The following is a 72,089-nucleotide window of genomic DNA, read 5'->3' as shown; positions in this document are numbered from 1 at the left end:
ACTGTTTCATCCACTGGTGGGAAGAAGTTCCGTCGTAAATCGTTATTCAATAATAGAAGTGAGGGTAGTGGTTCTATTGAACGTCCTAAGAAGAGGCCTAGGGAGAATAATGACTTGTTCGGGTTGGACAAATTGATTGGTATTATATCTGAAGCTTCGGAGTCGGGTGGTAGTGGTGAAGCAGCCGGTAATGATTGCTTTCTGACTCCGGACCTCAACCAAAGAGTTACAGCCGGAGGTTCGGATAGTGGGTCGTTTTTAGCGGTTCATGCCGAGGTGAATGATAGTGAGGCAGTGGTTAATCAACCAATCGATCTAGAAGCAATGGAAACGGTGGAGTTGAGTAGAGCCTTGGGGGTGGAAAACTTGAGTGATTTTGTGCCGAATGTTAAAGAGGTCCTGCGTACTGAAGGGTATCAAGACGGTGATCAATGAATGTTATTTCATTGAATATCCGCGGTATAGGGAATCATGGTAAAGCGGATTGGGTTCGTCGTCTTCGGACTCACAATGAGGTCAGTTTTTTAATGTTGCAGGAAACACAATGCACTTCTTTGGATACGGTGAACTTAGGGCGTTTCTGGGGGTTGGGGAATTTATTTTTGATTGGGTGTCATCTACGGGTAGATCGGGAGGTTTGTTGTCTATTTGGGATCCTCGGGTGTTCGTCATGGATAGGGTGGTGAAAAATCCTAATTGGCTTCTTGTTTCCGGGGTGATCAAAGGGAGTGGGTGTCCGTGTCATGTGCTTAATGTGTATGCTCCGCAGAATTTAGTTGCTAAACGGGTTCTGTGGACAGAGATTATTGGGTTGGTTGGTGAGGGGGCTGGTAGGTGGATTGTGGCTGGGGATTTTAATTCGGTCAGAAGCGCTGAGGATAGGCGGAACTCTAGTTTTAATGTGGTTGAGGCTAATGAGTTCAATGATTTCATTGATGCGGCGAACCTTCATGAGTACTCGTTGAAAGGGAGGCGTTTTACTTTTGTTGCAGGTGAGAAATTGAGTCGCATTGATAAGATTCTTGTGAACTGGGAAGTCTTTATGGAATGGCCTTGTGTTGATTATATTGCTTTAGAGAGATATAAGTCCGATCATAGTCCTCTGCTGTTGAAGATGGGTTCGAGAAATTTCGGCCCTAAGCTGTCACACCCCAACCGATGGCGGAAACATCGGCCCTAAACGTCATAACACTATGTGACAATAATTAATTTAAATTCAAATTTCATTTCAAAACTAAAAGTCATACATGATTCAAAAAGGAAATAACAACATTGTTTCAACAAGTTACATAACAAACTAAAGATAGAATATTCTAGGCGGGTATCTAGTCCACCCTAAACTTGTTTCATGAATCATCCATACTTCAATAATCAACCTGCAACATGTATTAAAATAGAGTTTCAATGCAAAAGCAAAGAGCGAGTATACAAGTTTGTTTACATAGCATAATAGAATAAAACTCATATCCAACATGAACATAATAAAATAGTTTCAACGTGCTAGTTTACGTAGTCCAAGTGATAGCCCAAGTTTCCCAATGCGTTTAAGTACCTATCCCAAAGTTTCACGGGAGGTTGATATGTCTCCTCCTAACAATACCCCAAAGACTAACGGGGAGGTGCATTACTCCTATAGCGCTACTATTGTTAAGGCGGAACTACACACAGGGATTAAACGTTCACATAGCACAAAATAGTCTCAAGTATCACAAGTTTCATGTTTCATGTTTAAAAGGATAGAGCATGTTTCAAATAAGTTTCAAGTGTCACGTGCGTTTAATATAGAATACATGTTGCACCCAAAGTGTTTAAAAGTAAAAATGGGTTCGAGTATACTCACAAAATTGCATATGCTTTTCGATTATCCAAAGTGAAGAAGTTGTTGAGACTAGAAAGTTGCATGTATTCGATTTGGAGTTTAAGAGGTGTTTACATATGATTCTAGGGATTTGGAGTTAAATAGCATGAAAATAAACATATGAAAATAATCATCAAACACCTATGACACTTGTTCTTGACACTATGAAACTCTAAAAGAGTTTAAAAAATGTTTTCATGGAACAAGGTTCCATTAGAATCGTGACAAGTTGTCAAGGCCTAAGATGATGCAATCTACTAGCTTGACGAATGTCCATTAGTTCATCACCAAGAGTTCGATTATTTGGTTGTTACTTAAGTATTACGTAGTGTATATTACATCATATATGTCAAGCATGAGGTAGAAGATTAAAGTCTTCATTTAGGCACCTCTAAGTATCATAGTATTCATACATGAGGTAGGAAGAACAAGCTCCCATTTAGGTACCTCCAATGTTCACCACTACACTTGATGTAAAAACAATCAAGGAAGGTCTTGAACTTTACATAAGAAATAAAATGAACAACTATTCTATGAGAAAACATCAGAAGTGAGTGGATGTTCATGAAAGATAGCCCAAGCTAGTCTAACCATCACACTTTTACCAAGCTTCATTGAACACTTCTTGTGGGTAGAACCCTAACTAAAACAGAAAGTTGATGAGGTTTAATCCTCTTATTTTAAGTGTCTCAACCTTGTTTTTAAGCCCAACTAACCATTCATTTGATTATGAGCATTAGGACATAGGCTTGAGATGAGAAAACTCAAGTTTGGTTAAGTTTAACAAAGATTTCATGAAAACAAAAACAATCAGTGGACTTTAGAGCCTTTTTGCCGGAGTTCCAGGGACTTATTTACTGTGAAAAACCCATGGAATCGAAGCCAAGGTCAATCCAAGCACATAGGAAAAAGAATGGACTAAATCGGACAAGAAATGAATGAGTTATGCTCATTTTCGTGAAGCTTGAACAATCTGCTCGAACTTCAGAATTCAGCTGCGTTTTTGGGTGATTTGGGAGAGATTAGAGTGTTGCAAAAGTGGAAAAGTGGCTAGGATTAGAGTGGTATTTATAGGGAAGGATTAGGGTTAAAGTTGGTTGGCAATTAATAGAGTTGTTGGGGGTTAAACTAATAAAAACTAAATAAATAATCTCTATAGTTGTGCTGGCCGAACATGGCTGTTAATCAGCCACAATCTTTCTTTTTAGTTTGCATAATATATTTATTTAAGTGATGTTGATTAATTCACCTAACTATTTATTTAAATCAATATTGATAAGTTGTAACTAAAACAAACAAAAGAACAAATACCACCTACAGGTGGTGGTCGTAAGTTAGGCTGTTGACAGCCACTTATCCTTCTATTTTCTTTTGTTTTGAGACAAATAATTAAGTATTGTACATAATACAATATATTAGATTAGATACACATATAATTTACTATTAAGCCTCATGTGTTAGGTGTCTAAATAAAATAAAAAAAGAATTTAGAACATGTTTGGTTAGTTCGATCGCTAGCTTGGACAACATCTATATTCTTTAATTTTTTTTTTATAGTAACAACAAACATCAACGTAAGTTGATGTCTAACTTATTATTATTATTATTATATTTTATTATTATTACTATTATTATTATTATTATTATTATTATTATTATTATTATTATTATTTAACCATATATTTAATAGTTAACAAGTACGTATGACTACCAGTATGTCGAGCATCGGTTGCGCGTATGCATTTGACATTGGTAACGTATAACCTAAGTATTGCAAAGCGTCTAAGCATGTATAAAATGTATAATGAATCGATACTTATAAGTATAATTTGTATGAAATAACGAATTTTATTATGATCAAAGTCTCGGATTTATAATGGCTTGAAACGAGGAAACAATTACAAGAATACAAGATTTCCAAAATTAGAATTTCAAGCAAGGTATCTAAATGTGGAAAGTATGAAAACGCAGGGCGTTACATAAGCCCTTTAGATTCTATAACTCGTGGCTTGGTCGGGATGATTTTAGTACGATTGTTAGAAGCACCTTAGAAGATGGCTCGTTCACTCGTAATCCGGACTCGATTCTAATGATGAAGTTCAAGGTTTTACGTAAAAATATTTCCAATTGGGTGGCTGAGGTTAAAGCGAATGAAAAGGAGGAGAGGCGTTTATTGGATCATGAGCTCTGTTTGTTAGATCAAGCTTTGGAAAGTAGAACTTTATCGGAGGAGGAGGTTTGGACTTTGGCAGAGATAAAACGGCGAATCAGAGAACTAGATGATTTTAATCATCGTGATTTGAAACAGAAGGCGCGGTGTAATTGGGCTACTTACGGGGATGATAACTCGAGATATTTTCATGGGTTTATTAACAAACGTAAGGCGTTTAATCATATTCCAGGTTTGGAGGTTAATGGGAGGTGGGAAACAAATCCGATTATAATTAAACGAGAGGTTATGGGTTTTTTCCGGGATAAGTTTAAAGAATCTTTGTGTAACCGGCCGAAGCTTGTGTGTTATGGGTTGTCCACGTTGAACTTAGTGGACGCTGAAGGGTTGGTTGCTGAGTTCTCGGAGCAGGAAATCAAACGAGCAGTTTTTGACTGTGGCACGGATAAAGCGCCTGGTCCTGATGGATTTAACTTTAGATTCATTAGGCATTTCTGGGACTTGTTCGAGACTGACTTTGTTGATATTATGGGTCATTTTCACGAGGCGAGATGGTTTAGCTCGGGGGTTGGGTCGTCCTTTATTACTCTGATTCCTAAAGTTAGCGCTCCTTCGAGTCTGGGGGATTTTAGACCGATTAGCCTTATAGGGAGCATCATTAAAGTGGTGTCCAAGGTGTTGGCAAACCGGTTGAAGTCGATTTTGGGTTGTCTAGTGTCTAAGCATCAGTCGGCGTTTCTATCCGGGAGATATATTCTTGATGGTCCTTTGATGACCAATGAGGTTATTGCTTGGGCAAAGAAGAAAGAAAAAAAAATCTTTTTGTTCAAGATCGATTTTGATAAGGCATACGACAACGTTAACTGGGAGTTTTTATTGTCGGTCATGGCGCAGATGGGATTTCCTGCTACTTGGTGTGATTGGATTCGTGGTATCTTGGTTTCATCTAGAGCCGCTGTTTTAGTGAATGGTTCCCCTACCTTCGAATTTGGGTGTCAAAAAGGCATACGACAGGGAGATCCACCTTTTAATGGAGGCCTTCTCGGGAATGCTGAAGCAGGCTTGTGATATAGGTGCTTTTCAGGGGGTCAAGCTTCCTAGCGATGGTCCGGCTATGTCTCATTTGCTATACGCGGATGATGCTATGATTATGGGGGAGTGGTTGTCGTTTAATTTCACTAATATGAAGCGTATTTTGCGTATTTTTTATCTTTGTTCAGGCCTTAAGATCAATCTCCACAAATCGGTGCTTTATGGAGTGGGAGTGGAAGACGCAGATGTGGTGGGTATGGCCGAGTCTTTAGGATGTAAGCAGGGTGCATTGCCATTTTCGTATTTGGGCATCAAGGTTGGGGCGAATATGAATAGAGTGTCGAACTGGGAACCAGTGGTGTCTTCGTTTAAGCGGCGGCTTTCGAAATGGAAAGCTAATACCCTATCTATTGCCGGTCGGTTAACTTTGATAAAGTCGGTGTTGGACAGTCTTCCAACATATTATTTTTCCCTTTTCAAGGCGCCTAAGAAGGTTATTGGTGAGCTAGAAGGTCTTATGAGACGCTTTCTTTGGGGAGGCACGGAGGATGTCCGAAAGATGAGTTGGGTTTCATGGGAGATTGTTACTAAAGGTATTAAAGAAGGTGGGTTAGGGATAGCGCCTCTTGAGGTCAATAATAATGCGATGTTAGTCAAGTGGTTGTGGAGGTTTCTTAATGAACCTAATGCGTTGTGGAGAAGAGTAGTCGTTTCCATTCATGGGTCTTCTAGGGGTTGGGGTATTGCGCCTATTAACAATGCTATTCCGGGCGTGTGGAAAAATTGCGTTACTTTCTGGAATAAACATAAGGTAGAGGGGGTTGGCCTAAACTTTGTTATTCGTGGTAGTCCCGGGAATGGGAGGCAAATTAGATTTTGGTTGGACACATGGTTGGGGAGTGAGCCGCTAAAAGTTACTTATCCTTCTCTTTTTGCTCTTGAGAAGTCTAAACGTGTATTACTTGCTGCGCGTGTGAAGGTTATAGGGACATGCCGTGTTTTTTATTGGGATTGGGTTAGAGCTCCGATCACTACTGAAGAGGTCTCTAACAAACAATTGCTAGAGGCTCAATTGCAGTGATTAGCTTGGACGATAGAGAGGACAGGTGGGTGTGGTCACATGGCTCTAATGATGGGTTCGATGTAGCCGCTGTCAAGAAATGGTTGCGTGGTTCGATGAACGGTGCATCTACTTTCGGGTTTCATTGGAGTTCCTGGGCCCCAAACAAATGTAACATATTTATGTGGCGCGCGTTTTTGGACCGCCTTCCAACTAAGATGGCTCTTGTTCGAAGAAACGTTGCCATTGATAACCAGTTTTGTGTTTGGTGTGAGGCGTATGAAGAAACTATAGAGCATGTTCTTACTGGTTGTGTTATGGCTGTGGGGGTGTGGAATGCGATTTCTGTTTGGTGCAACATACCTAGACCGTTTGTTTTTCACGTCAAGGATTTGGTGGATTTACATGATCATAGTGGAGTGGTGGGGGTCAAGAAAATGATCCTTCATGGCATCATTATCATTGCTTGCTGGAGATTGTGGCGAGCCAGGAATGATAAGGTCTTTAATAGTAAGGTGTCTAATGTGGTGGATATGGTTGCGGATATCAAGACTTTGGGGTTTTATGGTACGAACATATGTTTAAGGGTGGGGTAGTAGACTGGAACCGTTGGTGTTCCTTTGATGTAATGTAATTGGTTGGTTTGTTTTTTCTTGGTGTTCGGCTTCTTTCTCCGCCTTGGAGATAGTAGTCGGTTTTGGTTGTTTTTAATGAAGTTCATTTTTCAAAAAAAAAAAAAAACCAAAAAAAAACATATTATGGTTAACTTCGTAATCAATTAAAGACTCCACATGTATCAAGATTACGTCAATGAAGCAAATTATTACACGTTATTGGTGCATATTATGGTCAACTTGTGTTGACTATTTATTGGTGATTAGTCTAACTTTTTTTTTAGCTAGCAAATGTTTTTTTTTTTTTTTAAAGAAAACTTCATTAGAAACTAGCCAACCCGGAAAAAAACCGGGCGACCACAACAAACAAAACCGCCTATACAAATTTACACCAATCTTCCCACGAGATATCTATACATTTCGATCTATTCTTAAACCAAATAAACCCGAGCGATCTAATCGAACAAAAAACCTCCTCAACCTTAGGAACTTTAGCACGAAACACTAACTCGTTCCTAGCAATCCAAATCGCCCAACAAGCTATAATGGCAATGCCCTGAAACGCCAACTGCAGCTTGCCTTTCAACCCACAACACCGAAAAGCTTCCACAACATCTTTGAAGGAGAAAGCCACTGGGAAAGGAACGTTGCACCAAGAACTGATCTTCGACCAAATTCTCGTAGCAAAACCACATGCTGTGAATAAATGAACCGCCGACTCGTCCCCACACTCACACAACGGACACGCAATCTCCGGAACCTGAATATTATGTTTAAGAAGTTCCACTCTCGTAGGGAGTCTTTCCAGCAACGCCCTCCACGCGAACACATTACACTTGATGGGAACCCACGAACACCACTCCCAAACGACCCTGCTAGCATCAGAATCCGCGTGGCTCAACAATTCGAAAGCTGACTTAACCGAGAATATGCCTGAAACATCATTCTCCCACCACCATTTGTCGCTGTCAACAGACAAGCAGATGCCGCGGAGCAGCACACACAACGCAGACCATTCTGCCAATTCAGCGTTGCTATTTGGAGTTCCACCTCCAAGCAGCAGACGGATTGGAAAACGGACTGATGGTACGATCACGGACAATAGCAAATGTTACTCTATTTTATCTTTACATCAGATATTACAAGAATTTTTCTCTAGCCTAGGTTTGAACCTGACGCTTCTACCAAGTGAGCTACCTCACAATGGTGGTTACTGATGTAAAAGTAGTAGACTTTTGTGTCCATATGTAAATATTTATTCTACGCAAAAGTGGCTAAGTTTTGTACAAATATAATCATTGTGTTTCCTTTTGTTAAAGATTTTGTAATGTAAAATCCATAAACTTTAGAGGAAATATATTAACACATGTAGTACCCTTTAGTAATGATTCGTGTATCCATTTGGGAATAGCTTAATGGTTTTGGAAAGTTATATGGAGTTTAGGATAGCAGAGGGTAGTGGTTCAATCCTTGTGATGTGTAAATTTAGCCGTTTCAAAAACATTATTCACTTTTTTGAATTCACCGCTTAACTTTTGCGACTCAGTGAATATTTGTAGAGATCAAAGTATTTACAAGAACTCTAATAGAAGAACAACTGGAGTCCATGAACACAAATTATAACCTAAAATTAAAATTAAGATACATAGCATAATTAGAAGACGACAACGAATCTACTATTTTTAATTTAAACAATATAATAAGACTTTAATTACATTGTTAATTTAACATAATTATAAGAAGACAACGAAACAATCATGTGTGAAAGCTCATTTTTCTTGATTTACGCATCCAGTAAGACTTTAATTACAATCCTATATTTCGTTAATAGTCAACGTTCAAAAACGGTGGCTTGTTGTGTGGAGTGGAGTAGAGTTGAGCAAACCTAAACTTTTAAGGATCATATGGTATGGTGTAATAGAATATATAGATGAGAGAATGAAATAGACGAGATAATGGAATGGACAAAGGAATGAAATAGATCATTACATTCCATAGTCTTGTTTGGTTACCATGAAGGAAAGGAATAAATCATTACCTTATGTTGTTTAATAGGTAAGAAAGGAATGAATTAAATCGACGATGGGTGGTGGCGGCTAGTAGAGTTGGCAGAGATAGGTGGCAGTGGTCGGTGGTAGTGGTGGTGGGTGGCGATGGTCGGTGGATGACGGTTGTTAGCGGTGGTGGCGTCGATGGTCGGGGTTGGCAGTGGTCTGCGGTGGCAGGTGGCGGCGATGGTGGTGGCGACGACGGTGGGTGGTGGTGGTCGACAGTAGCGGGTGGTGGCCGCGGAGGATGGTGGTGGTGGTTGGCGGAGGGTAGCGGTAGTGGTCAGGCGGTGGTCGGTGGTGGCGGGTGGTGGCGATGGCGACGGTGGGTGGTGGTGGTCGACGGTAGCGGGAGGTGGCCGCGGAGGATGGCGGTAGTGGTCGGGGTTGCAGTGGTCGGTCGTGGCGGGTGGCGGCGATGGTGGTCGATGGTGGTGGCGACGACGACGGTGGGTGGTGGTGGTCGATGGTAACGGGTGGTGGCAGCGGAGGATGGTGGTGGTGGTCGGCAGAGGGTGGCGGTAGTGGTCGGGGTAGCGGTGGTTTACGATGGCGGGTGGCAGCGATGGTAGTCGATGGCGGTGGTGGCAGGCGGCGGTGGCGGCGGACAGCGGAGGACGGTGGTGGTGGTGGTCGGCGGAGGTTGGTGGCGGGTGGTGATGACGGCAGGTGGTGGTGGTGGTGGTGGTGGTGGTGGTGGCAAATGGTGGAGGTGATGGGCGGTGTTTGTGACGTAGGCTGAGAGAAAAAAAAACAGGGGGAGTGGATGTAATGAATTTGAGGGAATGGAATGACTTATGTAATAGGTGATTCCATTACGTTGACCAACAAAACACATTTTTTTTCATTCCCTCGCAATAGTTCATTCCATTTCATCTCTCATTCCTGCATACCAAACACTACTTAACACTTCTCTTTTATCGGCAAATTACTTTTTTTAAACGACAAATTTCTTTTATTCCCTGCTGTCTGTCTGTGGGAGTTGAACCCAAGACATCCCCATCTCCCAAAGTGTTTAAAGGCATTGCCTTTGCCAATGGACCACCACCCCATTGGTGCAAATTACTTTTATTCATCACCAAAAACTTACAGGCAGATGTTACCTGTGAAGTTTTAGCAACATATAGCCATTACCATTGATAAAACACCCGGTATAGTTTCTTACATTATGTCTATAAATTAAAATTAAAATTAAAATTCACCCAACTCTCTCAGTCCGTAAGCGAGATCTTTGATCTATGTTTAATCCATATGAAGGCCAACGATTGTATTTCTCCAAATATCTCGTCCGCATTTATTCTCTTTTCGGCGAAGATGACCTCATTGCGAGCTTCCAAATCACTCAACATGTTACCACAATTGTTTGCACAGGTCTTTTTTTGTGTTCGGACAAATGCAAAATTTTATGGGTCTTGAGCAGGTCCCTCACTTCAAAAGCATAGATAGGAGGTATGTTACACCACGTACTGACCGTTTGCCATATGACCGTAGCAATGTAACAAGACACGAAAAGATGGTTTGCGTCTTCATTGGTCTCCCCCACACAATCGACAAGTAGCCGATCCATGAAGCATATTTCTTTTTTGAAGACCCTTTAATGTAGCAAGGCGTTCATGTTCGGCTCTCCAAGCAAACACATTCACTTTTTTTTGTACCACTTTAATCCATTCGTATGGAAAGAATGGGACTGCGTGTCTCACAAGGAGTTTTCAGCATGAAGCGACTAAGAATTCACCCCCGATGTTCACGACCCTCTCCCATTTATCCTGTGTTGCCGAAGTTGTTAATCCATTCATCATTTGTTGAATTTTGAACCATTCATCTTGCTCCCTTGTGCTGCTCACTTCTCTTCTCCAGTCCCAATTTTCCACTCTCATCCGAACCGTTGCGCTCTTTTGGTTCTCCAGATTGAATAAGGCTGGGAAAGTATCCTTCAGTGCACAATCACCATGCCACCAATTAATCCAAAACCTTACTTCCTCACCATCTCCAACTGTTCCTTTTATTAATGTATTCACATTCACATTTTGCTCCATCATTTCCTTTACCAGCTTGTTTATGCCACTCTATACCCCTGTTATGCCTTCTTTAATTGGTAGGAAAGACCATGACCCTTCTTGATGATGTATTGATGCAATTACTTTTCTCCACAAACTAGTTTTTTCTTGTTTATACCTCCACCACCACTTTATTTACAAACTTATATTCATCTCTTTTAGAGAACCCAATCCAAGCCCGCCCTTATAAATAGGTCTGATTACTCATTCCCAACAAACCCAACTAGTTTTTGCCTTTTCTTCATTACCCCCCCCCCTCCTAAAAAAAAACCGTTTTCTTAAAGCCTCAAGCATGTTTAAAATTCCTTTAGGGGATTTATATAATGAGAAAAAATATAAAGGTAGGCGATCTAATACGGATTTTAGCAACGTTATTCTGCCAACAATGGATAATGTCCTAACCTTCCATTTCGAAAGTCTAGATTTAAAGCACTCAATCACCCCCTTTCCAGTTGTCAGATTTGGTTCATGTTTACCCCTACTAACAAGCCCAAATATTTGCAAGGGAACTCTCCGATCTTGCAGTTTATTATGTTACCCTCACTTTCCACCATATTGCCCCCCACCCCAATACCAAATAGACTTGATTTTTGATGACTTAGTTTTAAACTAGAAACACGATAAAAGCATCTCATTAACCATATTATATTTCGGATATTATTTTCCTCCATTCACCCATAAATACCACATCATTCGTGTACATCAAGTGCGCGATTGATGGGCCATTATTTAGTAGTCGAATCCCCCTAATTAAACCCACATCTGAAGCTTTTTCTATAAAACACGAGAGCGCCTCCATTGCCATTATAAAATGAAAGGGAGACAGCGGGTCTCCTTGTCGTACCCCAGTAACATTGGAACTCAAGCTGAACCATTTATTAAGATAGACGCACTTGAAGATTTTAGAACCCCCCTCACCTACATTCTCTATACCCTAGGAAATCCCATTTGTTGTAGTACCGAATCAATGAAATCCCAGCTTATTGTGTCATAGGCTTTCTCGATGTCTATTTAAAAAATGAAAGTTTCTTTTTTACCTTCCTTAGCCAAGAAATTAATTCATTTAAAATTAGCGGTCCATCTAAAATATTTATGCTTGATAGGAAACCTGATTGATATTCGGAAACAACCGACCCCGCCACTTTTTTTACTCGATTTGCAAGTATTTTCGAGATTATTTTCAATATGCACCCAATAAGACTAATTGGGCGAAATTCATTGAAAGTAATGGGATATGTACCTTTCGGAATTAGAGGTAAGAAAGAAGAGCTGCATCCGCGGCTGATCTCTCCGTCCGAGTGGAGTTTGCATGATATTGAAGATGTCCTCCATGAGCGCATCCCAAAAATGTTTGATAAAAGCAAAGTTGTAACCGTCTGGACCCGGGGCCTTATCGCTTCCACAATCCCATACCGCTTCCTTTATCTCTTGAATAGAGAATTGTGCCACTAGACTATTTGCTTCATTTCTGGATAATTGTTTCAAGTTTGGACACAAAATCTGGTCTACGTTGCCTTGGCTGCCGCCTAGTGTTTTATTTTTGTTGGATATGTTGCCCATGCCCCGTTAACCATAATCCCATTTATTCTGTTTCTAGTAATATTTTGGTTTACCATCTGATGCGTGTGAAGTGTTATATATATTAGGTGTATATTTTAAGCCCTTTTTACACTTTTTAGCCAAGTTTTAAATTTATAAACACGATATTCACTAACACTAAACACACATATGGGCAAGTGCACCCATCGTGGACGTAGTATAGTGTTGGTAAGATACCGAGGTCGTCCAAGGACACAAGAGCTTTTATTACCGGTTTATCCTCAACGTCTAATCAAATCAAAATATTAGAAAAAAGGTTTTTAAACTAGAAAAATAAAACTAACTAAAATGCTGAAAATAAAAATAAAAGTAAAAACAGATAGACAAGATGAATCACTTGGATCCGACTCGTGTGTAGTGTAACCTTTGATTATTTTCGCACTTTTGCACTTGTTTAATAGATTATCTTAGTTATTGTAGTAGGCCCCTCTTTTGAAGGCGACGTTACCCTCAACCCAGTAGTTTGAGTCAGCAAGGATACAATCCTAAAGCGTCGGATTATTGAAAGATAATTAATTAAGTTATTAATGCATAATGTGTTAGGCCCCTATTTTGAAGGCGACATTACACTCGGCTAAGTAGTCTGAGTCAGCAAGGATACAGTCCTAAGTAGCCGGGTTAAAGTTTTAATAGTCGTTTAACATATGAGGGGATCAAAGAGTTTGGACCCCCGTCATCCAGGTCCTTTGCAGGATCTATACACTGAACAATGGCAAGACTCTTACCAAACCGTTCCCTTAACCCCCGACCAGGTAGCCAACATACCTCCATATAGACCGTGGAGATATGAATGGTGAAAATCTTTTATTTTATAACGGTAAAATAATGCCAAGACACCACGGACAAACGATAAGGAAGAATCACCTTCAACATAAGAAACTAGTAATTAAAGTCATTAATACAAAACCAATTAGAAAGTGCAAAAGATTAAAAATAAAAAGTATTACACTAAACACTTGTCTTCACCAAGTGATGTAAGAGACTTAGGCAAACAAGGCCTTTGATTGTCAAGAACTCTTACGATCAATCTTGGATCCCGAGACGACTCACACACTCTATGATGGACAATGGATGATGGTGGTGGATGTTGTGTTGTGATGGTGGTGGGTGGTGGGTGAAGTGTGAGAGAGGTGGTGTGCCAAGGGATGAGTTGCAAGAGCTCCAAGCACACCTATTTATAGGCTGAACAGAAGCTCGGGCACGGCCCCGTGTCCGCTGGACACGGCCTCGTGTCCATCCTCCTCTCTTTCTTCATTAAATGCAGTTTGTCTGCATTAGTTGACCACGCCCCCGTGTCCGCTGAGCACGACCCCGTGTGCAGAAGCATATCTGTACTATCAAGATTTGCTTGGATTCCGCGAATCTTATAGTTGACCACGGCCCCGTGTCCGCTGAGCACGGCCCCGTGGTGGGCGATGGAAGCTTCTACCACTTTGTCTTTTCTGCTGACACTTGGGCACGCCCCCGTGCTCACTGAGCACGGGGCGTGTTCAGTCTTCTGTCTTCTTGTTTTGCTTGGGAAGATGCTGTCGGGAGGTCGGGCATGCCACGTTTGTTCCTTTTCTTGTATTTATGTTAGATTTAGCTGTCTTTTTGCTTCTTTTGTTTATTTGGGCTCATTTAATCAATCCTGAAAATACAAAAGAAGACAAAAGCACATTTTTTCCAACATTAGTACTAAAAAGGGTTAGTTTTATGCCACAATTTATGTAATTTATATATTGCATTTTGTGCACATCACCATCCAGTGAAAAAAGGACGTGTTCCCATCCCTCTCCACCGCCCACTTAGTTCGTGATTTTTGTTTAAGATCGTTGGCTAATGCAGTATATTTCACCCTTTGGTTTCAATCCAAGATGCTTTTTTCTAGCTCACCTAAAATTCTTTCTTCGATTGCTTTATCTATGAAGTCTACTTTCTTGATAAGATCATTTTTTATTACCTTCCCCTTATCCCTTTCCACCTCCCACCAAGTCTTAGATCACGTTTTTAACCGATTTTAATTTTGCTGCTAGGACCTTATCCGGGCAACCACTCGACACGTGAGAGTTTAAAGCATTGAGTACCAATTGATCAAAACCTTCCAGCCCAATCCATGATTGTAAAAACGAAAAGAGGAATGTCCAAAGTTGTGTACCTTAGTTGAGAGGATTATTGGGCTATGATCCAATTCGCCTCTTGCCAAGGTCGTAAACGAATCGTCGGGCCACTTGTTCCAAAAGCTTTGGCGCACCAAAAATCAATCTATTTTGCTCAGCTTGTCCCCGGTGTCTAACACTCTAGTGAACTTGCGACCACCCATCGAGTACTCTAGCAACCCATTGTCTTCAATGAAATTGTTGAAGGCTTCCGCACAGCTTGGCACAAATTCTGTATATTCATTCTTTCTTCCTGTGATCTTACTGCATTGAAATCCCCATGTAACACCACATTCCCTCCATTGATCCCATGATGCTCGCCTCCCATAAATTTTTCTTTGGTCCTAATCCCTGTGGAGCATAAACATTACAATATTTAATATATCATTGGATTGACATAACTTACCAGAAATCACCATAAAGTTCAGATGCCAAACAAGACCCGTTTTTTTGAAAAAAAAAAACTGGGATCCCATAGACAAGCCATTCCACCCGATCTCCCTTCCGCATTTACCCAATCGAAATCCAGTTGACTCCTGCCCCATAATTGTCTATATTTTATTTTCGATCCGTCTCTCGCCATAGTTTCCTGTCGAGCCACGGCCTTCGCTTTCTGTGCACGTATCACATCACCAACAGAGATAATTTTTGGGTCTTCTCTGATACCCCTAACGTTATATGATAAGAAATTCATTGGGGCACATGTTGTACACCTTCCTCTATAATTGAATCAACTAAATCAATTTTATCAAACTAGATTGTCACTGAATTGAATTAACTAACACTTATGATTAAGGTTATTTAATTAATTGATAAAATCGATCATGATTATTGTTAAGAGTGTCTCATAACTGAACGTTAACCGAACCAAAGCGAACGAAATAAAGACTTGATTATGTCGAGATGAATATATGTACATAGGTGTATTGTGCGTGTCTTCAATCAGATATCATTTATTTAGTTCAAACTGATATAATTTAGAGATATAACTTTGTTGAATCTTGATTCTAAAAATTGATATAAAGCTAAGCTTGGTTCAAACCTATGTGATATCCAGTTTAAGAAAACTTTAGTATAAACTATTCAAAATGGAAACATGAGACACAATAGTATTTTTTTTGTTAACCACATAACCGAACTTTATAATCAATTAATCACAACCAAAGTTCGGTTATTATGGTTATGGTTAAAGAAAATCCCATAACAAAAACTTTTTATTATGATTACAATTAAGGCTAAAAACAGAACTAAACCGTGATTTGCACACCCCTAATAGTGTGTGGCCGTTATAAATATCTTACATGGTAAAAGCTAGAGTAAACTGCCAAAATGGTCCCTGAAGTTTGGTCATTTTGTCACTTTATTCCAAAACTCAAACCTTTTGAATCTGGATCCCTGTGGTTTCAATTTTGTTGCCATTTTCATACAAAATCAAAATCTGGTCAGATTTTTCAGTTAATATCCAGTTTTTTTTTTTTTTTTTTTTTTTTTTTGTCCTTTTACCCCCTTTTATGGAAAGGCAAAATGGTCGTTTAACGTTTTATTATAATAAATTAAAAAATCTGACCATTTTGCCCTTCGTTAAAAGGGATGAAAAATACAAAAAAAAAAAAAAAACTGGATGTTAACTGAAAAATATGATCTGATTTTGTTTTTCGATGAAAATGGCAACAAAATTGAAACCACAGGGACCCAAATTCAAAAGGTTTGAGTTTTGGACTAAAGTGGCAAAAGTGAGGAAAAAGACAAAAAAAAAATGGATCTTAACTGACCTGATTTTGCTTTTGGATGAAAATGGCAACAAAATTGAAATACATGGACCCAGATTCAAAATGTTTGAGTTTTGAACTAAAGTAAAAAAGTGGCCAAACCCCGGGGACCATTGGACAGTTTACTTAAAAGCTAAAATGAACTTGTTTACCTACTCTTATTTATCAGAAATTTCGTTACCAACAACTTTTCATTTTGGATTCATACTTTGTTCCCTCTCTCTACAACTAACACACTCAACTGCACTCTTTGTCTTCCCGGTAGTTTCTTCCGGCTATTCATCTATCTCTCACACATACAGACACCCTCCAGGAGCTGTAATCGTCGACGAACGGAAATCACGATATGGAGTCGTCTCAATGGATGATGCCGGAACTGAAATTGTTCATGCTTCTGTTGTTTTTTTGCGACGAGTCTCCGTGATATTAGATCCTTTGCTCAACTTTTACCTGATCAAGAAGGTATATATATATAGTGCTTCTTAGTTTGATTTTATTGCACTTTTTTAATCAGAATATTCTGATTGCTCAAACGAATTTGCTTATCAATGATGATAAACTCAAAAAATCTATTATGTGATATGATATTATGAACTTTAACCTATATTTTTGGAGCTACTTGTACACTGTACAAGATAACAATATGACTATACAACCATGATTTTATTATCAATCAGGCTTTCTTTCTTTCTTTCTTTTTTTTTAGTTGCCATAGGTGAATATGCTTATTAACACACATAATTTTGCAAATGCGAGGAGTGTCAAAACGAGTATTAATTACCGGCCGGCAATATTTGGTTATAATGATTTATAGCAGGTCTTACGGATTCATTTGGTTGCATAAGTTGTAACAGTTGTATTTTATAAAGATGGTAGTATTTGATATCTATATATATATATATAAACATGATAAATAAGGGCTGATGTGTCATGATATAAGGGCTTGGAAAATGATGTGGCATCACCATAGGCACTCTAGAATTTGGTTTTGGCTCCAAAATTTCGGATCTTTTTTTCTTTATATGGGCAGACAAGGGATCCGGATTTTGACCCGGGTATATATTGTTTCTAAACTCACGGCTTCTTCCCCACCACACAAACCCTAATTTCATTTTCAATTAGATTCCTCTCTGCCGTTTCTTCTCTACCTCTCTATTACGTTTGTGAATCAGTGGTAATGGTACTTCCCTTACAAACCCTAATTTTTATCTCATCGTTCTTCTGTCGTTCATTCCTATTCGCAAGGAATCAAGACTTCAAAATCACCAAGAACCGCATCAACAATCAACATAATATGGTATCTTCAGTGATTCTTGCTTCCAATTTCTTATTCTCCGTATGTTTCTTAACTACTACAGTTTTTTTTTTCAAAGTTGTTTAGAATTTTGTTGTTTTTTTGAACGATGGGTTTTGACAAGAAGAGAGAGAGAGAGAGACAGAGGCGGTGTCGGAGGCACGGCGCCGGCGTTTCTCCTCAACTTGCTAGGGTTTTGGCACTGTCATGACATGGAGAGAGATCTGAATCAACCGTATAGATCTCCTACCAAACAATCATCATCGGATTTTGTCCACAGTCAAGGTCACTTTGTATATTTTATTCTTCTTTTATTTTAATTGTTCCCTCTCTTTCATGGTTTAGAAGTTCAGTGCCGATTAGGTTTTTGGTTATCTTATTCTCACCGTGGTTCCAATCAAATCAAGAGGTTAGTATACGTATTTTATATATTTGATTATTGAAGTTCTGTTTTTGTTCATATACGGTATAGATTTGTGCTCTGGTTTTAGTTTTTGTTCATATAGTTGTTTACATAATCGCTTTCTACAACAATCTTCCATTCGATCGATTATGGATGTTCCCGGTTGAAGACGACAACAGCAGGAGGCACTCTGGCGGCACGATTAGGGTTTCGTTGTGAACCCTAACAAAAGTGGCGGCAGCGGTTCCAAAGCTTTTTCTAAGAAAGAGGGGTAGTGTTAATAGAGGTTAGAGAGAGGGATGAACGTCCATTGATATTGCGTATAGATTCAGAATTGAAGCTAATCTCATTGGCAGCATTCAGGTGAGTTTATCTTGCCCGATTTGAGATATTCTTTGTTTTGTTTTTAGATTGTTCTTGCTTTTATAGATGTACTTATCTTTTATACAATTTCTTTTGTAAGGGACTCAAAAAGTGAATCATTGAAACGATGATTCTGAACATTCTATAGATTTGTTATAATCTTTCCTGGGTTTTTGTTTTTTTCGTATAACACAGGTTCAGTTATATATTTTTACCTGCTAAGTAATTGATAAAATGTTGTTAGCACATGTTCACTGTTTAGATATTGAATCCTAAAAGATGTAAGGTGTGGCCAAGTTATATCCACATGTTTGATCTGGTAACCCTGTCACACTAATAATATAGACAGATATTAAACTTGCAAATGGTTAATTTTTTGTTCTTAAACTGTAGGAACCTCATAAGTTACCTCAGGCAGAAGACAAGACGACTATGAAGACATTGGCCATTGAATTTTTAGAGTGCCAAGTTAAAGTTTTGTTCGGATATCGAGGTAACAAATTTTATCCATGGTTTAAAGTTCTGAGTATAACTAGTATGACTATTAAGTTTGTTGATTAGCATAAACATATGCAGTGATCGTAGTATGTATAAGAATGTTCAGTCTTCTTTTGGTTTTGTAAATTGGAAATTTAACTGATGTCATTTGGGTTCATTTGATGCACTAATAATAGGTGATTTGGTAGAAATGAGATGTTTTGTTGATTTGAGTTAATCTGGTTCATATGGCAAGGTAATCATGTTTGTGATTTTCGATTTATAGCTGTAAACAATAATAATGTAAAAGTACCAGATCAATTCTGATTGAATAATATCGGAACGTGTGTTAGTAGGTTTTACGACCCATTCACATATCATGGTTTAGCATGCCGCACATGCGCGTGATGGTGTTTGGGAATCGTGCGTATAAGATTTGGAGGTGGTGATGCGACGGTGATGATTGTAGGAAGTGGCGACAGGCTTGTCAAAGTAGGAGGCATAATCAGGTATAATCTAGGCTTATTGATATAGTGATACGAAAGCAATAGTAGGCTTTCATTGATTATGGCTTAGATGTAGATGGAAACTCAAAAGGTTTTATTGCTGGTATGTTGGTTGGATTAAAGGATAGGAATCAGGATGACTAACTATCACATGCATCAGTAATGCCTACCAGGTGTTTGTTAGTATGTTTCAATGAGTTTAGCCAATATTTTTTTTTTCATTTAAAAAGCTATGATTTTGAATGCAGTCATTTTAGTAGAGGTGTTGAGAACCGTGAAGATGAAAGAGCGTGAATAGGTCAGGTTGGGCCAGTTGGATAACATATCAAAACGGGTAACTATTTTGTACAGGTTGAAACAAACTGAATAATGAGTTAACTGGAACATTTTTTCGTTGAAAATCCAAATAATTTTTCCATAATATATTTTTTGCTGCAAGTGGGTATATCAGTCACATGGGACGATTTGGGTGAGGTGGCACTTTCGAAACTTTGGATTTTGAATGGGTTGATTTGGGTTGAGTTTTGTTTCAAACGGGTCATACGGGTCAAATAAACAAATTTAGTCAAAAGAGTTCAAGCAAACATGCCTTAATCTGTTTTGACCCGTTACCCACTATAACTCAAACTCATTATTGATTCATATACATATTGTTTTAGATAGATATAAAAACTATTCTAGGTCAACAACCACGAATGTAAGAAGCCGTGGAGGTTCTCGCTGAGGTCCTGGCCATGTTGTAGTTTGTAATAAAGACATCATCAATGAGCTTAATGCCGCTCTTGGACCACTTTCGGGGCGTAGCTTATTGTACTGCACGTACGCATGCCTGAGAATGTATTTAGAAGCCTAGAACTGTAATATGTAAGCAAAAAAGATGTTGGAATAAATACTTGCATGGAGATCAACCTATAAGCCCGAAAAAATCCACAGGGTTAGTGTTATAGAATGAATCATATTAATTGCGAGGCTATACTATTGTATCAGCTGGCATATTGGGTTTTTTGGGTAGGATGTAGAGGAAATTCCTTTAGGAGCAACAAGTAGTGAATGTCAAATCAGGTAAAAAATTTCGAGAAGGGCCTTTAGTAGCAACAGGTAGTGAGAATGTCAAGGATTGGTGTTCACCCCTTTAGTCAGGTATATTTGTACTATTTTACTATCTTGCATTTAATTTAGTCTATATTATAACATTAAAAAAATGTGTATTTTCATCCATAGAAACTGAAATGGGAATCCTTTATTAAATATGGCAAGCAAAGTTAGATTTTAGATTTAAGCTATGGCTTCCGATCACCAATAGTGCTAATGATCTTATCCAAAGTGTTTGCCCATTAATTACCAAATTGGTCAAATTGTTGAATCTTCGAGAGTGGTAATGTTGGTGGAGTCAGAAGCGCAGATTTCACAGGCTCAAAAACTTATCAGTTGATCCATTGGACGAAGTAACTGGATACCTATTAAATTGATGCTTGCTATTTGCGCGCTTCTGAAAGCCGATAAAGGTGAGCAATTTTACACTTTTAAGTTACTATAACTTCTCTTAAGGAATTTTTTTTATGAGTGGCCTCATGGTTTGAGATAATATTTTTTTTTTCGTTCATGCATTCACTTATCTTATTTTTGTATCCTATTTTATTGTGAGTTCATGGGCTAATTAGTAAGTACACTGAAATGTAACTTGGGGTGTGTTTGGTTTGTAAGTGGTTTGGAAATGGGTATAGGTTTGAAAGAAAATGAAGAGCCAGAAAAAAGATACGAATCAGATAACTTTTGCTTTAAAGTGTGATTAGAATTAAAATTGGAATTTAATCAATAACTTAGGATAATGAAGAGATTTTCTTATTAATATACTTATTTTTATTTTGGATAACAAACGAGATTATACTTTAAAGGTAAACATATTTGATTCACATTGTCATAATGATGATGATTTGTTGGTTCGTGTTTATTATATTCATGTGGTTCAAATTGCCGTTGTAATCGAATATATTCGTTTGTGTTTAACGGTATAAAATCATAATAGTGTGTTTTATCTTTTATTTATTTCTCATCTACAATTATTATTTGTTGTTTGTTATAGATATAATGATGTCGATTGGGTTGATGTCATGAAACAACGGAGAGTTCCATGGGGCAAAAAGGTTGTTTTCAAATCGTCCAAGAGACTGAAAGGAAGCTTTTGTTTGTAGTATATCAAGAAATTTGCAATCTCAAACTATTCTTACTTGCATCAAAAGATGGTCAAGAGCGATTCACAAGCCTTTAGTCCAAGTGGTACCAAACATGTTATAATTCCTAAGTTGTATATATAACCGATATTTGTCTTTTTCTTGATGTTTTTGTACACGGCGTATAAAGAAATCCGTGTTACTATTTTATGTAATATCACTTTATTTGCATTACTTTTATCGATACACTTATGACTAATGTAATTTAAATTTTCCTACCCGGGTTGCCACCCGGGTGATAACCTAGTTATATTATATATGGTAATTAATTTGAACAATATTGTATTATTATATACAAGTTTTTTATTCTAAATTTCTAGAAACTGCGGGAATATTCAAATATAGAAAGAAACACGTCTTACAACTTACAAACAGCACACCTTCGAATCTTCGATGACATTTCCCTAATGGGCCAGCATCAATGGCGGATCTAGGATTCCCGACCAAGGGGTAACGTGTTATAAATAAACCGTAACGAAATCCAAAAAACGTCAAATTTTTCCAAAATTTACACTAATTTTTCCAATTTTTTTCCGACCAAGGGGTAGCGGGGGTTACCCCTACCAAAGAGGTAGGTCCGCCCCTGGCCAGCATGCAACCAACAATAGTTAAAACACTGTTAAACTAGCTATCTAAGTACGGAATCAAACGACCAAATACTAAATAATTTAAGCAAACAGTGCAATTGGAATTTATTAGTAAACAGGAAATGCTGAAAGTTCAAAAGATTTTTCCTTTTCTAATTAATTCCGTAACTATTTAGCGATGGATTGGCGAAAATATCTATAGCAAAGTGTTCAATTGCAAGGAAAATCAGTTGTTAAGTTGGTAGCTGAATCAAACGCAAACTCGTTTGGTCTCAAACTGTTATGTTGAAAAAGATATTAGTCAGCTTTCCAGTCTGTTGACAGGGGTCCGTTACTGGGCTCCTTGTCTGGGCCAGTCTCACTGGGCTTCTTTAAGGGACCCAATTATACTTTTAATGGGTTGCAAAGGCAAACGGCGGGAAACCTTCAAAGGTTATCTCTTCTGCATAGTCATTAATGAGAAAGAGAAGATAACGGTTGGAGAAGTACAAGATGTGTAATTGCTTCGTAAATGCTGATGGTCTCCTCTCCGGCAAAAGAGTGGCACGCAATTCTCGTAGTCCGAGATATGGGCTGGCACATGGGAATCCGTTGGTTTCATGAGAAGGAGCTCGGTGACTGATATGACATTTTGGTTATATAAGATGATCCCATGATCATCCATGGTAAGCATTTGATTCTCTTAGCATTAACTCACACACAACACATTTACTTCAGACATTCTCCGAGTCATATTTAATACGTCCAACCCTAATTCACACCTGGATATTCCGGCGACTCTCACTCATTTGAATAAGCTCCACATTTTTGGAAAGTTTTCTTATTCTCACGCTAGAGTTTGGTCACAGATCCTCCCTCTGGGCCCCTCCGTGACAAGGCTAACGGTGTTTTGTTTTGTAGGCCAGCAGGAAAATCCATCGGAGCGTTGACTCTCATAGACATCAAACCGGAGTCAGGGGATTCGACATTGGCGCCATCCGTGCGACATTTGTCAACAGAGATATCCAAGCAAGAACCTATACGCTGTGAAGGGTTTTTCCTTCAAAAACGACACACAAAATGACGGCTTCACCACCTCCCAACTCCAAGGTTTCAGAGATAACTCAGGCCACTGATGGACCAGTGACCGTTGAAGACATCACTGATGGATTTGAAGCCATCGACGGCTCAGGACCGTCATCCAAAAAGAGTGATACCACACCAGAGTTTGTGTCCAAACACAATGATGAGCTACGAAAGTAGCTGGAAGATTTGGAGAAGATGGAAAGGCTAGAATTCCTGCGGGCAAGACTCATCTTTGACACACCGCAAAATGAAGGTAACACCACTCCCCACGATGGGAGTGTTAACCCAAACCCGTTGGCAACCTTCAAGGCAGTATTCAAGCAGATAACCCCCGAGGAGAAGGTTGTGATAATGAAGGGGAAAGAAGATGACAAAGGAGACGGTAAGGACGGCGAAAGCAAGGGTGATAGTGTGTTAGACAAGCCATATCTGCCTAAGTACCTAGTAGAGGTCTCGAAGTTCACTAGAAGGATGGACGAGGCTCCTTTCCTCCAAAACTCAAGCCTCCAGTTAATCTGGATAGGTATGATGGGACCAAAGTCCGAGAAGACCATCTCCATGCCTTTAGAGGAGCTGCTCAAGTGGGCAGGTGGTCCATGTCAACCTGGTGCCACATGTTCATACAGACGTTGACCGAATGAGCTTGCCTCTAGTTTGATAGTCTCCTTGCAGGGAGCATTGACAGCTACGAAGACTCAAGCGAGAAGTTCCTTAGGAACTTCAATCAGCAAAGAAAGGTGGTAAAGAACCCCCAACGAGATCATGCACATCCACCAAAAGGATAATGAACGGGTGGATCAATACATGGAACGGTTTATCAAGGAAAGCATGAATATAAAGGGGGTTCCTGGGGTAATGAAGATAAGCAACTTCATCAATGGTGGTCTGAAGCATACTTCATCAATGGTCTGAAGCATACCCAGTTGTGTGAGAAGTTGGGATATGAGTTCTCCGAGACGTTTGATGACCTCATAGACAAAGTCAGAGCCTTTGTCAGGGGAAAGGATACAAGTAGCAACGCCAAGGAACTAGACGCTACTCCCCGAAGGACCAATCCTACCGTAGACCCTAGGAAAAAGGTAATCTTTATCCTAAAAGACCTCCTTATGATAAAGTGCAACATGACATGTCTAGATCCACCTATTCCCCCTACAAATCCCGAGGAAGAGCACTAGCTCCTTATTGTGAAAACTTCACTCCCCTAACCAAAACGCCAATTGAGATATTGGCAACTGAAAGGGTCAAAAACTCTTTCCCGAGACCCCCTTCCTTTAAACTAGGGCTGAAGTCCTACCCGAATGAATAATGTGAATTCCATAAGGGATTTGGTCATAAAATGGATAGTTGCATGTACTTTAAAAGGGAGATTGAGTTAGCAGTTAAAATCCGGAAGTTATCTCATTTGATAAAAAGAAGTAAATGAGAGAAGGGACAGGAAGGGAAAGGAAACTAAGGTTTAAGAACCTAAACGAGTGTACATGGATATGATTAGGAGAAGGGAGGAATATGGTTCAACTCGAAGTGTTAAAGAAAGGGTGCTAGGACCCCCAAATTGTATGAAAGCTCCCATACTTATGCCCCACCTGGAGGAGCACGAAGTCAAGAGGCTCCCCCTCAACATTTTAGCCAAGATAGCAGGTCATAGAGTTTCCCGAATACATGTGGACGGGGGAAGTGGGGTAGAGGTGATATATGAACAATGTTTCCTTAAGTTTGACAGGGACATACGAGATAGACTGGAGGAGGACTTCATACCCCGGGTAGGCTTTAACAATAACATCTCACACCCTTTAGGAAAGATAAGGCTCCCATTCATGGTAGGAGTGGGTGACAACGTACGAACTATAGAGTTGGTGTTCACTGTGGTCAGGGCTCCCTCAAAGTATAATGCAATTTTGGGAAGACCGGGAATTAGAGACCTTCAAGCACAGTCTTCGACCACTCATGGAGCTTTGGTTTTTCAAACTCTCAGGGGCCTTGCTTGGGTAAAATCCTCCTATGAGGTAGTACCGTCAGTTTCAGAAGGAGGAGTCGGAAAAAAGCCTCCGGATGAGGGGATAGAAGAATGAGCCCTTAATAAATGATTCCCGGAAGAGGCTGTACGAGTGGGAAAACACCTGAGTGACAATTGCAAAAGCGCCCTCAAGGAGTTATTGCTCTTTAACATAGATGTCTTTGCATTCCAACACAAGGACATGTGCGGTATACCCCGAAGCTTGACGGAACACCGGCTCAACACCCACATCTGGGTGAGACCCGTCAAGCAAAAGAAACATAGTATGGGACCAGACAAGAGAACAGAAACTTTTGAAGAGACTAGGAAGTTCCTCAGGGCAGGTATTGTAAGGGAAGTTAGATACCCCACGTGGATTACCAGCCCGGTTATGGTAAGAAAAAAAGACGGAGGATGAAGAAAGTGTGTAGATTACAAGGACATGAACAAGGCATGCCCTAAGTATTCTTATCCCCTCCCAGAAATTGATGTTCAGGTGGACTCATTAGCTCAGTATCCTTTGAAATGTTTCTTGGATGCATACAAAGTATACCACCAAATACAGATGTCCCTGGAAGACCAAGAAAAGACGGCCTTTGTGACGGATGAAGGGACCTTCTGTTACACCAAAATGTCATTCGTGCACAAGAACGCGGGAGCAACTTACCAAAAAACTATGAACATATTATTCAAATATCAATGTGGGAGAAACCTGGAAGTATATGTGGATGACATCGTCATTAAAAGCCTCATAGACTCTACCATGTTAGAGGATGTAGCAGAAACCATCAAAACCATGCAAGAGGTTAACATGAAACTAAACCAATGAAAGTGTTACTTCGGAGTGGAAGAAGGAAAGTTTCTAGGAGTAGTATTCACAAAAGGGGGGATCAGAGCAAATCTAAAGAAAACACAAGCAGTCGTGGAAATGGGGTCCCCCAGGTCCCTCAAGGATGTCCAGCAACTGAACGGAAGGCTGATAACACCTAATCGCTTCTTATCAAAGGGGATCGATGGAACTCTTCCCTTCATAAAGGTCCTAAAGGATTGCCTGCAAACAAGCTGGTTCCGTTAGAGGCCGGAGGCTGAAGCAGCCTTTCAAGAAATGAAGGAGCTCATGTGTAATTTGCCTACTTTGGCCACTCCCATGCCTGGGGAAGATATTTTGTTGTACTTATCTGCGTCTAAGACAACCATTAGCGCCGTCCTTGTGACACTCCGTTGAAACACTCTAGCTTGACAGTGGCTGCCTTAACTTTCGGGACGAAAGTTCTTAAAACTTGGGGATAATGTGACACTCTAGGTTTTCCGAACGAACACCTTGTAATATTTTGTGTATATAAAGGTTATTAAATGAAAACGTGATCCTTTTTGCATTATATGTGTTGTATGTATGTATTATATATATATGAGAGCCGAGACCACGACCCGAGACCATGACTCGCAACCACTCGGTTGCGAGTGGGCCACTCGGTCTCGAGTGGGCCTTTGGGCCGTAACCGGTTTGGGCCGAAACCCCAAGCCCAACTCAAGACCCCTTGTATATAAATCCCACCTTTCCCCACCTTCCCTCATTTTACACACACAAACACTTCTACTCTTTCTCTCAACTAGAAACCCCAAACAACAACCCATTTCTCTTCTTCTACTTTCGGTTCAAGCTCAAGGATCTCGGACAAGAAACTCGGTCAAGATCATCACTCGGACACTCCATCTTCTCGGTTCCTTTCTCTTTGTTTTCGGCTCCTTCTTCACAACCGGTTAGTGATTGTCATGTGCATAAGACTTATGTATGTTGAATGGACTAGAAAATGCTTGATTAGTAGTATTATGCATGATCTTTAGGATGATTTGTGAAGTTTGACTATGTGTAAACTTTTATGTGTAAAATGCTTGTAACATGTTAAAATGGCTAGAAAATGGTAGTTTAAGAATGATTTTGGCCAACCAATCTATGCTTCATTGTTTCTTGCAAAATGGTGTTATTGAACATAAGATTTAGCTACAAAAGTGTATGTTTCTTTGTTCTTGCATGATAATCTTGTAAAATATGTGAGTTTTGGTTCAAAAAAATGCATGATTATGTTAAAGATAAAAACCCTAGAATTGATGAACTTGTGATGAACTAGTTGAATATGACTTGAAGATTCAAAAATGGCAAAGTTTGATCTATTTTTACTAATAGTCAGATTAGGCAAAGTTGTTAGTTGAACCTCATTGGCTGTTTCCCGATTTGGGCCTGATTACATGGTACAAATTGGACTGATGCTTCTGCATCATCACGTGTACATGAAAGGGACAGCATTCCGACTCGCAACCGCACCATTGCGACTCGCAACCAAGGCATGACAACTCGAGACCACGTAGTTGCGACTCGCAACCATAGCATGACAACTCGAAACCACACGATTGCGACTCGAGACTACGACGGTTGCGACTCGCAACCACAACGTGACAACTCGAGACCACACGGTTGCGACTCGCAACCACAACGTGACAAGCCGAGACCTCCTGGTTGCGACTCGAGACCATCTGGTTGCGACTGGGCTGTTCACTTTGGTTATTGGGCCATTATGTGTATATGGGCTACCTGTTGACTGATCTGCGTGTTACTGTTTGACTGTTTAAATGCTAGGACCGGCCCAATAACCCACTGTCTATATTTTATGCATGCAACGTGATAGTTATGTGTAGATTTTACGTGACTGCTTATACACCAAACCTGACCTACACCGGTAACCATGTTAGGACGTGGTGACCAACGTGTTTGACAAGTAACCCAATCTGCCGAGCAACCCAAGGTGAGTTCACACACTAAAAGCATGCGTCCCGCGGAGGGACACGAACAAACTACCAACTTTGGGAAAATACTTTCGACCCATTACTCCGGGGGAAAACAGAATGGGTAATTACTATCTTCGGGGGAGATACGTTTGGATACTATTTATAAATCACAACTAGCCATGCTAAACGAAACTCTATCACCTTAAGTCCCTGCTTACAGTACCGATTAATCGCCGGGGGCGAACGGGTTATTAGTTGATAGCGCTATAAGGTTTGACAACCTCACACCGTGACCGGGGGAGATCGGGCGTGAACTAGTAGACCTTGCAACATGGTCAATGACGATAGACATTGACTCGGGGCACGAATATTTATATTCCGTCAACAGTTTCGGTATCTACAGTTTAGTGAGCTTACAGATGGGGTAGCTCCCCACAACGTGATTATAAATGCTTTATCTAAACAACTTAAGTTTTTGGTAAACTAAAACTGGACAACTAGTGAACTCACTCAGCATTATTGTTGACCCCTTACTGCATGCTTTGCAGGTAACCAGTGACGAAGGAGCTTGCTGCTTGGGAACGAGTAGTGTCTGTCCACCCTTGTGTTGGGTGTTACCTTATTTTGAACTATGAACTTTGTTTAAACTGCCTTACTTATGCTTCCGCTACTTATTACTGTTTGAACTTGAAACCTTAAACTCTGAACTTGATATTTGCTAATCTTATGGTTATTAAGTATTACTTTTTGTTATCAATCTAATTATTCGGTATAATTAGTGGCTGGATCCTGGTCAGTCACGCCCTCGAAGCGGGTGTTATCCGCAGGAGGATTTTGGGGGTGTGACAGATTGGTATCAGAGCCATTGGTTATAGTGAACTTGGTTTTAAAAAGGGGAAAAATCTTTTTGAGAAAAACCAGACTATAACCCGTGACTCGTGACGACACTACACTCCAAGTGCAAGGCTCAACACTTTTGACCTCATAGCTCGGACCAGTGTTTACTTGTTTGCTTACCTTATGTCTCCTGTTATGCTATACGTACTAGTGTGCCTAACTAGATAGATACACCTCTCTCTTCTATCTCATTCTCGCTACATTACGACATCACACTCATACTGTGTTTTCTGGTTATGAAGACAATGAGTGGACGCGGAAGAGGAAACATCAACATGACACAGGCTCAGTTCACTAACCTGCTCAACACAGTGGCTGCAGCTTTCGCAGCTCACCCTATAGGTAAGCTCGTTGTTCTAGGACGTTTAGATCCTACCGCCACATCGCCTTTTATCCCTAAATCTGTACGCTTCGCTTCTTACGAACAGGTCAGCATGCACCTGCGCAACCACCCGTGTGTACTTTCAAAACTTTCATGGATTGCAAGCCTCTCCCTTTCAACGGCACTGAGGGTGCCATAGGTCTTCTGCATTGGATTGAGAAAGTTGAAGCTGTCTTTGCTGTCTGTGAGTGTCCCCCTGCGAACTGGGTGAAGTTTGCTACTGCTACGCTTGAAGGAAACGCGCTTTCTTGGTGGAAGGCGCAAATTCAGATGTTTGGATTAGAAACTGCTAATGCTACTGCGTGGGAGGATTTCAAGGACATGATTAAGGAGGAGTACTGTCACCGGGATGACATCCACAAGCTTGAGAATGAGTACTATGCGCTTAAGATGGTTGGGTCAGAGATTGAGACCTACACCAAACTGTCCAACGACTATGCTGCACTTTGCCCAAACATGTCTCGACCTATGTATCGAAGAATCGAACTGTACATCAAGGGTTTGGCTCCAGAAATTCGAAGCCATGTAACTTCAGCCAACCACACTACCATTCAGCCGATCGTTCGACTTGCTCACAAACTCACTGATCAGGCCGTAGAAGAGGGCAGGTTGCCCAAAAGGATCAGTGCTACTGTCGGAACTTCTAGTGACAACAAGCGTAAGTGGGAAGGAAATCAAAGCAAGGATGCTAACCCCACTCAGGCCCCAGCTCAGCAAAGGAAAACTGAAAACAACAAGGGCACTCAACAACAGGGTGGCTACCGCGGTAGCCACCCCAAGTGCAACAAGTGCAGTCGACATCACAGCGGGCCGTGTGGGAAAGGTCAGTGTCAGCGATGTAACAAAATGGGGCATGAGGCCAAGGACTGTAGGAGTCCACGTCCCGTGGGGCAGAACCAGCAGCAACAACATCACGGGAATGCCAAGGGTTGTTTCCAGTGTGGAGCTGAGGGGCACTTTAAGAAGAATTGCCCTGAACTGAACCAGAACCGCAACAACAATCAGGGAGCTGGAAACAACGATCAGAACAACAATGCTGGGAATGGTGCAAGGGGAAGAGCTTTCGTGATAGGAGCTGGAGAAGCAAGGAATGACCCCAATGTCGTGACGGGTAAGTTCCTACTTGATGATCGTTATGTTTCTGTGTTATTTGATTCCGGTGCCGATGCTAGTTATGTGTCCCTACGTATTAGTAAGAAGCTTAAGCGTCCGCTTTCGTTACTAAGTTCTCCCCATATCGTCGAGTTAGCTAATGGTAGAAACATCGAGGCCTCACATGTTATCAAAGGCTGCAAACTAGAGTTGTCTGGTCAGACATTTAGTATCGATCTTTTCCCTGTTACCCTTGGAAGCTTCGACGTCGTTATTGGTATGGATTGGTTATCCAAGCATCGCGCTGAGATCCTCTGTCAAGAGAAAGCAGTTCGTATTCCCCGTCGTTCTGGCAAACCCCTCATTGTACAAGGTGGCAAAGGCGGAGAAATCTCCGGCGTTATCTCTTTCTTGAAGGCCCAGAAGTGTTTACGAAAAGGGCACACCGCTATCTTAGCACTTGTCACTAACACGCAGGAAAAGGGAAAGAGGATTGAAGATTTTCCGGTAGTGCGTGACTACCCCGAGGTATTTCCTGAAGAACTACCTGGACTCCCTCCCCACCGTCAGGTCGAATTCCAAATCGAGCTAGCTCCCGGAGCAGCGCCAATAGCTCGTGCGCCTTATCGACTAGCCCCCGCAGAATTGAAGGAACTCTCTACTCAACTACAGGAACTATTGGATAAAGGATTTATCCGTCCTAGTTCGTCACCCTGGGGAGCACCGGTACTCTTTGTTAAGAAGAAGGATGGCACGTTCCGAATGTGCATTGACTATCGTGAGCTGAACAAGGTTACCATCAACAATCGTTACCCTCTCCCGCGAATCGACGACCTATTCGATCAGTTGCAAGGATCGAGCTACTATTCTAAAATTGACCTGCGATCAGGCTACCATCAGCTGAGGGTCCGTAATGAAGACATCTCCAAAACTGCATTCAGAACTCGTTATGGTCATTATGAATTCCTCGTTATGCCCTTTGGAATGACCAACGCGCCTGCGGTATTCATGGATCTCATGAACCGAGTGTGCAAACCTTACCTCGACAAATTCGTGATCGTGTTTATAGACGACATCCTGATCTACTCGAAAAGTCAAGAGGAGCATGAACAGCACCTACGCCTTATCCTCGAACTCCTTCGCAATGAGCAACTGTATGCCAAGTTCTCGAAATGCGACTTCTGGCTTCGAGAAGTCCATTTCCTTGGGCACGTGGTTAACAAAGATGGAATTCACGTTGACCCTGCAAAGATCGACTCTATAAAGAATTGGCCTACCCCTAAGACTCCGACCGAAGTCCGCCAATTCTTGGGACTGGCGGGATACTATCGAAGATTTATCATGGGATTCTCCAAGATTGCTCAGCCTCTCACGGCTCTTACTCAGAAGGGTGTGGTTTACAAATGGGGTGAAGCTCAGGAAACAGCATTTCAGAAACTAAAGGATAATCTCTGTAGTGCTCCTATTCTCTCGTTGCCTGAAGGCACTGACGACTTTGTGGTTTACTGCGATGCATCTATACATGGGCTCGGTTGTGTGTTAATGCAACGCAACAAAGTCATTGCTTACGCCTCTCGACAACTTAAGACTCACGAAAGGAACTACACTACGCACGACTTGGAACTAGGAGCAGTGATCTTTGCGCTTAAGATATGGAGACATTACCTGTACGGTACCAAGTGCACCATTTACACCGATCACAGGAGTCTCGAGCATATCTTCAAGCAAAAGGAATTAAACATGCGACAACGTCGATGGGTCGAACTTCTGAATGATTATGAATGCGCCATCAAGTACCATCCGGGCAAGGCCAATGTCGTGGCAGACGCCCTCAGCCGGAAAGACACTACGCCCAAGCGCGTGCGAGCATTACAACTTACCATCCAGTCGACTCTCCCTACCCAGATTCGGAATGCTCAGACTGAAGCTCTGAAACCGGAAAACATCAGGGCCGAGTCCCTACGAGGATCAAGACAACGATTAGAGCAAAAAGAAGACGGCGCCTACTATGTGGCAAGGCGCATTTGGGTCCCACTTTACGGAGATCTACGAGAACTGGTGATGGACGAAGCCCATAAGTCCCGTTATTCAGTACATCCTGGTTCAGATAAGATGTACCACGACTTAAGGACCACTTACTGGTGGCCTGGCATGAAAGCCCACATAGCAGCATACGTTAGCAAATGTTTGACCTGCGCAAGAGTCAAGACTGAGTATCAGAAACCAGCAGGCCTACTCCAGCAACCGGAAATCCCGAAGTGGAAATGGGAACAGATTTCCATGGATTTTGTTACAGGACTGCCTAGATCCCAACGCGGGAATGACACCATCTGGGTGATAGTAGATCGATTGACTAAGTCTGCACACTTTCTGGCCATTAAGGAAACAGACAAGTTTTCTACCTTAGCAGAAATCTATTTAAAGGAAGTAGTCTCCAGGCACGGGGTGCCAACTTCTATTATTTCCGACCGAGACGCTCGTTTTACTTCCGAGTTGTGGCAAGCTATGCACAAATCCTTTGGCTCACGTTTGGACATGAGCACCGCTTACCACCCACAAACGGATGGGCAGTCTGAACGCACCATCCAAACTCTGGAGGACATGCTTAGAGCATGCGTGATCGATTTTGGCAAGAACTGGGAGAAGCATCTACCGCTGGTAGAATTCTCCTACAATAACAGCTACCACACTAGTATTCAGGCGGCACCTTTTGAGGCATTGTACGGTCGTAAATGCCGATCACCTCTCTGCTGGGCGGAAGTCGGTGATAGTCAGCTCACAGGCCCAGAACTGGTGGTAGATACAACGGAAAAGATTTCCCAGATCAGACAACGCATGGCGGCAGCTCGTGACCGTCAGAAAAGCTACGCTGATAAGCGTAGGAAACCGCTAGAATTCCAGGTCGGGGACCGGGTTCTACTTAAAGTCTCACCCTGGAAGGGTGTGGTTCGTTTCGGTAAACGAGGCGAGCTGAATCCACGATATGTTGGACCATTCGAAATTACCGAGAAAATCGGTAAGGTTGCTTATAGATTGAACCTGCCTGCAGAGCTGAGCGCAGTGCACAATGTTTTTCACATGTCTAATCTGAAGAAGTGTCTGTCAAATGAAACACTCATAATTCCTTTCAAGGAACTCACTATTGATGAACAGCTACACTTTACTGAGGAACCGATTGAGATTACGGATCGAGAGATCAAAACCCTCAAACGTAGCCAAATACCTCTCGTGCGAGTTCGCTGGAACTCACGGCGTGGCCCAGAGTTTACCTGGGAGCGGGAAGACCAGATGAAGTCCAAGTACCCCCAGTTGTTCCCAAACGAAAACCCCAGCACTGAAGCTACAACCGAATTTCGGGACGAAATTCCAAACTAACGGGGGGATGATGTGACACTCCGTTGAAACACTCTAGCTTGACAGTGGCTGCCTTAACTTTCGGGACGAAAGTTCTTAAAACTTGGGGATAATGTGACACTCTAGGTTTTCCGAACGAACACCTTGTAATATTTTGTGTATATAAAGGTTATTAAATGAAAACGTGATCCTTTTTGCATTATATGTGTTGTATGTATGTATTATATATATATGAGAGCCGAGACCACGACCCGAGACCATGACTCGCAACCACTCGGTTGCGAGTGGGCCACTCGGTCTCGAGTGGGCCTTTGGGCCGTAACCGGTTTGGGCCGAAACCCCAAGCCCAACTCAAGACCCCTTGTATATAAATCCCACCTTTCCCCACCTTCCCTCATTTTACACACACAAACACTTCTACTCTTTCTCTCAACTAGAAACCCCAAACAACAACCCATTTCTCTTCTTCTACTTTCGGTTCAAGCTCAAGGATCTCGGACAAGAAACTCGGTCAAGATCATCACTCGGACACTCCATCTTCTCGGTTCCTTTCTCTTTGTTTTCGGCTCCTTCTTCACAACCGGTTAGTGATTGTCATGTGCATAAGACTTATGTATGTTGAATGGACTAGAAAATGCTTGATTAGTAGTATTATGCATGATCTTTAGGATGATTTGTGAAGTTTGACTATGTGTAAACTTTTATGTGTAAAATGCTTGTAACATGTTAAAATGGCTAGAAAATGGTAGTTTAAGAATGATTTTGGCCAACCAATCTATGCTTCATTGTTTCTTGCAAAATGGTGTTATTGAACATAAGATTTAGGCTACAAAAGTGTATGTTTCTTTGTTCTTGCATGATAATCTTGTAAAATATGTGAGTTTTGGTTCAAAAAAATGCATGATTATGTTAAAGATAAAAACCCTAGAATTGATGAACTTGTGATGAACTAGTTGAATATGACTTGAAGATTCAAAAATGGCAAAGTTTGATCTATTTTTACTAATAGTCAGATTAGGCAAAGTTGTTAGTTGAACCTCATTGGCTGTTTCCCGATTTGGGCCTGATTACATGGTACAAATTGGACTGATGCTTCTGCATCATCACGTGTACATGAAAGGGACAGCATTCCGACTCGCAACCGCACCGTTGCGACTCGCAACCAAGGCATGACAACTCGAGACCACGTAGTTGCGACTCGCAACCATAGCATGACAACTCGAAACCACACGATTGCGACTCGAGACTACGACGGTTGCGACTCGCAACCACAACGTGACAACTCGAGACCACACGGTTGCGACTCGCAACCACAACGTGACAAGCCGAGACCTCCTGGTTGCGACTCGAGACCATCTGGTTGCGACTGGGCTGTTCACTTTGGTTATTGGGCCATTATGTGTATATGGGCTACCTGTTGACTGATCTGCGTGTTACTGTTTGACTGTTTAAATGCTAGGGCCGGCCCAATAACCCACTGTCTATATTTTATGCATGCAACGTGATAGTTATGTGTAGATTTTACGTGACTGCTTATACACCAAACCTGACCTACACCGGTAACCATGTTAGGACGTGGTGACCAACGTGTTTGACAAGTAACCCAATCTGCCGAGCAACCCAAGGTGAGTTCACACACTAAAAGCATGCGTCCCGCGGAGGGACACGAACAAACTACCAACTTTGGGAAAATACTTTCGACCCATTACTCCGGGGGAAAACAGAATGGGTAATTACTATCTCCGGGGGAGATACGTTTGGATACTATTTATAAATCACAACTAGCCATGCTAAACGAAACTCTATCACCTTAAGTCCCTGCTTACAGTACCGATTAATCGCCGGGGGCGAACGGGTTATTAGTTGATAGCGCTATAAGGTTTGACAACCTCACACCGTGACCGGGGGAGATCGGGCGTGAACTAGTAGACCTTGCAACATGGTCAATGACGATAGACATTGACTCGGGGCACGAATATTTATATTCCGTCAACAGTTTCGGTATCTACAGTTTAGTGAGCTTACAGATGGGGTAGCTCCCCACAACGTGATTATAAATGCTTTATCTAAACAACTTAAGTTTTTGGTAAACTAAAACTGGACAACTAGTGAACTCACTCAACATTATTGTTGACCCCTTACTGCATGCTTTGCAGGTAACCAGTGACGAAGGAGCTTGCTGCTTGGGAACGAGTAGTGTCTGTCCACCCTTGTGTTGGGTGTTACCTTATTTTGAACTATGAACTTTGTTTAAACTGCCTTACTTATGCTTCCGCTACTTATTACTGTTTGAACTTGAAACCTTAAACTCTGAACTTGATATTTGCTAATCTTATGGTTAGTAAGTATTACTTTTTGTTATCAATCTAATTATTCGGTATAATTAGTGGCTGGATCCTGGTCAGTCACGCCCTCGAAGCGGGTGTTATCCGCAGGAGGATTTTGGGGGTGTGACAGTCATGATGGTAGAAAGACTGGGAAAGAAAATACCAATATATTTCATTAGTATAACGCTCAAGGGACCGGAGAAGCGGTACCCACCCATGGAAAAACTAACGTTATCGCTAATCTTTGCATCGAGAAAACTCAGAAGGTACTTCCAAGCCCACAAGGTAGTCTTGCTCACGGACCAACCGCTACAGAAGGTGCTAAGGAGGCCGGAACTCTCTGGTCGGCTCGCCAAATGGGAGGTGGAATTGGGATATCATGCCATTGAATACAAAACAAGAACATCCGTGGCAAGTTCCGGCGGACTTTCTAGCAGAAGTTCCTAAGGAAGAGGAAAAAGAACTTCTCAAGTGAAAGGAACTAGAGGAACAAGAAATAAAGTAAGATGAAGACACAATATGGAAGTTCTACACCAACGGAGCTTCTAGCGAGAAGGGAAATGGGGCAGTCATCACCCTCATTAGTCCGGAAGGAATTGAATTAACCTACGCGATCAGGTTAGACTTTGAGAACACCAATAACACGACTGAATATGAATCACTTCTCGATGGACTAAGGCAGGCAAAGAAAGTAAAAGCGAGGAACATTGAGGCCAACTCAAATTCACAATTAGTAGTCAAACAATACAATGGGGAATATGATGCCAAGGATGATACCATGGCCCAGTATATGACTCAGGTGAAGGAACTCGCCAAAACCTTCAACACCTTCAAGATGGAATACGTCCCTCAGGGAAAAAACAGAAAGGAAAATGCCCTTAGCAAATTGGCCTCTGTGACCATCTGGCTAGGGAGGTGAAGGTGGAAGTCCTGCCCTCTCCCTCCATCTCATACAAGGAGGCAGCATACGTCGAAAAAACAGGGGAATCCTGGATAACCCATATTATTGAGTTCTTAAGTGAGGGGACTCTACCTGAGGATGAAGCATTGTCCAAGAAGATATGGGAAAAGGCCCTCCAATATGAAATCATTGATGGACCGCTTTTCCGGAGGTCATATCTAGGACCGTGCCTGAAGTGTGTGGACGAAGAAGAGGCAAAGTATGTAATCCAGGAAATACACGAGGGTATCCATGGAATGTATTCAGGACCCAAGACAGTTGTAGCTAAGGCGATGAATGCAGGGTTTTACTGGAACCACGTGTACGACAGTGCCTTGGAAGAAATAAGGAAGTGCGACAACTATCAAGTCGACGCTCCTATGACCACCGACATAAACACCATATGGTTCCAGTCTCGACATCGTGGTTGTTCCAGGAATTGGGCCATCGACATTATAAGGCCTTTTCCGGAAGGCCTAGGTGGGGTAAAGTTTGTGGTGGATGCTATTGATTATTTCACGAAGTGGGTAGAAGGCAGACCTTTGGCAAAAATCACGGGCGAACAGATGAAAAAGGTTTGTCTTTGACAACATCATCTACTAGTTTGGAATCCCTCTAGAGTTGGTTAGTGACAATGGGGTCCAGTTCGTGAGAAAGCCCTTCAAGCCCTAGTGCGAGCAAATGCAAATACAACAGCTCTTCGCATCTGTCACTCATGCTCAAAGCATGGTGGAAAGGGCAAATCAAATCTTGATCAAAGGAATGAAAGGAAGACTAGGAAGAAAGCAGAAAGGCTGGCTAGAGGAACTGTCATTTGTCCTGTGGTCATATCGGACGACCCCCAAAACCTCCAACGGGGAGACACCTTTTAGCTTGACTTACGGAACTGAGGCAGTCATCCCCGTCGAGGTTGGTTACCCCACAGCAAGAATGAAACTAAGGGAAGCAGAGAATGAACACGACATTAGAACGAGTCTCAACCTACTGGAGGAAAGACGGGAGATAGCTGCCATAAGGGAAACCGGGTATAAAAAGCAGATGGAAAAGTACTACAACACAAGAATGAAGAAACTTAACTTGGTTCCTGGGGATTTATTCCTGAGAGACAACAAGGCCAGCCTACAGGAAAACACCGGAAAGGTAGGACCCAAGTGGGAGGGACCCCACAGGGTCAAGTAGGCTAACGGAAAAAAGGCTTGCCCGCTAGAAACACTCCAAGGAAAAGAAATTTCGAGAACATGGAACTTGATGCAACTCAGAAAGTATTACATATGAAGAATGACCCCTAGGAACAGGGATAAGAGAACAAGAAAAGAGGCCTAAGTGCCCGTTTTGCAAAACAACAAGAAAACAAGTTCTCTCTTTTTGTAATATTTCAACAAAAGACATGTACTAGAGTGTTACTCCAATCTCTTGGTAATGAATGGTTTGCTTTACAATTATTCAAACGCCTAATGACTACTAAAGCATAGTCTAATAACAGGGTAACACACCGAGGCAGTGCCCAATGGCTCTAAACCTAATAAAAAATAAACATATCTAGATGTGTACATAGGCATAACAAACATGTCAAATAAAAGGCTGGCCGTGGGGCAGGACAAAGTCGACTAGTCCAAAAAGACAAACACATGTTTTTGCTGCAACAAGCAATTACAAATTGAACAAACTATCTTTCTTAAACAAACGACAAACTAAATATGGTTAACAAACCTTGTTATAAACAAAAGAGGGGAATGGCAACACCCCACCAAACGCAATTTATAACCAATAATAAGAAGCTACAATTCAGGGACCAAAGGCCCAGGTACCAGGAACACCAGAATCCATCTAGAACATGAAAACTGGGCCTCAGCTTCAAACAATCCCTAAAAAAACAGAAAGGAAGGAGGGAGTATACAAACACTCCCCACAAACACCTGCACATAAGAATAGAGCAAAAGACGTAGCATAGTATGTGGCAAACAGTCAACAGTTCTCTGGAAGGCCCCAACACAAGACCTTTCAGCATGCAAAAAGGAGTATCAAAGTTCAGCAAGTATTAAGTTACAACCAAATCGAACTATTGTCTTAAAGGATTATCAAGGAGATTCATCTCCTGAAGGGGATTCGCCAGAGATAGGGTTGGTAGAGACAAACAGGGACTTAAGTTCATCAAGGATTATCAGCAATTTTTGCAAGAAGGGCCGACGTCTGACCATTAAACTCTTCATCCACCTTGGTCAACTGTTTCTTGGCCTTGGAGTTATAGTGAGGGGTTTCCTTCCTCTTCATAGCTTGGGAAGATAAGGATACGCATCTTTCAACCTGGCTTGATAACCCACATCCCAATAGGCCTTGTTAATCCTCTCCAAGGAACCCTTAAACTCCGCAGACTGAGCATAAGCAGAGAGGAAACACCCGAATCGCTGGGACAATAACCAGTGGTGCTCGACAGCCATTTTATGATTGTCCCCCTGAACGATCCCTAACTCAGCATACAAAGCATCAACGTCTGAACCAGATATCAAAGAAGCCACCTTGAAATGCTTCACGTCCTCAAGCAACCGCTCCCTCTCCACCATTCACTCAACCCGCTCCTTTTTCCCAATCTTTGTCCTTCCCCTTCAACAAAGCTCTAGCATTCTAAACAGAAAAACATCGTAAGGTGTATGTACATGAAAAAAGAGAAAGGGGAGGGGAAGAACATACCTCCCTCTCCAAAAGCTCTCATTTAGCACTCTCCATCCGACACTGAAGCTCAGTAGCAATGGTTTAAGAAGCCTTCAACTCACTCACCAACCCCTCGTTCTCATCCTTCAAGAATTGAACCCACTGCAGCACACCTGCACTCCTGAAAAAGCCCTCATAAACAGACAGACTGTATTAATCGTCAAAGATCTCCTGGTCCAAGGCAAAGTTCATAAACCTATGTGAGGGTGGGAGAGCATGAGCCATGAAGTCCCGAGCTGTTTTAGGAGTACTAACAACGGTGGAAGGAGTTATCTTCCAGTGGGGAACGTAAGGGGTAGGAAAGCTCTCAGCAAACAAAGGAGCCAAAGGGGGTACGGGATCGCAAACAGATATGAAGCTAGGAAGCTGAAACTTATTCTGGTCGGCGGCCTGGTGGCGAGAAGTAGGAATTACAGGTTCGATGGGTGTTGCACTTATCTCCGGGGCCTTCCCTTTGGCTTGTGATGGAGCAGGAGTTGCTGGAATTGTAATAGGAACCTTGGAACCCTGCAGTATAAAAAAGGAAGGGGGAGAAATAGAGTAAGAAATCCAAAATTGCATAAGAAGCAAAACATGATACCGCAAGGAGCCTTTTATGTTAACCGCGGGGGGGGGGGGGGGGTTAGACATTATTTGGGAGACTGGCTGGGACTTCTACTTGTTGGTACTCCGTAGCCTTAAACGAATGTTTCGAGTCTCAGGGAATGCATCACTGGTGCCCACGGTTGGATCAGGTTTACTCTTTCGAGATAAGTGTGTCTCCAGGTCTTCGTCATCACTGCGAACGTTCACCACCGGGGGAGATTTTTGTGAACCCTCCAATCCCTTAGGGGAAACCCCCTCAAGGGAAGGAGTCCCATCTTCAAGAACCAACCCCCCCCCCCCCCCCGAGAATGCCACCTATCTTCTGATTCACTACACCCTCAACAACATACGACACTCATCTGCAGTCAGCTTGCAGTAAACTCCATAGAGACATCTCTACACGAAGCAGCAAACACAAAAGTGACTAAATAAACAGTACCCAAAGTTACAAGTAGAGAAGGCACAGTCAAAATCATCACAAAAGAAAAACTCACCTCTGCCTTCATAAAAGTTATAGGACGGGTCGGATAGAAGGAGCTCAAACCACCCATTGCCAGAATACTCTCAAGGAAGTTAAAGGCACGAGTAGAATGCTCATACATCTTTTGCCACAGTACGTCTTCAGTAGCTGACAAGGGAGAAACACCATCATATATAACTATAGAAGGATCCCTTATAGGAAGGGACTCAGGTGCTGTTTGTTTTTTTGAAGAAAAGCTCTTCTGGCCACTTATGTCTGTGTCGCGCAGACACACGCAGACCTTTAGGTCCTGCAGCTTGTTTGTTTTCTTGAAGAGCTTCTCACCAAAAACCTCTTCCCCACCTCTTCCCCAAGCAGACATGAACCCAAGTCTTCAAACATCTTCTCTGCTCTTCTCTCTACCATTCAAAACAGACCACCACCACCACATCTTCTCTGCATCACCTCCACCACCACATCCAGCCCCACGTTCACCCATCTCCTCGACCGACAAAACCCCTCACCCATCTTGGCTTCCGGTCATCTAGTTCTCCGGTGGTTTATTCCGTCGATAAAGCACACCCCACCTTCTCCCTTCAAATCAATGAACGGCCGGCCACCATCACCCCCATTTGGTGGCGGCAACGACGGTACAGAGAGGCGGAGAGGGAGATGCAAGAGAGAGAGAGAGAGGCCGAGGAGGTAGATGTTCAGTTCCGCCCGAAACCCTAACACACCACCTCCACCACCATCACCATTGCATAACCACCTCCACCAACACCGCAACACCACCTATGAAGTTGAGTTGTTTGGTCAGATCTGATGGTTTAGATGGTACAGATCTGATGTTGAGTTCTTTTGTTTAGAGAGAGAAAGTTAAAGGGTAGCTGGTGGTCATGGAAGGATGTCAGTAGTGGGTGTGGGACGGTGGGGGTGGACGGATCTCGGCAGTGGGGGTGGGACGGTGGTGGTGGACTGTGATTTTGATGGGGATGAAGGCAGAGAGAGAGAGGAGTGTACTATGTTGTGTTTGTTGTGAGAAGAGAAAGAGGTTTTTGTAGAAGTAAAAAAAACAAACACTCTTCTTCTTCCACACTGTAGAGGTTTGGTCCACCTCTTCTGCTACAAATGTCTGCAGATGTGGTCCGCATACTGCAGATGTTTTACCTCTGAAAAAACAAACAGCACCTCAGAGAGCATTGAAGGAGAAACGAAGATGAACCTATTCTTTTACTCCTTAGGGTACGTGGAAGTGGGTATAAAGGAGTAGCAGGGGAACGATATACTGTCTTTCTCTTTTCAAAGGTGAATCAGTCACCATCTGACCGTAATCGGTAGAATCGTCGAACCAATGGCACCGATGATTCTTCGGCGAAGGAGGCACAAGACAGTTTGAAATGAACGATCCTCAAAAAGCCAGAGGATGCAGTTGGGAGAAGTGGATCCCATAGTGCTTCTATAGGGCCATCTAGAAGGAAGATAACGGATATCAAACACCGCAAAAAGAAAAGGACAATCTATAAATCACTATCCTCTCCAGCTCTCCGGCGAGTAGGTCATCGGATCATTGGAACTAGGAAGTCTTGGGGCAAACTCTGATGGAATTCGATAAGAGGCGAAGAAGGAGTCTAACTCCTCCTGAGTTATAATCGAGTGAATACAAGACCTGCCCTTTCTGCCCATGGTGTATAGTGAGAGAGAAAACAAAGAAGGAGATGACGGAAGAATGGGGAAGAATGATGAAATTATAAAAAGTTTCAGGGTTCTTAATGGCCAGATTAATATAGGTGGTAATCCGTCTAATCACCATTTCAAAAAGTGATTATTGATTTAGTGCACGTGGAGATGCCCCTTAAACCCAGACCATTGGATCTAGAAAGTGATACAGGATTAGGGAACCGTCAGGATGACGTGATTATTACGACGGGCCCCACTCTACAGTAGAAGTGTTTCTTACTAATCAGTCCAGACACACACGTCTTAATGCTCGTGACCCCGGACTAAGGATGACTTGTTGACAGGGGTGCCTTACTGGGCTCCCTGTCTGGACCAGTCTCACCGGGCTTCTGTAATGGGCCCAATTATTACTTTCAATTGGTTACAAGCAAAAGGTGGGAAACCTTCAAAGGTTATCTCTTCTGCAGAGTCATTAATGACCTGCAATATGAAAGAGAAGATAACGGCCGGAGAAGTACAAGATGTGCACCTGCTTCATTAACTCACACACAACACATTTAATGTTGATGGTCTCCTCTCCGGCAAAAGAGTGACACGCAATTCTCATAGCCCGAGATATGGGCTGCCACATGGGAATCCGTTGGATTCATGAGACGGATCTTGGTGATTGATACGACGTTTTGGCTATATAAGATCATCCCATGACCATCCAAGGTAAGCATTCAATTCACTCAGCATTAACTCACACACAACACATTTACTTCAGACATTCTCCGAGTCATATTAAATACGTCTAACTCAGGATTCACACCAGGATATTCCAGCGACTCTCACTCATCGGAATAAGCTCCATATTTCCAGCAAGTTTTCTTATTCTCACGCCGGGTTTGGTCACGGATCCCCCCTTCGGGGCCCTCCATGACGAGGCTAACATTGTTTTGTTTTGTAGGCCAGCAGGAAAACCCATTAGAGCGTTGACAAATCTCGTAGAAATCAAACTGGAGACCGGGGATTAGACACAGTCTTTTTTACATGTCGCAAACTCATTTCTAATGCAAAAGAAATTACTGACACCGTTTGTTGGGACATAATTATCCTGTCACAAACCCGTCTCAAACGAGTGTTGTCTAGCCTTTCTTTAAAGATTATGTATAAATTTTGAGTTATTAAGTATTAGAATTGTGACAACGCAATGTAGCGGAAACACAAACATTGTCCGGGTGTGCTTTGTTCGGTTGGTTCAGTTATTATCCTCAACTAAAACCAAAGTCATTGAGTAGTCTATTTTATTAAGCAAATGGTTTATTAAATTAATGGTTTTTGGTTTGATTCGTTAGTTTTTGGTTAATAGACAAAACCAAACATGTGCTAAAACTTACGCTTAAAAATACATCAAATTAAGGTATAAATATATGAAATGGAAGTATGAATGCACACAATGGACATATAAATATATTTCATATTATAAATTATATGAAATACATGAACTAAAGGTATAAAAGCTAGAAATATAGGAAAATTTGAATCGTTTGGTTTGGTTAATTTTGGTCAAACAATGGTACAAAAAATCAATAATCTGACTTTATTTCGGAGTTTAGTTAGAGCATGTTTGGCTAAGCTTTTCCAACCAACTTATTGACTTAATCAAAAAGCCAATAAGCAGTTTTAGTGTTTGTCAAATGCAAAAGTCCTTTTCAAAATGACTTTTTGAGTAGGAGAAAAAGTAATCAAAAAGTCATTTTTGAAAAGTTAGAATGTTGTGACTTTTGAACTAACTTATTGACTTATTAGTTTTTAGTCATTTTACATCAATAAGCTAAGCCAAACACTTTAAAAAAAAACAACTTATTGACTTATTGGCTTTTCCCACCCCATAAGCTAATCCAAACACTTTTTTTTTTAAAACTCCTTTTCAAAAAGTCATAAGTCAATAAGTCTTTTTCCCAAAAGTCCTTTTTAACTTAAATAAGCTTAGCCAAACATGCCTTTAATCAGTTTTTGATGAATTCAGTTTTTGGTGGATTTCTATTCGTTTCCGTCAGTTTTCGGTTATGTTTCATTTGTTTTTAGTTCGGCTTCGGTTAACGATTTAGTTATTGCTCACATTTAGACATTGACAAAAACTTAACGTATCAATTTTTAGTTAAAAAAACTATCACAATACTATACTCTAATTAAAGAGAACAAAATACTCATTTTTATCGTGGGGTTAGTTAGTATTCTATAAGGGGATAGGGCGTCACTCATAACTAATCATTTTTCCCTGACCATAGGGTTGCATGAGCTCGATTGGCATATGAAGAACTGCGTGTTTTAATGCATAATATTGTCTAGTTCCTTTTAGGGACCCTAGCACACTTGACTATATCGCTTTGAATTAGTAGGAAAACGCCACTCAAGCTCTGATATAGTATTAACTAGATAGTTTAAGAAATTTAAATTACTTGTCCATGTTAGTCTGTCTGTGAGTCGTCAATTCTAGTAAGGTAGTTACTTTTCAATAAACTAAGTCCTTTACACTTTGGTGTTATCTCCGCGCAAAGGCAAGAGCTTACCCAACTTGAAGTCCCATCCAAAACCTTTAAACTCTGCTAATAGCATCAACATGTTTTGACTCTACATAGACATAGAAAACATGAATGACCCAAATTAATGAAGTTGTAATATTAATAGTTGATTTTAAGGATTAGGCAGAAAATCTAATGACCCAAGTTAAAGGCGACATTATTATTTCACCCCCTTTCAATAAACTATTTAATTAGTTAAAATCATTAACACACAGACACACACACACACCTTATTCATCCATGATCTTCTTTAGTTAACACAACATCAAGGGGGTAAGTTTCCCCCAAACACCCTCAAGAATCTAGCCAATAATGGACATGGAACTAGATGTTACCAAACATGAAAAGATGATATTATTCATAAAACGTTTGATTACATTATTGATTCTTGAGTTTTTCTTAATGATTAAAATGATTAGAGATAATGGGTAGAAGAGAAGTGTGTAGTGGAGAAGATTTGAGAAAATGAGCAAGTGAAAACGGTAAGGAATGGCTTATATTTATAGGTTGGCTGGGCTCAGGCACGGGGCGTGCCTCGTGGTGCCTCGTGCCTGGCTAGTTGACTGGCTATTCCTAGTTCACGATGCATGACCTGTGGTCAATTTTGTGGGTCCCACAGGATCTTCCAAATGTTCTAGAAAGTCTCTTTGTCCTGTATCGCCAAGCCACAGGGCATGCCTGGCTTTTCTTCTCAATTCTTCGCGCATTGGTCTTTTGGATGTATCTGGCAGTCTTCAGATCTTAGGCATGGGGTGTGCCTAGCGAGGTGTGGGGCGTGTATGGACATTTTTTTCCATTTTATTCTGTTTTTTGTTGTTGATGGACTTTGGTGTGGTAGTGGATAAGTTCGGTTCGATTCAAGATCAACGTCGTGACATTCCTCTGTCGTGCTACTAGAAGAACGACACACGGAACACGAAGACATGAGAACGACTCGGTAGAAGGATGATTACATCATGATGACATCATCATGATGTCATCATGGCATCATTATACTGTATTTCGATATCATATGTGTCTTCGAAATAGTCATACATATCAAAATAGGATTATATTGTATGATTGAACTTGTATCGAAATAGCTTTTTAGAAATATACTGTTTCGATGTATAGGGTGTGTATTTCGATGCTTCTCTCCTATTTTGTTATGTTTCATTTATGTTTTGATGTAACTCTACTAGCAGAGGCTCTGTTTCAAGTAAAGAGATCACAGTTCAGTGAGAGTGAGGGCAAACACTTGTATTTTTTATTGTTATTCTGCTGAAATCAATACTTGAGCTTTGAGTGTGATATCTTTCTTGTATTTGATTGTGTTATTGCTTCTATTTGCATACAAACTTGGATTCCGCACATGTTTGTTTGTTAAACATGGAATAGGCTCTCTAAGATCCTCCATAAGGACCTACAAGTGGTATTAGGGCTTTGGCTCGATTCCCTGTTGAAAATCAAGCATATTGGTGAGATTTGAGTGGTTTTTTAGTGTTCACTGAATAGTTTTTGGACAAAAACAGAAAACCCACCTTCCTAGATGATTATTTGTACTAAAACTAACTAAAATGGTGTTATTTGTTGATAATTTTGGTTGACAACTTGTTAAAACAGTGAAAGATCATAAAAAACCTGATTTTTAGTAAGTTTTTAGAGTTGGAAATTTGAATTCCATATTATATTTTCTGGTGATAAACATGGCGGAAATTCTTACCGGAATAGTACTTTTCGGTGAAGGTCTGTTATTGGTTGACCTGCAAAAAGATTGGTGGAGCAGAAGTGTACCAGATTGTCTCCTACACACACAGTTTCTATCTCTCTGTTTCGATACACCAATCTTATTTCGATACCCCTCCCTATTTCGATACACTTATATACCAAGCCTATTTCGATCCTCTTATATACCAAGCCTATTTCGATCCCACTATATACCAACCCTATTTCGATCCGACTATATACCAAGCCTATTTCTATCCTCCTATATACCAAGCCTATTTCGATCCCATCACATAATTTCCTATTTCATTTCCTCTGTTGTTTTGATACATCTTTTATTTCGATACCTATTTCAAATACCCCTTGTCATCTTGTTACCACAGTTAATTCACAGTAGCTTCATAAGTTCTTTGTTTTTAGTCAAAATTAGTACAAACCCTTGGGGTTTGGTTCAAGAATCAAGCACAAGTAATAATCCACCACAAAATAGTTCCGCAACATCATGGGTTCAATCTCTTATATGCCTTCCCAATCCGCAATGATATCTGCAAGTCAATGGGCATTTGTGGCAAATCAAAATCATAGTATACAAAGTCTTCTCATGAGTGAAAATGAAACTGGTAGTAACAACCAACCACCAAAACTCATGCATATAAATGATTACTCGGGTTGGAAAGGAAGATTTCACACTTATGTTCTTGGTCAAAATACTGAATTGTGGACATGTTTTACCACTCCATACAACGAAGCCCTTGAGGAAGCCGGATCAGATCCCACTACGTTGTCCGCGATGACAGAACAGGAAAAGAAAGCTTACGATCTAGAAAAGAAAGCATTTGTGATTCTTACTCAAGCATTGAACAAAGACATTTATCATCAGATTGTTTATTGTACCACCACCAAAGCCTTGTGGGATACATTAAGAGCAAGAGGAGAAGGGAATGCGACAGCTGGCAAATTTAGACATGATCTACTCAAGAAAGAATTTGATGGATTCATGTTTATGGAAAATGAGTAACTTGGAGACATTGCTTCTACGATGCATGATTGCTTTTTGGGAAATAAATAATTGCTTATGTGATTTGTGATTAAACAACGTGATTGGCTTTTTTAATTGTACTCTCTACTCTAAAACTACTTTACTTCTAAAATCACCACACCTTCACTCCGCATGATTTGAACTCACAATCACTTGGTTGATGTCCCCATAAGGAAATCTATTATTTATCTAACGTTGCACACATGTGACTCTACCCATGTGACAACTCGCAAAAATAATGGTAATTCCGTACAACTTAAACACTGGATTTAACGTTTAATTACGTTCATTACGATTTAATTATTGTATGATTAGGTCGTATAAAGTCTATCAATCATAGGACATGGTTAAAAATGATAAAGAATATAAACATAATTGCCACATCGCGAGAAAACTGCAAAATATGTCCTAATATGTTGGCAAAGTGCTGAAAACACTATTCACCTGAACACACTATTCATGCCAGCAAGTTCCGAAAACTGTCTGAACAAGTGACGAAGGGCCTGAACGCACTTGGTAGATGAAATACAAATAAAATCCCTAACTAGGGACCCTAAACACCAAAACATATTAACTCTTCGGTAAATGCACTTAATTACACCTTGTCCATTCTGCACCAAAATATAACCAAAATAAATTATCTGCGAGACTAGAATCTATCGTTTTACTGTCCGTAAGACTTATAATATATACACCTTAAATAGGCTTGTGAATACCAACGGGATATTCGAATCACAAGTTTCCGGTATTACGTCGCAACAATCACAACTTCGTCGTTTTTGCGCCGACGAACTAGTTAGCGATATTTTCGCCACCCAAACACCTAAACTAACACCTTAGTGAACTAGTTAACCACATTTTGGCGTCAAAAATATTGCCGGAACACTAACGGTGCAAGAACCTATCCAAAACATTTAAACCCCTAAACCTTTTTATTAACTTTACAACTTGCTTATTTATATAACTTTTATAAAAAAATATATATATATACAAACTATACCCCTTATTTCGGTCAAAGGTGGACCCCATTTCCATCACCTACATCAAGTTGAAACTTGCAAGATTTGGTGTAGAGCTTAACTTCTTCCTAATCTTCATACTAATCTTGTGCAAAGTTGTAAGCTCTCACTAACCATCTTTTTAAACTTTTTATTATGTATAGATCATAGAAGTACTAGTTGATCATCTTGAAAATCAAGAAAAAATTTACTTAAAACCCTAAACCAAACCTAAACAACTTACTAATCATGAAGTATTATGTGATTATTATGTGTTTTAGGGTTGAATGAGTTGTGTGATCTTGTTAATCTTGGTTAAAATAGGTTGTTTAGCTTAGGATTTAAGTTGATCATGTTGTATGTTTAGTTTAGTAAACTAGATCAGTGATGATCTTGATGGATTATTCTTAAAAATGTGATTTAAACACTTAGAGGTTTAAATCAAGAAAGATCATCACCCTTAAACTCATGAGCTTGATATATATATATATATATATATATATATATATATATATATATATATATATAGGGGATGGTTCAAATGAAAACCACTTTTATTGTGAAAACTCGAAAACTAACTAAAAAAAGCCTAAAAAACACACAAAAAAAAATTTTTTTTTTCAATTTTTTTTATAAAAATCGCTAGTTTTTATATATAAAAAAAAAATTTTCAAAAAAAAAAAAAATTGTGTAGTGCACATGTGTAATAATACACATGTGTAGTACACATACATATGTGCAGTATTACACATGTGCACTATACAAAATTTTTTTTTTTTTTGATATTTTTTTTATATTAAAAAACCTGCGAAATTTTGATTGCAAAAAAAAAATTAAAAACAAAATTTTTTTGTATGTTTTTTTGGCTTTTTTTAATTAGTTTTCGAGTTTTCACAATAACTAGTGGTTTTCATTTGAACCTTCCCCTATATATATATATATATTAATACCGGAAAGATTAAGGTTGTAATGAACTAAAAATGATGATTAAGAACTAACAGTGTGATTTTTAAATAAAACAAGTGATTTAACAAATAGTTATGAAAACCACACTTAAAAAGTCTTGAATTTCAAAACATAAAAGTCTTGAAATTTTTAAGAAGTTTAATATAAATAAGAGCTCTTGAATTAAGGACTTAAATAGTGGTATTTGTTTACTTGAAGTGATAAATTATTAAGATTACCAGGATGATGTTGTTGGGAAATTGGAAATGATTTTTAAATGCATTTTAAAAACGTGGGAAAACGCCATAGTTTAGGGGACTATGGCGAAATTTTCTAAAAATCTAATCGCGATTAAAAAGAGATTAACAGTAACGGGGTGATTAGCATTGTTAATCGCGATTATTGATCTTAATTGTGATTAACAAGCTTAATCGTGATTAGACAAACCCTAATGACAAGGGTTAAGTCTTAACCATCCAAGAGTTTATTTAAAAAACTACAAATTATTTTTATGATAAAATTGGTAAAATTTATAAGAATAACAATCAATATAATTTTTGAAGAAAATTATATGTATACACTTCAAAAACCTTATTTGATGTATAAATTGTGTATATTATGTGTATGTATTAACCTTAGGAATACATACAAAAATGTTAAATCTAATACACATGAATAATATACACTTACAAATAACTGAAACCTCATAAACATTTGCAAGTATAACGACGGTCGCGAACCTTCGCGTCTACTTAAAAATGTACACTTGTAAGATACCATAAAACAAGGCGCTAACACCGGACGACAGATCTCGAACGACGGACATCGGACGACACCTTATGCTTTATCGACCAAACGGACGTGTCGACACAAGGTTACTACGACGCTCGACAACTTTGACATAAAAATTATATGTATTAACCAGTCGTTACGACAAGTCTAAAAATAAAATAATTTAGACACTTCATATATACGACCGAAAAGTTCAATAACAAAAACAAGACTAAGTGTGATTATAAAAAGTTTACTAGTATGTTACTTAATGCTTAGTGAAAAATTATAAAACTTCAAGAACACTAAAAATTGGGCCAACTTATAAATATTGGGCTAAAACATGAAATATTGGGCTAGGCCCAATATCCTAAATACATGGGCAATGGCCCATTTCATTAAAAACTAAAATAAGCCCACTTGTATTAAATTATATAGGCAAGGCCCAAATAAATAATAATATGGGCTAGGCCCAATAACTTAAAATCATGGGCTAGGCCCAATAATAAAAAGCATGAAATAAGCCTAATGGAAAAATACATGTATATTTATAAATATATATTGTAAAAGAATACATTATAAATACAGTATACCACGCGTATAAATACGGTGTACATGCATGTATTATACAGTATACCTACACGTATAAATACGGTATAACACACGTATAAATACGGTATACCTACACGTATAAATACGGTGTACCACACGTATAAATACGGTATACCTACATGTATAAATACGATATACCACATTTATAAATACGGTATACGTATATTAATAAAAGGCTCAAGTACATGATGATGTACTCACATTCACTTGTTGAAGTGTACTCTCACAAGGATGTCGTACACATACGACGACGTATTCACGACGTTAAAAATAAATATTTTTAACACTTATAACTATAAAAGATATACAATTATATTCGTGTAACAAATATGCAGTCTCGAATCATAGCATACACATACAACAAATGCCAACATATTACTAAAAATACACAGGTGTTCCAAAAACAAAACACAAATAATAAACGTTCAAGATAAACAATGAGTACAAGGTCTATGAAAGACCGTCGTGTCTAATGAGTTAGAACCCTTGTAGGTTGACTCACGCTTACGGAACACTGTTGCTAGAACTTATTGTCGGATGCAATACAGTTAGTTCAAGTTCCCCTTTCTTTTAATGTTTTCGGTTTTACAACTCTCGGGGGGAAATACATGTTAACAAGGGTATGATTAAGCTATGGAATGAATTATAGGATCACGTGTGAATAGGCACTAACTTAGGCACCATTAATCCTTTTAAGGACCATAGAACAAGGGGTAGATCTATCAGCTACGGGCGAGCCCCACTCACGGTCCTTGTGCGGCCACTTAGAGTGCTTTTGTGTCCCAGTCGAAGTGAATCGACACTTAAATCGTCTACCGGGTTGAGTGCCTCCTATGTCGGCACACATATTAATGTCCTCGCCAAACATTTAAATTCATAGACGCTTTACATACCTACTTATAACACTCGAACTTTCAAATGTTTTTGAGATTCATTTGATGCGCACAAACTTAAAACACATGAACTCGCTCAACTTTTGTTGATGTTTTCAAATTTATATGTATTTCAGGAAACTAACGGGATCTTGGTGCTGGTGGTTCTTTTGAAGCTTTTGGAATAACAAGTTAACGATGTCATCCTTTTGGAGGGTTTGGTAAAACATAAAACTTATGTTGTCTTGTATCTTAAACAACTTATGGTGTGTAATACTTAACTTATGTCAATGGATGAACATCATATGTTTTTAGTCATGTAGTTGTTTACTATTATCGTATGCAATGAAAACTAATCAAGTTCACACTACGTGCTTCCGCTAATGAACGGGTGTGACAACATGAAATCCCCAACGGCTCGATCACGTACATGAATGAAAAACAACACTGGCATTTGTCCCACATCACCAAATTTAAGCCTTGTAGCAACAAACCCATTTGGGTACAAAGAAACGACCATGTCCCATGGTGGCTCACGAATGTGGACACCTGGTCATAGTGGGTTATGTTCTCCGGCAATTTCTCTAACCTTTGATTACAATGCTGACATTCTAACGGTGGGTGTGATTTCTGATGACTTTGCCTTCGGTAGGACGAAGCTTTGGGAAGGAGAAAGGAGAGGTTTGCAGATATGATGATCTTGAGCTTACTCTTGGAAATTCAAAAACTAGGTATGTTATAACAAGGTTTCTTCAATAATGGTGTCAAAAAACATGTATGCATCCGTATTTTGCTTGTTACAGGTAAATGCAATGTGTGGCCTCATGGTGGTCGGAGGATGGATCAATGCAAGTTTGTGAGATTGTTCCTGAAGTTTCTTTATTGGAGTATGTTTGCCAAAAGCGCACTATTATAGTTCGTGCATGTACAATCAAATTAAGCCTAGAAAACGAGCAGCTGCAATCCGGGTAGGTTTAAAAAAATCTTCACAAAATGGGTTTGCCTTCAAATGTATTGTTTCAGAAAGAAAAAAAGTATAATTTGTCACACCCTATATTTGCTTTTAAAGAGGCGTACTGGCAATGGATGGTAGTGGTGAAGGTGGTGAACATAGTAGTGAATCATAATTACTTTAGTACTCAAATCAATTCGTTTCTTGCCAAATGATTCATAATCATGAGGTTTAAATCAAATACTACTTTTTCTTATGCAACCAATTAAAACATCTACTACACTTCTTATAGTAGATGAACAAAATACATACAAATCATTTATCTATAGTTATAAATTATAATATAGACACTTGTAATAAATGAACAAAATCATCATAAACCTTACCGATTCAAACATTGATATCATAAAGATCAAGATCAGGTAGAAGCTTCCTTTCTGAAGTACTTTCCTTGCTCTCATTGTTGTAAGGCGACGAATCAACCCATGGACCATCTGTGGAGATGCTCCTAGGCTCTAAACTGTCAGCTGAGATAGTGGAGACTTGTGTTTGACTATCATGCGATGTCATGTCAAAGGCTTTGAACCTCATGTCTGGGTTCCCCGGATCTCGTTTGACGACCATTGGAGGCTGAACCGGCATTTTACCTTCCAACATTTTGACAACAGATGACATGGGCGGCCTTAGGGTGGGAGATGGATTTGTGCATAGAAGAGCTAAGTTAAGCATCCTCATTGCCTCTTCTTTTGAGTATTTTCCTAAACTAGGGTCCACTAGCTCCAAAAGATTCCCTTGCTCTTGTAGCACATATGCCTTCACATATGAAAAATGGTGAAAATTATTAGAGGTTCTTATCTTAAACGGGTCAAGTTAGATAAAATTTTGTGCTTGAAAGACAGCAAACAGAATGAAATCATCCAAAGTATATTTTCAATAACACAATCTTGAGTCTACCAAGTTATTTCTATATAAGGATTTAGATTATCATATTGTTTCTGTAACCATAGTTAACACATTAACTGTTTACAATATAAAGTTACTAATGGTAAAAACCAATCAACTTTCAACATTTAGATGGTTTAACCCTTCAAACTTTTTCAAGTGTTCATGTCTATGTTTAACTTTTTTCTACTTGTTATAAAGATAAAATAGCAGAGGGATTTATAGACACAAAGATGAAAGTCGATTAGTTATATCCAACATAACCTTATATATATCTATATGTTTCAGCAAGTAATAAAAAAATCCATGGCTTGATAGCTGAAGAAATATTTACGCATTCAAAAATTGTCAAAAGGTTGGTTTGTTTTAAGTTTTCATGATTTACAGAAGTTTCTATTAGTTGGGCATATAAAGTCTTTGCTTGTCATATCAACCCACCCAACCCATTTCAACATGCATGTTACCTCACCAATGTATCTTGCAACCTGTAATTTAAGAAGACAAAAAACGCTTAGAAATATTGAATTTACCCAGTCAAGGAGGTAGACAAAGTCTTCCTTTGGCCTGTAGTTTGTATTGCTTTTCCCGCTAACAATCTCTAATGCGACAACTCCAAAGCTGTAAACATCTGCTTTATCTGTCAAGTACCCTCTCATCGCATATTCTGGAGCCATATACCCTCTACAAATATAGACCAATAAACATCTCCATATTTAAATAATTCTACCAATTCATGTAAAATGTAAAAAAAAGAAGCCGAAAAAAGTATCTGAAAACTCACATTGTTCCAGCAATTCGTGTGCTGATATGAGTATTCTCTTCTTCATCCAATTTTGCTAAACCAAAATCTGATATTTTTGCATTGAGATCCTTGTCAAGAAGCACATTGGTGGCTTTTATGTCTCTATGAACTATTTTTAATCTCGATTCCTCGTGAAGATAAGTTAAGCCCCGTGCTATCCCCACACATATCTTCTTTCTTGTTGCCCAGTCCAAATTAAGTTTCTGGTCTTGGCGACCTATAACGTATTATTATCTATTAATTATTTTCTTAAATAGATATAAAACATATGTTTGTAAACCAACCGAGTTGAGCCGTTCATAAGCTACTAGAGATCGCTTACTAAAAGCTTGAATTGAGCTGAGCTTAAACGAGCTCGAACCTAAATGAGCATGTTACTTATTTAAATATAATAATTGTTATTTAATATAATATATTATTGCATTAAAATATTATTAATATATAATAATGATTAAAAGGTAACTACATATGTATATAAACAAAATAATTTAATAATAAAGAGTAAACAACCCAAGCTCGAGCTCCCCTATGCTCGTTTACATTCTTAATAAAACGATGGGATTCGGGAATATCGGGATAGTGAAGTACTTACCAAAAAGGGCACGCGCAAGACTGTTATTTTCCAAGTATTCATACACCAGTAATAATTCTTTTCCTTCAATGCAACATCCATATAGTTTTACAAGATGTGGATGCTGTAAAGCAGATATCATGCCTATTTCAGTGACAAATTCACGGTTCCCCTGTTTTGATCTGGCGGATAATTGCTTAACAGCAATCTCAGAACCATCTGAGAGTACACCCTGAAATATAGAACATATAAGACTTTGATATAATTACCTTAAATATACAAACAAACAAAAAATAATATTCAGAGTTAGTTTTTCACCTTGTAAACTGGTCCGAAGCCTCCTTCACCAATCTTATTAGCAGGATCAAAGTTATGAGTTGCAGTCTTGATTTGCCGGAGACTAAAGTAGCCTGTTTGTAGTTCAAGTGCTCGGAGCTCTGTGACAAAAATAATGATTTTAGTTAATAAGGGGTACCGCAATTTCGAAAACAACACAAGCGCTATAGGTGACAATTTCGACCCGACTAGTTATGAATGAGCCGGTTTGGGTTATAATTCAGCAAAATAGTTAAAAAGGGCTAGCAGGTTGAAAGTACCAAAAATCTATTTTATTCGATACATCCGCCAAATATCTTTTATTCAGAGATTATTATTGATTTTATTCCATACGTACACAATCTTTATATATTGATCTTACCTTTATCTTCTTTATCTCCACCTAAATAACCCTTTTTCCAAAGTATAGCTAAAATTAGCCCAACAAAGGTGCACGAACCAATCACAATTCCAGCTATAGCTCCTCCAGAGAGTCCTGATCCGGTACTTACGTCAAAGTCTGCATAAGTAAGAATAAGCAGGTTATACATGCTCTTAAAAGTAAGAAAACCAAATGAAAGCAAACAATATGCTACAAAGTTAAAAGGTTTTTTGTTCAAATAAATCCCATGTCAGCATCAAAATGCATGACATTGCCACATCAGCACATTGAAAGATGGTACTATGTACTAACTTGGTGTTATTGCGATAGCGGATAAAAGAGGCCCGTATACGCCTCTATCTGGAATAGCAGTAGTCCCCTTCCCTGCCCAGTACAAGTGAATCTCCAGGGTCGTTCCATTAACCATAACATTATCGAAGTCTATGAAAGTACCCCTGCCAACACCGTTAGCTCTTTCCACAATGTTGAAGTTTTTCCTTTGTAGAACTCCCTATGTGAAAGCCAAAAGAAACATGTAAACTAATTTTCCAATTGAAGGCGGCAATTTCATTCCATTTAGATAAAAACAAGTTGATTCGGGTGCTAAAAAGAAAACAAGTAGAAAGATTCATCAAGATGAAATTCGGCCAAGGGTGTAAAATTTTATTCAAAGTTTAACCGTTTTTTTTTAAATTAGTTGTGTTGGTTACATAGCACTAAGGCTATAGTTAATTAGACCCTAAAATATACAGTCACAACAAGGTTGACATGTCACTTACTTGGATGGATATATCAAAAAAGCGTCTTCCAAGACTACTAAAAGTCATGTCATCGGTATAACTTATTTCAGCAAAGTGAAGCCTCACTTTATAACTCCCTGGCCGCAAACACAGACCATAGTACCTTAGTGAAGTGGGAGAAAAACGAGCCGTGCGATATATATCACCACCTGTCACATTTGTTGGGCGGGCAACAAATGGGGCATTCTCATTGCCCATGAATACACCATTGGTGCTGTAAGCCCATCTCTCTGGAATATAATAGTAGTATGATTCTTGGTCTGTTAAATCTTCTTCATATTCGTTTCCATCGAATTCTGTTCTGGTTCCACCACAATTAATAAATAAAGAATAACCTGAAATTATTGCGTTTGTGAAGATGTTAGTGATGAGTATAAAAGAATATAACAAAAGTAGAGAGATTTGTTTTGTCACTCTTACGGTTCGGGTTGCTGCTGCAAGTAAGTTGGTCATTCAAACACCAAGAATTTCTGTAAGATTAGTTCAAGTAATTAAGGTCACGTCACTGGATAAAATACAAATGTGCGTGTGCATGTATGTGTATGCGTATGCGTATGTGCATATATATAGGTTGGTGATGGGACATACTTGTTGCTCGCCGAAGGTGAAAGAGCTGAAACTAAATTCCTGTGGTAACAGGACTGAGTGATAAGCGAAAATAGAAAGTAATATTCTGATTTAGTAAGTAGTAGGATAAAATACTTACAAACTAGACGACTGACAATTCTCTTCTTGAGACCGTGTAAAATTATTGTAAGATATGTCGCTACAATTTGAAAACCAAATTGATAAAAGTCAGACAGATCGGAAATACAAAAAAAAAAAAAAAAAAAAAAAAAAAAAAAAAAAAAACAAACCATGTAAGATAGTTACAAATTTATAATAATCAAGTGTAATATAACTAACATCTTTTCTTTGCTTGTAAATATCCAGCCGGGTATGTCTCCAGACAGCGAGTTGTTATTTAAAAATCTACATCCATAGGATCATAGAAAACATTTACTCTCAAATTATATTGATAAATCGAAATAAACCGGAATTTAGGTGTCATATATTTCTAAGTAGTTGCATACAAGTTATCGATCTGTGGTGTCTGAATTGAATCAGGTATTGAGCCAGTCAAAGTGTTGAAACTCAAGTCTCTGCAATAAGAAATACTTTGGATGAACATTTTATTTTAAATAATCAAAAGCTGCTGATAAAATCAAAGATAATTTCACAGGGTTTTCATTATTCTACCCGTTACTGTCCCTATTAGATAAGATGTGTTTAAAAACCGTACGGGGTTTTCGTTACTTTATAAACAAATAAAAAAAATACTTACATAAGCTTCAATTTGCTTAGTTGTCCGATGTTTTCAGGTATAGAGCCCGTAAGTAAACAATTTCTCAAGGTCCTGCAATAAAATATTTTAAGCATATTTAATCATGTTAATTAACTCTTTATGTCATACAATTATGTAATCAACTCACAATCTATTCAATTGTGTCATAGATAGCAGATCCGGAAATCTTGAACTGGATGCTCCAGCCAGATCAGTTATTCTCCTGACAACCGTAAATGGATATATGAATACTCAAATAAATTTAAAGAGAAAGAAAAACAAAGGGGAGGCTTAATAACGTGCTCACAATTCCTTCAACTTTGTCAACCGAGATATTGTAGAAGGGATTGGTCCTTCCATTGAAGTTCCTTGCAAATCACTGCACCGTAAATTATATATAATAAATAATTTGGAAACCGAACTATTTAATAAAACTATAAAAGAAAGCGAAATAACACTCACAGTCTCGTGAGATTTGTCCAGTTTCCGATAAAATCAGGTATTCTCCCGGATAATGAACTCCCGTCTATCCTACTGCAAGACGAATACAAATGTTTCAAAATTTTGATAAATATATGTCGAATCGCTGATTCACTTATTGGTTAAAAGAAACAAAGCATGACTTACAAGTCTTCTAAATTGGTCAGTCTTCCATACGATTCGGGTATGGTTCCTGTAAAGTTATTTGCAGAAGCAAGGCTGCAAGAAAAAAAAATGATAAATAATTTATTTTAAAAATGAACAAAAGATGAATAAGGTTTTTGGAGCAAGGTCAAGTAATCATACAATCTTCTCAAGCGGGACAAACGGCCAAGATTTCGTGGAAGCGGTCCTCCAAGCAAATTGTCTTCTATGACTCTGTTGTACCGATCAAAAGCGTTAATAAGCTGTGAAAGGTCAATATTGTATATAGAGCTGTCATGTAAGGATCGTTACTTACAGTTCTTCAAGTGTAGACATACCACCAATTTCTTCAGGTATCGGCCCACTGAGTCGGTTCCCCAAAAGACTCCTGTGTAAGATTAAGTGTCAAAGAGTAAACTCATAGAGGTCTTGTGAAAGAACGTAAAAACTGAAGCAAATAATAGCTCTTACAAAATGCTAACGCTGAGCCGACTGAAACTGGATGGAATAGTGCCATTTATATAGTTGCGGGATAGATCTCTGTGTAACAAACAACACAAAATTATACTCATAAATTTACCATATACAACACAACTTAGATTGTTTACTACTTCCGGCATCATGAAAGTTTGACGGCCCACTTACATTTCTATCAGATTAGTGAGATTTACAAATTCTTCGGGTAAAACTCCTGTCAAATTGAGTCCTTTTAGTTGGCTGCAATTTAAGAACACATGTGAAATTATATCAAAGGAGACACTATATTAATTGACATGGACATTTTTTATGAAAAAATGAATTCGCAAACCAAGTACATGAGTGAAGTTCAAATGAGAACCGTTAAATAACTAGGATCCACTTTTTGCTGTTGGATTATATTTCAATAGATAGTCGAGATCTCGCTTATGGTTGTTTACTTGACAAATTGCGATCGTTCTGTCCTTTTGAACGTCATTTATCCCCTAATTAATTATTTAGTGATTCTCGTATATACTTATCCTAAGTACATTATGTGTAATGATATGCATATTCATACATTCTTGATATGTGGCAAACAGTGGCGGTACAGTTGCAAGTTACATTGCTGCCAAAGTCCATAAGCCCATCCTTGTCGAAGGTAACGGTGTTATTAAGTCCAAAACCTCTGCTGCACGAATCATCAGCAATCCTCCAATTGCTATATTGTAGTTTTGAGGCTATAGACCTCATGGCTACAACTGTTGCAAACAAAAAAAGAAAAATATTTGAATTGGCATAAAAAGATATAATATTGTTGGTCATTCTCATACCAGTCATATAAAAGAAGGTCCAAGATATAATGTTCAAAGTTCAAGAACTTAAGATGATATCTAATACATAAAGTTAACACAAAAGTTCATTTGTTCAAACTTGACCTACGTGACAAGGCCCAGGAATTAACAATACACACGAGGGCTCAAGTGTCAAAAGAGAAGAAGACATCTAAAACTTTGCATGGTTGACCAAAATAACACCATATCCATGTGCTATTTTATATTATAACAGGAATTCTATTTATTTTAATATTTTATAATTCAAATTTTGAACATATTTCCTTTTTCTTTTAAAACTTATAAAATATAATGTTTTATAAAATTATAACCATAACACTATTGAAACATTTTTATTTTTGGCTATTTTTCAATATTTTTTTTTAAAACCAAGCCGGGTTGCACGATACCTAACAGGTTCGCTAGCTAAATATCTAACACCTAACTGGAAATTAGGCAACACCTTTTTACCAACAAAAGATGTTCTTCCATTCATTCAGGTACCGATGATGACCCCACAAGGGAAGAAAGATCACCGGCTACCTAAAGTTTAATGCTCATCTTCCTATCAATGTCATTTTGTAACTCGTAACTTTATATCTACTACGACTCCAAACAGTATTTCCTGTTTTGTGCATCTGTAGAATACCTGCCACATCACTAGCTCGTCCTAAAATGCATCTAGCTGGTGTCAGTAGCCAACTGGCCAAAGTCAACGAAACATGGTCAAAGTTCTTTAAAAAAAACACGCCCACATAAAGAACATGGTTTTATAAAGTCAACGATACGAAAGTCAAAATCAAGGAAAACATACAAAACTGTAGAATGGGTCCTACCAAAAGTGAAAGGAAACACGTTATCTCAAACCCTATAATATTCACGGCCACATTGAATATAGGGACTCAAGTTGTTAATAAATTGACAAGGACCATGCATCAAGCTTTAAATATTTACAAATATCTAATAATGTTATCCAATAATAATAATATAAATAATCGTTCATACTATATTATTAGAATAGTGGGTATGGGGCTCGTCCCCCGACCCGTCCTCCAGCCGCTGCCCCAAAAAGACCACCCCCCGTCCCGTCGCGGTCCCAGCTCCGTCCTTATCGTCTGCCCACAGCCGATCTCGCCAGTCCTCCATTTCTCTCTCCTCACACACACACATCTATACATACATATACATATATATATATACATATATATATATATATGTATATATAAAGGGGTTCATCCCCCACCCCCTAGGTCCATCCCCTCCAAACCGAGCTTACGTGGCGGTGACGAGACGGCCCATCCCCTTAGGGATGAGACTCTCCATACCCACTAGTCTTAGAGACCTGTTATTAATTGTACGTACATTGATTCTTACAATCAAATTTTTATTATTTATTGGTTAACTCATATAATAGTGACCCATTAATAGTTTAATATGTTGTTAGGTAGTATGATCAAGTCAAAAACACTATTTAAAAAGAGTATCGTTCGTTTTTATCAATACTTTTAAACATTTTGGGATGATTATGCCGATGAAGCCAAAGACCAATATAATACGTGTTATTCTCAAATTTTACAAATTTTATTTTGAGTACACTGCGATTTTCGTCCACGTGGTTTGGTCATTTTTGCCAGTAACATAGTAACCTTTCGGATGAGACCGGCAAAACTGACCAAACACAAGGATGAAAGTCGCGGTTCACTCTTTAATTTTCAAATTTGTCATCAAAATTTTACGTTTTCCTTTGTCAGAATCTTGAGCTGTATCTGCTCAGAGGCCAGGTCAATGATCTAAACTCTCTTGAATAATAAATTAATAATGAAACAATTTTGAAGGAGTCAAAAACAAATCAATAATAAAAACTTCTGCAACTTTCTGGAGTAACATGTTCACTATCTTGTGCAATTAATTAAAATACTGTACAAATAGCTCAAAAATAGGTTATATGGCTTCCAAAGTTGACCAGATCACAAAACTGAATTTATCATCACTGATAATTTAGCTAAAGGCAAAATCTAATATCAAGTCCTGAACCGGTTCAATACCACATAGTACATATACTGAAATTGAGCTAAATTCAAAATCGAATACAATACTTTATATGTTCAGGTTTGTACCAGTATGGCACGGTACCGGTAAATACTCAAAATAAGATTTAATATTTTAAGAAAATTACATAGCAGGTAAATGGGCAACAAGCTACGTCACAAACCCTGTTGAATCCGATTAAAAAAACGATATATGAGCAATAAGATGAGAATGAGGAGCAGTGTACCTTCTTGATCAGGTAAAAGTTGAGCTGCGGATCGAATATCACGGAGACTAATCGATACGAACAAAACGAGCATGAACAACTTGAATTCTGCCATCGTTCGTCGTCGAGACGACTTTGTAACGCGACTTCTGTTCGTCAGATTAAGGCTTGGATTACAGCTCCTGGCGTGTGTGTGAAAGAGAGAGAGAGAGAGAGAGATGAACGAAGATTGCAGTTGAGTTTGTTAGTTGCAGAGATAGAGAAAGTATGAACTTAAAAATGGCAAGTTGTTGGTAACGAATATGGGCGTTAAATACGAGTCGACAAAGAAACTATCACCACGTTCATGTTGCTATCACACACGGTTTATGATATTCCAGACGGACCCACCCCCCACACAAACCACCGTTTCTGAGAGTTGACTTTTCAACAAAATTAACTATTAACTACTGTAATTAAATTAGGACCCCACCTCACAATTCACCACCCTAAATATCTTACTAATATATAGGGTGTGGTTCGGCTAGAAAGTTTAGTTTTCCTACAAAGTGTACAAAGTCATAAAACACCGTAATTTCAGCCATAAAATACACTCAAAACGCACAAATAACAAAGTGAAGATCACAAAAACACAATATCCAAACCCTAACAGTCCATAAAAACTTCAAACACTCCATCGTAGAAACTATGAATATAAAACACAACATGATAATCAACATAAAACACACTAATGTTAGTCATTCGATAATCAAAGCCTTATCATCCATAACACAACACAAAACCCACAAATATAGCATTTTAGTAATCTATACTTCGTTATTTGTGGGGTTTTGAGTGTGTTTTATGGTTGGCAATATGGTGTTTTATGACTTTTTACACTTTGTAGGAAAAATGAACTTTGTAGCCAACTCCCACCCTCTTACTAAGATACCCGAGAATTGTATAAGCTTATACAGGTCGTATAGTAGTAACAGAATGTCGAAGTGTATTTGGTTATGCAAGTAGATAACTAATATACATGTATACGAGCCTTATATACCACCCATATACGATCTACATACATGTATCGAGCCTTATATACAACCCATAAACACATATACGAGCCTTATATACAATCCATAAACATATACACAAGCCTTTTATACGACCAGTATACATGGATATATATACGAGTGGTATACTTACATAACCAAATACGTACACTCTAACATTCTGTGACTAGTATATGACCTGTATTTAGGATGTCAAAATAGAGATTTTGGGGTCTACCGTTTTTTGCCCCTTAAAATTAGAATGAACTTTTTTTTTTGAAAAAAAAAAGAAAAACAAAAAGATATAATGTTTAAACTTAGTCATACGCATCTCCGGGTTTGCCCTGGATTATAAGATTTTGAGTAAATTACAAGTTTTGTCTTTTATGTTTACACCAAATTACAGGCGCTGTCCTTTTTCCAAAAGTTTACAGGCGGTGTCCTTAACCTTCCAAAATCTTGCACGTTATGTCCTTTAGGCCAAACCCAGTTAGATTTTTGGTTAAATCTGGTCATGTGCATTGCACATGAGGGCATATTTATGTATTCACATTCCCATGGGCTATTTTGTAAAAAGTTATCTTTCAGGGACTATTTATACAAATTTGAGAAATAAAAAACAAATATAAAGTCACACTCTCTCTTAGCTCTCTTCATCCGAAACACAAAAGGTAAACCCTGGAGTAGCAGGAAGCCATTTCCATTTGTAAGTTGTTCCCCAGCGGCGAGATCAATCGAAACGGTACACAAGATGAGCGATTACAGATGCCCCCTCATGTCCAGTTTCCGGCGAATCCCTCCGTCTGCCATTCTGGCGACCTTAGATTGCATCTTAGCTTCAAATACTTCCCCTCCCTAGTCTTTGTTGCTTCAATCGAATAGGGTTACAAAACCCTCAGTAGTCTCTGTTAGTTACCTTATTCACCATCCAACCGCCGCCTCCTCCCCTGCAACCACCGCCATCTTCACCATCCAACCACCGCCTCCTCCATTGTATAAATAAATAAATAATTGTTAATAAAAAACTCAATCTTGAACTTTATGCTGATTTTTAAGAATTTGCTTACAATTTATGGGCTTCTTTTTGACCAATAATCTTCGATCTATGTTAGTGAAAGACCAAAAAGTGACAAATCAGTTTCATTTTTCAATATTTTTTGATGAATCAAATAACCCACCTCAAATTTTTGTTTTCTATTAGATCTTTAAAGTTTTGGTTATAGAATTACAGTAGGAAGATATCGAAAGATGGGATCTTTTGCTAGGCCTGTAAAAAGATAGGATCTTTCCTTATAGAAAGATATAGGAAGATAAAGTTTTAGTTTTGCACATCAGTTTCAGAGTTTCAGATCGTGGAGAGAGAAAAGAGAGACAAGAGAGAGAAAGGAAGTTCAGATCTTGAGAGTATAGAGAGAGAAGTTTATTTTAATTATATATTTATATATTTTTACAAAATAATCCGTGGATATAAGTTATTTACATAATAATCCCTAAAAAGTTGAAATGACAAAATTGCTCTATGTGCAAAGCACATGACCATAGTTAATCAAAAAAATCTAACTGGGTTAGGGCTAAAGGACACAATATGCAGGATTTTGAAACATTAAGTACAAAACTCGTAAACTTTTCCGCCAAAAGACAGCGCGAGTAAACGGGTGTAAACATAAAGGACAAAACTTGTAATATACTCAAAAATTTTAAGTTTCAAAAGTCGTAGGTTTGAATCATTGAATCATGTGGTTTTTACTTTGTAAAAGTTTATCGTTTGGCATTGATTTTATTAAGTTCATGTAAAATACCAAAGTACTCTTTTTAACTAAAAAAAGAGTAAAATGCACGGATAGTCCATGTGGTTCAGCAAAATAACACCTATAGTCTCCAACTTTTGGAAATTACACAGGTACTCCCTATGGTTTGACAATTTGTTACTCGGATAGTCACTGGAGTGGATGTCCGTTAGTTTTCTCCGTTAAGTGGATGTGAAATGACAAAATTATCCTTCATCTTCTCCACTCTAAAAACAAAACAACCCCACCCCACCTTTGCCTCTGATTGCAACCCTTGTTACAACCCTTGTTACATCCCATGTTCCTCCTACATTTGTTATCAGTCAGCACCAAATTGAAATATGAGTGTCCATTCACTGTAAACCTAATCCCACCTTTCTTCATACATTCACTGTAAACCTAGATTTAACACTAAACACGCCATTAACAGCACAACTCACTCCGAAAAGAGTAAATTTTTCTCCATTACCTAGCGGCTAGCCCCACATATATCTATCTCAAATACAATGAATCATCATCAAGTCCCTTATCAACCAGAGGTAAAGCATCCATCAAAAGCCTAATTCCTAGATTAAGTTTCAAATTTAAAAACAGAAATTCCGAGATCAAAAAGGCTGCAATCCTAGCCCTCGGTGGCTCACCGTCAGAGATTCGAGAGAAGGCTAAAATGTCTAGAACAATATCTTTCACAAAGTTATTCACACTCAGATTGGAAAGAACATCATCTTTACCGTTACTCCTATCGCTCACTCAAATCCAGAATCCGTGCACGGAAGAAACACCGTTGAAGTAAGTACATCGCTTTCTTTGAATTCCGTCAGCTAATAATAATAACCATGTTACTTGTGGTGTAGGTGGGATGTCGGTGGTGGTTGGTGCCGGTGATTAATGGTGGGGGAAACAGAGAAATGTAGGGGTGGGTGGGGTTGGGGTGGGGTTGTTTTGTTTTTATATAGTGGAGAAGATGAAGGGTAATTTTGTCATTTCACATCCACTTAACGTAGAAAACTAACGGATATCCACTCAAGGGACTATCCGAGTAACAAACTATCAAACCACAAGGAGCAACGGTGTAATTTCCAAAAGTTGGGGACTATAGGTGTTATTTTACAAAACCACAGGGACTATCCGTGTATTTTACTCCTAAAAAAATTAGAAACTGCTCACATGAGTTAGCCAAACACTAATATATTGTATATATATTTTTTTTAGAGTAAAATGCACGGATAGTCCCTGTGGTTTGGTGAAATTTCACCTTTAGTCCCCAACTTTTCAAAATTACACTCTTAGTCCCTGTGGTTTGATAAGTTGTTACTCGGATAGTCCCCAAAGAGGATGGAGGTTAGTTTTTCTGGTTAAGTGGGTGTGAAATGACAATGACTATCCGAGTAACAACTTGTCAAACTACAGGGACTATCCGAGTAACAACTTGTCAAACCACAGGGACTTTCTGAGTAACAACTTGTCAAACCACAGGGACTATCCGAGTAACCTTCATCCACTTTGGGGACTATCCGAGTAACAACTTGTCAAACCACGGGGACTAAGAGTGTAATTTTGAAAAGTTGAGGACTAAAGGTGAAATTTCATCAAACCACAGGGACTATCCGTGCATTTTACTCTTTTTTTAAATGAAAGGTCGATGGGGTTTCTCATCAACAAACAAGCTCCTCCAACTTTCACAAATGACAATTATATCTTCTAGATTTTCACTTTATTTTAGAAGTGTTGGTTTTTTCACTTCATGCCCTCAAACTTTTGAGATAAAACACTATTAACCTGTCAAATGGTATAGAGAACAAAGGAGGCTTGTATTTGATTGTAAAATTGTAATTAGGGTTTACACAAGGAAGGTGTTTATATAGAATACTATGTTACACATCTAGCTCCTATACTATAATTTATTGTCTTCTTTCTGACACTCCCCCTCAAGTTGAGTAGTTGGTCACCAATACTTAACTTGCTCAAGCAGCTACTAAACGCATTTGCATTTACGGCTTTTGTAAGAGTATCTGCGAGTTGATCTTTTGATGGTACATATGGGAGCTCTATGATTATTTCCTCCAGTTTCTCCTTGATGAAATGTCGATCTGCATCCACATGTTTTGTTCGATCATGTTGAACTGGGTTTTCTGAGATCTGTATTGCAGCCGTATTGTCACATGTAACTTTATTGGGTGCCCTTTGGGAGAAACCAATGTCTTCTATTAGCTTCCTGATCCAAAGAACTTCGCTTAACCCTCGAGCTATACCTCTAAATTCCGTTTCTACACTCAACAGAGCGACCACCTTCTACTTCTTACTTCTCTAGGTAACAAGGTTTCCACCGACCAAGGAAAAGTATGCTGATGTTGAGCTTCGGTTTCCCTTATCTCCTGCTCAGTGTGCATGAGTGTAGAGCTCAACATTTAAATGTTCATTTGTTTTGAACAACACTCCAGGGCTTGCGATCCCCTTGAGATACCTTAAAATTCTATGTGCTGCTTCCATGTGGGTAACTTGTGGTTGGTGCATGAACTCACTTACCACTCCAACAGCATAAGCTATATCAGGATGAGTGTGTGAGAGATAAATTAACTTCCCCACGAGTCGTTGGTACCTTTCTTTGTCTGCAAGCTCTCCATTAAGTTCCATGTGAAGGTTGTGGTTCACCACCATTGGAGTATCTACTGGTTTACAATCAATCAATCCGGTTTCCACCAGGAGATCAAGGACATACTTCTTTAGGCAGATGGAGATCCCCCGTTTAGACCTATAGTTGAGATTCCCAAGGTCTTTCATTTCAAACTTTGAGAACATATTCTTTTTCAGTCCTGCTATTTCTTCTACATCATTTCTAATAATAATCATCTCGTCTACATATATAATCAAGCAAGTTACAAGGGCGTTTCTGTCACACCCCCAAAATCCACCCGCGGAGTACCACCGCTTGGAGGCGTGACATGACCAGGATCAAGCCACCAATCATATAGAACATGTAATTAGTAAGTAAAAGTAAATGTCATTCAACCACCAATATGAAAGGTGTTCAAAATATAAGTATGTTATCACTGTTTAGCGGAAGCGTATAAATAAAACCCCACATAATAAAGTACGAAATGTCATAAAGTGTTTTAACGAAACATTCACGATCCGTGCCCACAACGACCTGCTCCTCCTAGTGCAAGCTCTATATGTACCTAAGGTCCTGCAAGGCATGCAGCAGAGAGTCAACAACTAGTTGAGCGAGTTCACAGTAAACAGTTCAGTAATAATAATAGTAATGTAGGCCTTATGTTCGTCATTAAGTCATGTATCGTAATAGTTCGTATCGCAGCCCTCTAGGCATGTATGCGAATATTAGGGAAAGTTCTCAAGTATTCTAGACTATGTATATTTGTATCGCGGCCACCCTGGCATGTGTGCGAAGTTTTAGTATATAGTTCGCGGCCTTTCCAAGGCATGTGTGCGAAGATCACTCATAATATCGCGGCCAACCCCGGCGTGTGTGCGAAGATCAGTTCAATTAGTATACTAGTCTAGCCGTATCTTATCATTTACCATCCTCACCCTGAGGACCATAAACATCTATCATCTGAGTATGCACAAATAAACCATCCAATCCCATTCCCACCCTGGGAACCCCATGCCTTGGCTGTGTGAACTCACCTTGGTTTGCTCGGTATGCTAAGTATGTGCTCACAGTTTATCAATCAAGTCCTAGAGTACGCATGTGTACATGATCAGTTTATATCCAAATTATTCACGTATAGGTATAATCACAGAAGTACTAAATATGTATTCAATATCATACAAGTCATGCACATCACTTAACAGCAGTTAATCTATCCAGTTAACTTCTAACAGAGTTAAGTCAGGTTACTGTGCAAAGTATTCAAGTCGGCGAAACACGTATTGGCGAATCATATCTTGGCGAAACACATAGCGGCGAAACACATTCTGTTTCGCCAACCACCCTTGGCGAAACGCCCCAGCTGTTTCGTCAACTACCCCTTGGCGAAACACCCTATCTATTTCGCAAACAATTCCGTTTCGTGAAACAGTTTGTTACGTCAATAATCAGTTACAGTTTTGCAGGAAACCCTAGTCGTTCTAGAACAATCGTCAATCTCAACTATCAATCATACGGAACTCAATACGCATATATCATCATCATACTGAATCATCATAAAGAAATCATTCAATACCGCACATCATCATCAAGTTACACATGATCAGCAAGATATAATTATGTAAGCAGATTCATGACATTTAACATTTAACGTGTATTTGATCCACATTACATCCATAAGTTTTGCAACATCAAACCGACACTATAGACCATAAATCATGAACACGGTCATAATCTAGCATGATCCTTCATGGTTACAAACAAGAACAGTAATGGATGATATAGGCAAGCAATCACACATAGAAAAAACACTAACCGTAATGAACAGGGAAGCAACTAGATCGATTCGGGGCTTCGGGTATGCAAGATCGCCGTCACAGAGAAAGGGAGTTCTAGGGTTTCGGTAGTTTTGATAAAAGTGACGATTGAACAGAGAGTCCGGTATATATATAATTACGTAACGTGTTGGGCCCTTACTGGGCTCCGGCGAAACTGGGCTCGGCGAAACACAGTTCTGTTTCGTCGAGAATGGTTTGACGGATCAAGTTTCTGTTTCGTCGAGTTGTTATAGGCGAGACACACTTGTTTCTTTGTGGAGGTTATCCAGGACTTAACTAGTTCAAGTGTTTACTAACCGGTTCACACTATATCACTAACACATACGTTTTTTCATATAACACATAACGTATCCAACAATCATAATACGTTTCATTTTAACACCACGTATACAGTTACAAGCCAAACAAGTCAAACAACTAAACAGTCAAAGTCAACGTGCATTTAATGCGAAAGTGAAAGTCGGAAACTCGAGTTGTCACAGTTTCTTCTCATGATAAACAGAGAGTATGATCAACGTTACTTTGGTGATATCCTTATTCTTTCATGGCCAAAGTGAACTTTCCAAAACATGTCCAAGGAGAGTGTTTTAGCTCGTATAAAGACTTTTCAACTGACAAACTTGCCCTTCTTTAAAACTATCTGAAAAACCTGGAGGTGCTTCCATGTAGAATTCTTCCGTTAGGTCTCTACGGAGAAATGCGTTTGTAACATCAAACTGGTGGAGAGGTGTAACGCCTCGTATTTTCGTATTTCCATGTTTTTAGAAAATACGAGTTCGTTTCTTATTTTTAGAAACACAGTTGAAATCTGGTTGAAACAGTTTGAAAGCGTAAAACTATGCAATTTTCGTGCTTTTACACAACCGACATAATTTCACGAATTTTCGACCCTAAATAAAGTCATACGATATTTTACAAAGTTCGGGAACGAAAGCGGGCCTTTAGAAATATGTTTGGGCCGTACAAGAGACCGAATATGCGCTAATGGGCCTTGGATCCAATCCACTTGAAAACCCTAACTATTTATACTCTTCCCTTTCTTTCTCATCTTGACCAAACCCTAGCCCCCAAAGAGTTACATGCCTTCTCTCCCGCTACACCGGTCGCCGGAGCAAACTCCGACCGGCTCCGGTCATGATTCTGGCAACGGCCACATGCTCACCCGAATCCCTACCTCCTCACACCCACACTCACCTGCCCTCTCCTCTCCAAACGGACGACCAAACGCCTCTATGGCGGCGGCACACGGTGGCATACGATGGCGTGAACAGAGACGCGAAGATAGAGAAAGAGAGAGATGAGAGAGAGCAACGGCGGTGGCGGCAGCAACAGCGCCGCTCACGGCTGCGACACACCAGTCGGCGGCGGCGGTTCGGTCAGTCTGGACTCTCGGTTCAGTGCCAGATTCGAGTTCGGTTCAGTCTTAACTTGAGTCGTGTTCAGGTACGAGTTTCGAGTATTATTCGGCTACGTCTCAGTTTTAATTCGAGTCGGATTCTATTTTGAAATTTGCTTTCAGATTCGTTCAACCCGGTTCCGGTTTGGATTCTGATACAAGTTATGTGTCGACCTCATTTCGTTTCTGATTCCGGTTCGGGATTGGGTTCAGCTCCGGTGACGAACAGGAACGAAGACAGTGGAGGTGGCAATATGGTTCGAGTTTGATTTGGGCACGTTACGGTTCAGTTTTTTTAGTGTCTCGGGTCAAACGGCCAACTCGGTCAACTGCCGGGTCAAACTCAGTCAAAGCTGGTCAACTGGAGTCTCGGTTCAGACTCGTTTCGGGTTCGGGTCAGCGGGTTAAACGCGAGTCACGGTATAATAATGTCGCGAATATTATTTATGTTGTTCTATTTCATATCTAAAGATTGTTTTAATCGCGAAACCGAACTCTAGGTACTTTGTAACAAAATATAAACATATATATAACTATATTGTTTCGTTTTTTGATTGTTGAATTTTGGCAAATAAATCGACAACCTGTGTTGTTGGGATCGTCCAAAAACAGAGGAAACTCTGCCCGTTTTTCGTAAAATTTCGTGAAGCAAAACGTGTTTATATGTAAACTAAAATTGTTATACATTATGTTTTTTTAACATGTTTATATAAACCAAAATTTATTTTCTTAAACCAATTTTTTTTGAATTAGTAAGTATAATTCAAATCCCAAAAGTTTTATTGATTAACTCCTACTTTAAATAAAACCTTTAATATAGAATTAACATAACCACTCAACAAAATTATTACAATTCTTTTATAACCCTAATGTTAATTTTTACGATAAAATAAAATATTTAAATATTTAATCTATAAACAATAAATATTAGAATTTCTTATTTTCCATACCTATAAATAATAATGGGTTCGCGATATTTTGAATATCTAGGTCAAATACTCTCGTTCGTTCTCTTGAATTGTTCCAAACCTTACTCGTGCGTTATTTCACTAGGAGTCGAAATCATAACCACTCATAATCTCGAAACTTCGGTGTTCCATCCTTTTCATCTCATACACTCGTCAACACTTGGATAATCGGAAGACTTAGCAATTATGTGAGTATACTCGTATTCCCCCTTTTTACTTTTACC

At 39.4% G+C, this 72,089-nt stretch overlaps 5 protein-coding genes across 5 annotated transcripts; 2 read left to right on the top strand and 3 right to left on the bottom strand.

Moving 5' to 3' along the window:
- The first annotated feature begins 6,236 nt into the window (after positions 1 to 6,236).
- On the top strand, positions 6,237 to 6,716 carry LOC118483978. The gene has a single exon (XM_035979809.1). The coding sequence runs from the start codon at positions 6,237 to 6,239 to the stop codon at positions 6,714 to 6,716; it is 480 nt and encodes a 159-aa protein (XP_035835702.1).
- A 2,610-nt stretch (positions 6,717 to 9,326) lies between these two features.
- On the bottom strand, positions 9,327 to 10,818 carry LOC110901689 (excretory canal abnormal protein 6-like). The gene is made up of 2 exons (XM_022148494.1): positions 10,518 to 10,818; positions 9,327 to 9,520 (listed from the first exon to the last, which is right to left on the bottom strand). Exons 1-2 carry the CDS (start codon positions 10,816 to 10,818, stop codon positions 9,327 to 9,329), a joined length of 495 nt encoding a protein of 164 aa, XP_022004186.1.
- Positions 10,819 to 36,316: 25,498 nt separating this feature from the next.
- LOC110901688 lies at positions 36,317 to 37,627 on the top strand. The gene is made up of 3 exons (XM_022148493.1): positions 36,317 to 36,511; positions 36,627 to 37,015; positions 37,120 to 37,627. The coding sequence occupies exons 1-3, from the start codon at positions 36,317 to 36,319 to the stop codon at positions 37,625 to 37,627; spliced, it is 1,092 nt and encodes a 363-aa protein (XP_022004185.1).
- Positions 37,628 to 53,156: 15,529 nt separating this feature from the next.
- Positions 53,157 to 62,500, bottom strand: LOC110899312 (probable LRR receptor-like serine/threonine-protein kinase At1g53430). Its single transcript, XM_022146198.2, has 24 exons — positions 62,256 to 62,500; positions 59,728 to 59,908; positions 59,337 to 59,408; positions 59,163 to 59,231; positions 59,008 to 59,079; positions 58,854 to 58,925; positions 58,695 to 58,766; positions 58,530 to 58,601; positions 58,375 to 58,446; positions 58,216 to 58,290; positions 58,068 to 58,139; positions 57,817 to 57,885; positions 57,650 to 57,715; positions 57,450 to 57,509; positions 57,332 to 57,370; positions 57,164 to 57,213; positions 56,723 to 57,078; positions 56,256 to 56,454; positions 55,944 to 56,081; positions 55,565 to 55,683; positions 55,268 to 55,478; positions 54,655 to 54,892; positions 54,404 to 54,554; positions 53,157 to 53,744 (listed from the first exon to the last, which is right to left on the bottom strand). The coding sequence occupies exons 1-24, from the start codon at positions 62,347 to 62,349 to the stop codon at positions 53,322 to 53,324; spliced, it is 3,042 nt and encodes a 1,013-aa protein (XP_022001890.1). The 5' UTR covers positions 62,350 to 62,500; the 3' UTR covers positions 53,157 to 53,321.
- Positions 62,501 to 67,431: 4,931 nt separating this feature from the next.
- LOC110901687 (uncharacterized mitochondrial protein AtMg00810-like) lies at positions 67,432 to 67,902 on the bottom strand. The gene has a single exon (XM_022148492.1). It carries the CDS (start codon positions 67,900 to 67,902, stop codon positions 67,432 to 67,434), a length of 471 nt encoding a protein of 156 aa, XP_022004184.1.
- Between the last annotated feature and the right edge of the window lie 4,187 nt (positions 67,903 to 72,089).

This window comes from Helianthus annuus, chromosome 11, assembly GCF_002127325.2.
Source record: "Helianthus annuus cultivar XRQ/B chromosome 11, HanXRQr2.0-SUNRISE, whole genome shotgun sequence".
NCBI lineage: Eukaryota > Viridiplantae > Streptophyta > Magnoliopsida > Asterales > Asteraceae > Helianthus > Helianthus annuus.
This window is presented reverse-complemented; position numbering and strand designations above follow the sequence as displayed.

Bases quoted from the DNA above. Each gene is read 5' to 3' on its own strand.
- LOC118483978 (XM_035979809.1), top strand. From the start codon at position 6,237: ATGAACGGTGCATCTACTTTCGGGTTTCATTGGAGTTCCTGGGCCCCA.
- LOC110899312 (XM_022146198.2), bottom strand. From the start codon at position 62,349: ATGGCAGAATTCAAGTTGTTCATGCTCGTTTTGTTCGTATCGATTAGT. The intron at 58,767-58,853 runs GTATGATTACTT...TTTTTCTTGCAG, and splicing joins TTGTCCCGCTTGAGAAGATT to CCTTGCTTCTGCAAATAACT. The intron at 58,291-58,374 runs GTGAGCACGTTA...TACGGTTGTCAG, and splicing joins TTGACAAAGTTGAAGGAATT to GAGAATAACTGATCTGGCTG.
- LOC110901689 (XM_022148494.1), bottom strand. From the start codon at position 10,818: ATGGAGCAAAATGTGAATGTGAATACATTAATAAAAGGAACAGTTGGA. The intron at 9,521-10,517 runs GTGAATTCTTAG...TTTTTCTCTCAG, and splicing joins GAGGGTCGTGAACATCGGGG to CCTACGTCACAAACACCGCC.
- LOC110901688 (XM_022148493.1), top strand. From the start codon at position 36,317: ATGGAAAAACTAACGTTATCGCTAATCTTTGCATCGAGAAAACTCAGA. The intron at 36,512-36,626 runs GCAAGTTCCGGC...ACAATATGGAAG, and splicing joins ACAAAACAAGAACATCCGTG to TTCTACACCAACGGAGCTTC. The intron at 37,016-37,119 runs GTGAAGGTGGAA...TGAGTTCTTAAG, and splicing joins GTGACCATCTGGCTAGGGAG to TGAGGGGACTCTACCTGAGG.
- LOC110901687 (XM_022148492.1), bottom strand. From the start codon at position 67,902: ATGATTATTATTAGAAATGATGTAGAAGAAATAGCAGGACTGAAAAAG.